This window comes from Solea solea, chromosome 13 (assembly GCF_958295425.1).
Source record: "Solea solea chromosome 13, fSolSol10.1, whole genome shotgun sequence".
Classification (NCBI taxonomy): domain Eukaryota; kingdom Metazoa; phylum Chordata; class Actinopteri; order Pleuronectiformes; family Soleidae; genus Solea; species Solea solea.
The window spans coordinates 14,255,668-14,322,243 of NC_081146.1; the positions used below are offsets into that span (position 1 = coordinate 14,255,668).

Below are 66,576 nucleotides of genomic sequence, written 5' to 3' on the forward strand. Positions count from 1 at the left end.
GGCGAGCGGCATAAACGGCCGCTGTATGTGACTGTATCAGACTGAGTCTGTGCTCCGGTCATGGAGGACGTACTGAACAAATATTTTTAATTAGGACGTGTCAGAATGGTTAGTTATGAGCTCCATTTGACCTTTTCTTAAAAATGTGTGTGTTTGTACGTCGGTGAAATACGTTCGCTGACTAAATACGGCGACCGCTGGCCGCAGTCTGATGCGAAGTGGTGCGAACACACGTTTACTGACTTTATCCGGAACATTAGCTTCATATATAAAATCCTCTGAGGCTGGAAGTTTGTGTAAAACACTGTGCTCCACTGTGCAGCCACCAACAGCACACTTGTCCCTCCGCGTTGACATAATACCGCTCTTCCTCCCTCGCCTGCACTCTCGCAGGGTGGAGCTAAGGTGGAGCTCTCGAAGTAAACTTACTGGTGGGCGGTAACATTCGCGGTGAAATGCGCATGCTACTGTCATAAGCGCAGGGAATTCAACATCGAGTGTTTTATCGCCTATACTTACACTAAGGGGGACCACGAAAACATGACGGAGTATTCTTTTTCCACACTTTGGTGACTGGTAGGGCCTCCAGAGTCCCAAATATAAGTATTAAAATGGTTAAAAAGTTGATTTTGCATAATATGTCCCCTTTAAAGTGTTGTGTTAAAAAGGCCAGGCTGTTTCTGTAGTTTTGGCGCCCCCTTGTGACCAGTTCATAGATACTGTTTAGTTTTAATCAGGCATGTTTATGGCCACCTAAAGCTAGGACCCATGCCTCTAGTGGATGTTAAGAAAAATGGGATTTTGTTCAAGTTCTCCCTCTCAATTGTTAATCACTATGTGTGCGTGCATTACTAAGTAAGTGTCTTAATATAAATACTTATTTGTGATTATAGGTTGTTTATGTGTGTTATGAATGATGCTAATTGTCGTATTTTGAACTTACTTTATATTATAACCTCAGCTAATTTGCATAGCACAGAAGAAACACCTGCATGTCATATTTAGTTTATTTTCTGTCTGTATTTGTATTTGCAGAAACCACACATGTTCGAAGTAAACACGTTAAAGACAAAGAAAGACTGGTTTTTGCTCAAATAGACAATATTATGTTCTAGCCGGACATACAGCAGCGGTTATCTACCCCACAAAGTTTTTATACCAGCCAAAATAGTTTTCATGTTGTGTTACATAAAGAAAAAGAGACTAATGAAATAGCTTGCAGATCATTTAGTTGAACTTCCATTGTGCAAAATGAGTGTGACTGTGCTGTCATTATTTGTGACTAGAGTTGACCAGTTTATCATCAAAATACCATCATCAAAATCATGCATGTGTAGGATTACTGGATTTTAAATTTAAAAGTATGAGGAAGTGGAAAATTCTCTGATAACTTGTGTTTTGTGATTTATGTTTGACCAAAGACATGAGATCTTTGCAATGTTCTATTTTGTTTTTTGAAATTGTTGGTTACATTGTGTTTTTGTTTGAACCTGCAGGTTGTTTGTCCACATCTTCCTGTTGGGCAGTTGGACCGTGTTATTGGTCAAAGCTGTGTTGACTGGTGCCATCTCTCTCTGCTCGCTGTTTCTCTTTGTCACTCTGGTCCACAGTAACTAAATAACGCGCGACAGCCTGGGATAAGCCTTCAACAGTCTGTGTGGTCCAGAGTGGACTGTGGGTGGTCATAGACCAGGAGTTGACCACTGATACCATATCAGTCTTAGTTTTGTCATGCAGTACTCAGGACTGCTATAAATGCTTGTTATTTGAAAGTTGGACTAATCTGATGTACAGAAAGCAGACCTCAGTCAAGTCGGCGAAGTAACCGGTTCTTCCAGTTGGTTTGAACTGCCTGTTTGGTCCTTAAATGGAGAACAAGCATTTGGTGTCTATCTTTGTGTCCTCTCACTAAGCTGTTTTGGCTTGTCAAAAGGTGAATTTTGTATCTTAATGACCACAAATGAAATTAGACTTTATAAATAACACTTTTTCTTAGTATGTGTTGACAAATGAGCCAGTGTACATGCTTAGAATAGATGGTTGGTTGTGTATGACCGTGAAAGATCTTTAATAGTCAGTTATGTGTATTGATTTATTTATGTCTAAATAAATAAGAAGAAAGTTCAAATTCAATTGTAGAATGATTGTAATAATCGAGGAAATTGTGTGAACATTTTTAAGTTGAACTCAAAAGCATCAGCAATTTCAATAAAAGGATGTTAAAGTGTAAACGTCTGTGATTGTGATCTAATGTCCATCTCATCTTTCCTTGCTCTTGATATCTTGATTTATATCACCAACTTCTCCAGGGACAGACGATCTGAGGACATGTCATAACTCTCAACAATTGTGAATACTTTGTTCATATATTTAGCTTGTATGGAAATTTTAACATTCACTTAAAGGTCAACCTGCAGATTGTAACAAACGGAACTTGTCCACTCAACCCTCTCTGTCAGGGAACTACAGTGGCCTTCTCATACCAATAAAGATGTTCTTAATTTGCATAGTAAGCCTCTGAATGGCTACAGAAAAGAAGAACTTGTACATATATACAGACATACTTATAAGTGTGGTATATTCAAATAACTTAAAATTTGCAAGCTAAAAGTTGTGTGACTGTCCTCACATGACCGTACACTATTACACTACATTTGATTCCTTAGCAGGGGGACTGAGGAAGGGAGAACAACTTTATGTCTCCTGGGAGAAAGGGAATGGAAAGAGATAATGGAGATGGAGGATGCAAGATTTTGGAATGAAAATAGTTTTAAGACTGGAGATGAAGACAGGAAATGAAAAAAACATGAAGATTAAAAGGAGGATGGAGGGTATTTACTAGATCATATTCCCTGTGAAATTTGGAGGAAGTTAACTTGATTCACTGTTTTTTGGTCACTGAAAATGAAAACGAGTAGCAACCATAAAACCCTATATAGATATGAATATATTATACTATATATATATATACTGTACATATATGTATATGTATGTATATATATATATATATATATGTATATGTGTACAGTAGTGAACTCTTCCTCTGCAGTGTAGTAAAGTCGCAAAAGCTTATGTGTTTTCAGACATGGAGAATCAATGAGTCAGTGTGGGCCACAAATTTGGCTCTTGAGCATGAGATCTGGCTCAGGTGACCATTTGGGGACTTATGAAGGAGAATTATGGGAATTATTAAAAATGTAAGTGATGCCCACTATCACATTTTTTTAAAAGAAGTTATCTTTTTTCCCACATTTGTCCATCCATCTGTCTGAATATGTCTTAGGGATAGAGGATTTGGCCAAAGAAGGAAAGAATTCAATGTTGGTGTTGATCCAAAACTTCTTCTGGCTCTGGCCATTTTGGTTGGAATCTGTAATTGCTGCCTCCTCCTCTTCTCTTCTCTTTCCTTTCCTTTCTCTTTCCTTTACAAGTCAGCAAGCCTTTTTTGCATTTTCCTGAATGAAATAGTGAGCTCAGAATAACACCATGGAGCTTGAGTGTCTCCTCTGCACATTGTTTTACAGTCTTTTCACAGAGCAAATGTCCTCTGCTGTTCTACCTCACATCTGCCACTCTCCTCCTGCTGGTTCAACAAGCTGGATTTTTTTTCTGCCTCTCATTCTTCCTCTCTCAGCAGTGGTCTATGGAGTCCAACAAAGCCCTCATTATTAAAACTTCACAATGGAGTTTGCTGTTACCTAATACTTTTACTCTGGGTATACACTATTGCTGACTATGTGGTTGACTTAAACAATCACATTCATTCAAAGAGAATGCAGTGGCACACAGACATGAGCTAAATCTCGTGGACTGCAGTGAGAATTAGAATGGTGTGACTTGAAATGTGACTCTGCTATCGAGGTAGTAATGATCCTGGTGTGAGCAGGACTTTGGTTGAGCTGTTCTATTCAGGCGAGGACTGCGTTTATATGGAATCACAAAAATATTAGTGTCAAGTTACACATGCAGATAAGGTTCTCAGGCCTGGTGAAATCACGGAAGGACACAGGAGATTCTGGAGGGCATATTTAATTTCCTATCAGATCCCACTGTTAGCATCCTGCATGACGCTTTGTGGTTTTTATAATCACATCTGTTTAGAAATAAAACCAGAGCAATCTATCTGCATGGGAAAGAGGTGGATATGTGTAAACTGACCCTTTTAAACCTAATCTGACCAGTTCCCTGGAGGTTGCAACCCCTTAATTAGAAAAGAATGGATGACTTGCAGGAGAGGGGTTCCATTCATAAACCATGTAATGCAACAAAGGAAGTGGGTCAGTCAAGAGCTCAGGGAAACGGCACCACAGACAACAGGAGAGACTTGCCGACTAGCTGATAAGAAGACCAGTGAGGTGGGAGCACTGTACTGCCAGTCTCCCGTCAGAGCTTTACACACCGACCATGACCTCTCCCGAGTACATCTGCTACCACGACCTTCTCCTGCCGCCTGAGGCTCACTCACTGGAGAGCCTGGAGTTTGCTCAAAATTTCTCTGTCAACGACACTGATGTGTTTGCTGTGACTTACCCCAAATCAGGTAAAGTGTATTCTCTGATAACACTTGCGTGAGACATTAGGGAGGTTGAATTTCACCTACATGATATGTTCATTATCAATACTGATTGGGTGTGAATGGTGACACTGTAGTATAAAGCAAGGCTAGAAAAGCGCTATATAAATACAAACCATTGACCAGTAGAAGTCAGTCAGTCCTAGTATTAGTATTAGTTTGGGTATTAGTATAAGTATACTCCACTTGTTTTTTGCTTTACAATTAGGGATGGTGTGCACAAGATTTGAATGAGTGAATGAATGAATAAATAAATAAATAAATAAATAATCAGGAAGTCGAAAAAGTAAGCGTTCCATGGTAAAGGTACGCAAAGTCATATGTAACGCCCCTGGTAGAGAGACAGACCAGTGGGCAGGGTCAGGATTGCAACGTTCTTGGTCCTCCATACACCGGTGGAGTGAGCTGATCTGCAGACACGGACCTCGACCCTCCTCGAATCCTCGGCACAATGTCTGCCATTGAAGAGATGTACTTTCTTGATCATGGGTATCTGTTTCCGACGGAGACTCACTGCGCTGCGAGCCTCAAGTTTGCGCAGGAATTCGCTTTCCAAGATGATGACGTCGTAGCTGTCACGTACCCGAAGTCAGGTCGGTGTCTCTGAACTTCACGAGTCATACACTTGATCGAATATGAATCATAGTTGTTGTAGTTGTTGTAGTTGAACAACTAGAAATGTCTGTCCTGCAGAGGCGGGACTTTTCCACTCTTCGTCTGGAGCAGAGTCGGCTTTACTGGCCAGACATGAGTCACGGGACATTGAAACGGCTAAAACAACAAAACTGAACAAATCAATACAACAAAAAAAAGCTACCAATTGTATAGATGTTGTTTATAAGACGGTGCAGTCGTTGTTGGACTGTGCCAGAGTGCATTTGGAACTGTAGTCATGTGAAGTGTGATCGTTCGATCAGGCACCGGCGTTGTTGTTTTCATGTCTGTCAAATTCTGTGATCGTTGGTGTTCGGATTGGAATGATGTGACTGAAAGTTAGTCTTTTAAACGAGCAAATGAGTTTAACTCGCACGACATGTGTATGTAATGATCAAGCATTTTGTGACTAAACGTGGTTTAATACACCAGATATTTGTCACAGGAGTGCAGGACAAACAGGATCACACTCCAGCTTTGAGAGACAGAAAACTTTACAGACACTTCAAGCTGTAGAAGCTACTGAAAAATGTTTTTTATATACTGTGTGTGTCACTGAACTTATCAAATTAAAAGTATAATCTTATAAATGTAAAGTAAAAAATTGAATTTGAACTTCAATCATGCAAAAAGGGATTAATAATAAAGATTAATACTCACCTGAGTTACTGCCAATGACTGTGAAACACAGAGAGTCATGATAGTGCCCTGACAGAACACACACTGTGCCTGAGGCAATCTGTCAGAAGGTAAGTTATTGTTGTTATATGTTATTTGCTCTTCTGTTTTTCCACAGGTACGGTCTGGATGCAGGAGATCCTACCACTGGTGCTGAATGGTGGCGATCTGACACCAATCCAAACCATTCCTAACTGGGACCGGGTTCCCTGGCTGGAGGAGAAAAGATTAGCGGTAGTTGTGGATCAGCTGACATCTCCACGAGCGATGGTCACCCATTTTCCATACCACCTTATGCCCCCGTCCTTTCTCAAGTCCAAGGCCAAGGTAAATAAGTGTTTGCTATATTCCCATATGTGCATCCACTCCATGTAATAAACGTGTAATAAACATCTTGTTATTCGCATTGTCTGACTTGTGTGTCTACTCTATAGGTGATCAATGTCTTAAGGAACCCAAAGGATGTCATGGTTTCATCATACTACTTTCACCAGATGGCCGCATTCCTCGAAGATCCAGGAACTTATGATGAGTTCATGGAGAAATTCCTGACAGGCAAAGGTCAGAGTATTACCAAGAGAAGCGCACATTTTAAATGCTGGAAAGTACAGGAGTGCTGTGCGGTATACCGGTTCTTTTTTTTGTTGCTGCTGCACCACATGCAATCTGACTCAAGGCTTAGCTGAAGAAGTAACTGTGGTAGTAATTGCAGCAGCGAGCAACTTACCCCACCACCTTAGCAGAAAACATGTGTTAACGTGTATGTCGTTACATTAAAGGGCAGTTTCACCCATTTCTTTTCCACTTCCGCTGCTGTGTTTGTTAAATTTGACCTTTTTTTTAGCTTTTACTCATAAAACACAGTAAAGAGCATTGTAGGGTCTTTATTTTCTTTGAAGGAAGTGACTTTGACGTCGAATTTTTGTCAATTTTTTTTTTTTTTTTTTTACAATCCCAACTTCCTCTGTTGTCGTGGGAATGAGACATGCACACACACACCTGCACTGCTCGACCACTCACTCAATATGAGCACACACACACAGTCACACACTCTGCACTTCTCTCTCACTCATGCTCATGCATTTAAAATACCGTTGTATACTGTGAAACCATTGAAACATTTTGAAAAATACTGTGATATAAAACTTTGGTCTCACCGTCCAACACTAACTTATAGCCTACTGTATTCCAATGTCTGTGTTGTCTGCAGTGATGTTTGGAAAATGGACAGATCACGTGAAGAGCTGGAGACAGCCAGCGCTTGGAGACAGAATAATGTACATCACATATGAAGACATGGTTCAGGTACAAACGTCCTACAACTCTCACAAGTAAATGTTAATGGTGATATCTTACTGTTTTAGCATTCGCTGGTTTACTATAAAGTCATTAATAGTTGCAATTTTAGCACTAGTTCATGTATATTTTACACGTTTCAAGAAAGCAGTCTAGTCTATTTATATTACTATGTTATTTATTAATATGTCTGTTTTTATATTTTATCTAGTTTGTTTTAAGTGGTTTTGTTATTATTATTTTTTATTTTTGCACAACTGTGACAAACTTTTCCTGAATCTCAAATGTAGTCCTGAGCGCAGGCACGGCTAATTAATGCTATTAAATACTACCATGGGCTCATGAGACAGTAAAACTTTGTTTTCACAAGAATCTCTCTTGCGAGAAGAAAACAAACGTCTGCTTGCTAAAGGAAAGTACACACATGCTCTTCTTCTAGGACCTGCCCGCAGCTCTCAGACGAATTTCAGATTTCCTTGGCTGTAACCTGAACGATGAAACTATTCAGAAGATAGCCGAGCATTGCTCGTTGAAGAGCATGAAGGGCAACAACATGTCCAACTTCAGCCTGGTCCCGAAGCAGTACATGGATGCAACCAAATCTCCTTTCTTGAGGAAAGGTAGGGCCTATATGTCTGTGTGATAACTGTGTGATAACACACAAATCGCATTTAAATGTCAACCTGGTTGCGGTTGATCTCCTATAACCAGGTTACAAACTACCGTGGTGTCTGTGTTGTGATGACAGGTGTTCCTGGAGACTGGAAAAACCATTTCACCTCGGAGCAACTCGCCCGATTCACATCCGTCATTCGCAAAGAGATGGAGGGTGAGAGCTTCTCTCTGCCGTGGAGTCTGGACTGACCAACAACCAGAGGAAATACAGAGAGGCTGAAAGATGGTGGTAACCTGGTGCTAATTGAATCAATATTTGTGAAACTTTGAAGGTCCAGTGTACAAGAATTAGTGTTATCGCCCCCGCTTATAAGTGTGTCAGGAAACTACGGTGTCATATGGGCTGCTGTAGAAAAGTGTGTCCACCACAGGGCTATGTCCTTGCCTTAAGTTCCTATAAAAGGCTTATAATATAATACAGAAAACTATTATGCACTTATGCAAAGATACGTTCTCCCTTCTAAATTCTTTACACAAACCATTTGGGAATAAATAAACGTAGCACACACGTCTGTGCTTGTGAGCAGTGGGGGTTGGGTACCTTGATCATGGACAACTCAGCCCTTGACGTGTCCTTGGATTTGAACCAGCAATCCTCCTGTTACATTCCTTTCTACACAGACACCTTCATCCGGAGACCAGAAGTCCCTTTTGTTTTGGAAGGAGAGTGTGACCTTCAGTCTGGTGCCTTAGATCACTCAGCCTTTTCTAACATACAAGACATCCTCAAAGCCAGTTAGCAAGTCGAGACATTAACACATTATGTATTAATATATAAAATGTAAACAATTTTCAGATCATTAAAGGTACTGATTAGATACTGTTTAATATTTGGTTTACCCAGCTTGTGGATGCTGCTTCCACAAACGTTCAGCCTAATGCATTTTGATGCCACATTATAGTCCTGCTGTTGCAGAAATGCTGTAAAAATATAATGATATGTTTGGTACATGCTTTTCAAAATGACTAATCCCCTGCTGCTTATAACATATCTACCTACAAAAATGTTAATAAAAGAGAATAAAAATGTCATGAAGATTTCTTGTATTTACAGTCTTCTCTGACCATTTGTACTAAAGTGTTTTACAAATACTCAGTTTTCCAGTGAGTTCATCTCTTGCCAGCAGATGATTCCCTTAAGAGTTCTTTTTTTCATGGATAAATCTGCTGAAGTGTTGTTTTTATGGCCCTCAGCGGTCTAAGAAAACAGAATTCCTTTGGAGACACAGCTATGCAATGGTTGTGTTACAAATAGACGATTGTGGAGCTGGATCATTCCTCTGTCTTTAAACAGGGCAGGTTCAGACCAGGTAGACAGGGCAGGTTCAGACTAAGATGAACATTGAAATCATTAGAGTTTAAAGAGTTTATTCATTTAAAATAGGGACCATACATATTAATGAACAAATACATGTAATTGTGCAAGATTATAGCCTATGGCTAATTTCCATCTTTATGCACTATACTATTTTCCGTCAGTTTTTTAATATTTGTCCAGATCTCTTTAGCATTTCCTTTTGCTGTATTAATTATGTTAATAATTAGTACTGCACTACTTACTGCAGTACTGCACTACTTAAACAGGGAGGATTATTTGTCATATATATGTAAATATAGAGTTTATTTAAAGCTTCAGGTTCCTTGAAAAAGTTGATATTTTATCTTGAAAGTGCTGGAAAAGTGCTTGAATTTTACTCTTAAAAAGCTGAATGAACCCTGTACTATGCACAGTGCCTTGAGATAATGTCTGTTGTATGTTGTGGTTTGGCACTATACAACGTTGAATTTTCACAGGACACTGTTTTTGGGTCAACATTTCTGACTTGATGTGTTTGATGTGGCTAAAATCGGACTATAGTTCTAGAGTGATAATACACCACAGCAGTTTCTTACAGTGAAAAGAAAAAGAAAAGAAAAGAAAAGACTCCTGCAGACCGACGCCAGATATGTTCAAACATGTAACGTCTCCCTCTGTCATCCCTGCAGACAGCAATTTATTCAACCATTAGGTGGCAGCAAAACTTCATCTCTACTATGGGTCAGTTTCCATCACCAACACTAACACAGTCACTCACAGAGGATTAGGACAGGCCAACAGATACGGACTGTACTGGCAGGGTTCATGGATACAGAAGAGTGATGAATAAATAATCTTTTTGTCTGATTGCATCGCCCAATCAACATTTTGTGACCTGGAGTTGTCAAACTTCAAAGTCAAATTGCATCTCTGAATTAGACAAATATATTGATACCTTAAAAGGTTTTAATTTTGTGACATTAACTATAAAATATTGTGGAGAGTCTTTAAAATGCTTTATAAATAATTTAATTGTTTTAAATTATAAATAAATAATCTAATCTTTGAACAATCTTTTGAACTATTGACTATATTATTTCAAGGAATCGTGTTGGCATAAAAATTGCTTTAAAACCTTACAAACACAAATTGTGTCACTCTGCAATTCTGACAAACTCTCAGTGGCTCTAAAGTAAAATTTATATAGTTTTATATAAAAATCTGTGATAATTCTTGAGTTGCTTTAAGGCTTTTTTTTAATGAAAGTAAGAAACAAATTGACTTAACATACATATTTGTGACATACTGCAATATCCACATTACTTTCAAATTCCACGCCCAGAAGACTTATTTAATGAGACACTTATTTAATCATCTTCACATTATGGTCATCAGTATTTTCACAATAATCTATACACACACACACTTGTTGTCCTGTAACCGGCCTGTAGAAATATACCAGAATACTTAAGCACATTTACTGTGCTTAAGTATCAAAAGTAATTTTTCTGACCTAAAACGTACCAGTGTAAAGCAACTCATCAACACTAGAAAAGCTCTATATAAATACACACCATTAGCAACTCTTTTTCCTCTCATTTTATTTGGTAGTAATGAGTAACAAAGTTAGTGAGAGGAATTGTAATGGAGTAAAAGTAAAAGTTGCTAAAAAAAATATACAGTACAGATACGTGATTTTTTTACAGAAACAACGTATTTGTACCTCTCATTGAATTCCAATTAAACTGCATCATAATCTAACATCATTCATACCAAAGGTGAATTGTGAATTCACACACGCTGATATTTGTGCATTTGGGAAAAGCTGTGGATTTAAAGAATGCACTTAAAGATACATTTTACTGATTATACATTTGAATAAAACATCATGTTCATGAATTCAAACTTCACTGATTAATGTTGAAGATGCTATGGCAAGTGTGTATGTCTCATTAGGTCCTTTTCTGCCATTACACTGACCTTGTCAGGACCAGTAGTCCTCATGGGGAACAAAACCTGGTTCTAATGAGGCAGAACCTCATTAATGTCTGAGAAACTGGTTAAGTTTAGGGTTCAGATTTAAATTGTGGTTAGGTTAAGGTAGTTGTTAGACATTAACTGGTTATGCTTAAGGTTAGGAATAATGTTATATTCAGTCCGTCCAAATGAATGGAAGTCAATGTTGTGACCTAAGAAGAACAGCTGCACAAACAAACCTATATGTGTGTGTGTGTGTGTGCGCGCGTGTGTGTGTGTGTGTGTGTGTGTGTGTGTGTGTGTGTGTGTGTGTGTCTGACCAGAGGATTGCATCAAAGCCGGCTAGCATCCTGTGGGCAGCCCAGGGCAGGACCAATGGGCACAAGACGGCGACGAGGTGGGTGTTCTGGTGCAGGCACCACATCGTCTGCACTGATTCAAACACACACACACACACATACGCTCCTCTGGGCACAAGAGGCCACCGTATAATTGGAGTAGTGTCAGAACTCGGGGATGAATGCATGGGAGGAACACACACATTTAGATATGCCAATAACTCCTTAGAAGATCCTGTAATCTTTCTAAAGTGTGCAACATTCAGTGAGCCAAGTCTTCTCGAGTCTGTAGACTTCCTTTGCCCAGAGCAATGCCCACATTTATCCGATGAAGCCTCAGTGAAGGATGACCGAATGTTTTTGATCAGTTGCAGTGTTTGCAATTAGCTGCTTAGGACCAGGCAGGAAGGGGAAAGGATATCAGACATTGTCTCCCACATGAATTCCCACCTGGGAGCATCTTTAGTTGGCCTCTTTATCTGCTAGTTTTGTTCTTTTGACAATGTAGTCCAGTTTGGACGAGATTTGAAGTAGTTATGAATGTCAGCTCCCAGTTGACAGTAAACCCATGAAACCCTCATCTTCTGCCGCTGTATCCTCTACATGAGGGTCACAGGGGCGCTGGTGCCAATCTCAGCTGACTGGGGCCGAAAGGCGGGTTACACTCTAGGCATGTGGTCCAACACAGGGCCACATAGAGACCAACATTCACATTCACACCTATGGTTAATTTAGAGTGCCTAATTCCCAAATCTGCATGTTTTTGGACTGTGGAAGAAAACCGGAGAAAACCCACACACACACACAGTGAGAACACCAAACTGGGCCCTCGTTCTGACTGGGTCACAAACCTGGGTCTTCTTGCTGCAAAGGGGGGAGTGGTAACCGACTCTTGTGAACCAATGTTCTTTTTAGTTTGTTAAATTATCTCTTACCACATGTCTTCTCTTTGGATTAAAGACATAAGATTATACGACATAAATAAATAAGTGGATGGTGTTGAGAAATAGTCCACACTATGTGCTTTCTTGTTGATGCATGAAGCAAATTAAATATAATACCCATCCGTACGCGTGTAATGGCTTTAACAGAGAAATCGTTTGCTTACTTTAACATCAGATTAAGCCTTTTGTATGTAGGCAGGGATCTAGTGTTTTGGAGGCTACCATTTCACACCACTTTGATTTTACAGCAGGTCAAACCAGCCACAGAGGTCATTTTATGTTTAGAAGCAGAAGTTAGAAGCGACGTCTTATGTCAAGACCACCTTAGTTCCCTGATGGGAAAGGGAGTGGTGAATGGAGTTGTGGTTTGTTATCTGCAGTCTCACCATTAGATTTCACTAATTCATGCACAGTGGACCTTTACTGTAATGTGGACATAAACATAGACTTTCTCATGTCTGTGTTGCTTGTAACAAAGTAACTGCACAGCACATTACACCTTGTATAACTGTATATAATACTGCATGTAAGGTATCAATATGTGATCAATCTTCCCACCTTAAACTTGGAGCAAGAGTGACTTTTTTACATTATTTTAGTGACTAATGGTTCATATTTTATCTATCATGCTTCTGTGTCATGTACATAGTTAAATTGTACATGCTTGATGTCTGTGTTGGATACTTAGCCAGCTGTCCTCAGGGTCATATAGCCAGCTGTAGACATTTGCTGATAGACCAGTGATAACATACAGTGCCACATGTAAACATCCCCTCCTCCCTTTTTGTCGCTCCAACACCCTTGTACACACATAATAGATTATATATACGTTGTGCATTACTTGGCATCACAATGCAGAAGAGTGAATCTATCTATGTTGATTCACAGACTAGTGTCAAGGACTCTGATTATTCTTTTTCATTATCTTTTTTTTTTTTTTTACTTTTTTTTTTACCCTTGACTTGCATGAAAACTCCTCTAACTTGATGTGAGTTTTAGGGTGATCCAATGCATTTTGCAGGAATTATAGAGAAAATCAGATTTTCACATTTGCATTAGCCACACAGGGTGATAACAAACACTGTATCATTTACATGAAGCTGTCAGGGTCTTGCGGCCTCTCTCTGGGCCACCAATAATTCCCTGACGTGTGAATTTACTGATGCTTTGTAGTTCATTTTAATGAAACACACCATGCATTTGGACTGAAGCTGTTACGCCAACATTGATGAAGGACTTTCCTTCTTTTGCTCTTCTTGTCAAGACATTTTTCAAATGATGTCTGCCTGTATACTATATCCAGAGCATAGGCTATATAGGCAGACGCCTAGGACACCATCTACTGGAGGGGATGACCACATAGAAAAAATATATATATAATATAGTAATTATAATATAGTAAACAATAGTTACTATAGAGAAAGTGCATGGACGTTCAGACGTGTCAAATTGAATAATCTGTAATGTCACAGTGTTTCGTTTATTTTGCCATTTTCTATATTTATTACTTTTATTCCAATTTACAATTTATTATTACTATGCAGAGTACATTTTTTCTTCAAATTTTTCTTGCAGCCATACTATATTGTGTTCCTTGTTTATATTATTCATGTGTTAGTCTCATTGTCGTCAGCAGGACTGTCTGACATTCTGAAACAGATTTTTCCGTTGTTCATTGGGAAAACTAGCTTCGTCTACCATCCATCACACTGCTCTCCACACACTATCTATGCCATCTTTAGTTTTCGGTGAACGCAACACATCAACCTCAGGTCGTGGGAGGCGCATGGTGATAAATAAAGCCACATAAACAGGTAGATTGTATTTACATACATGTGAATTGCTTACATTTTTCAGGCGCACACACAGACGCACACACTTTTCAGTCACGCCCCACCCAGGGTGTCTGCACAGTTCCGGGCCGTGGGACAATTAGCAGTAATGGCAGGAAGCTAGTTAGTGTTATCTGCTGCCATGGCGGCCTCCACTGGCACTGACAGACTCTGGAGCGGGCACGTAGGGACACAGACAGCCAGACACAGATCCTGGGAGGAAGGAGGAGGAGGTAGAGACCCCCGAGGCACACATTCATGTACATTCACCTGCTGGGCTCCATCTTAGAAATTACACTACATTTGTTTTTCTTTATTTGGTCGTTTGGATTGTAGTAATCCATTAAAAAACACTGACTATGTGTTTTAAAATAACATTAATGAGCTTGTTCATCTCGTCTACTGTATGTGTCACTGCTTCGTCTGCACCACAGTTCCTGGCTGCAGCTGAGACCCCTCTCCATTGTCTCAGCAGCACGTCGCACTTCCTGTATGCATGACACTACACATGCTTCGGAGTGTGTGGCTGGGTGGGTGTGTTCTGGGGGCGCGTCAAGGATGACGGTATAAGTTGCGCTTGGGAGTGCAAAAGGATATGGTTAGGAAGGCCCAAAAAAGACAAAACAAAATAAACAACAGAAACCCCTGAATGAGGCTCAGACACAACAGTCACGTAGGTTTGACCAGCTCCAGGTCACATCGTCAGACTGGCAGGCGCACAGATCTGGCAGCGCTCACTGTAATTGTATTTACGCAGCATTTATATCAACATCCGTCATTGTGTAGTTAGACAGCACGCTGGGACAAACAATGGGTGACAATATTAAGCTGATTATGCATAACTCTATATTAGTTTGACCTCTTTTAATGCTCTAATTGCAATGACTTATTAGTTTTTGCATTTTCTACATAGTTTAAGTTGAAATTATTTCCATATAGCAATGACTGAAGCTAAAATAAGTATAAAAGAATCCCCCGATTGTGTGAATTGTTGTTTTTCCATGACCTCAGGCCAGTCTTTTAGCTGGGTCAGCTAGTTTTGGGCCACATTGAGCCCCCAGCATCTTTTGAAGGCTAACACACTTGGGTGAGGAATATTTAGCTGCTACAAGCAACTATACTGATAAATGTTGCTAAAATTAACAAACAACAAATATACATGTCCTTGTTGCATTGTTTTGAAGTGTCTGAATAAGAGGATGTTTTATCAGTGTAAAATACATTTGAAGGCATCAAAATACAACTGGTCTCGGTCGTGACTCGTGGGGTTGCTGGAGCCAGTTCCAGCTGACACAGGGCTCCAGTCCATTTTAGGGCCAAAATACAGAGATGAACAACCATTCACTCAATTCAGAGTGTCCAGTTAAACTAAAACATGTTTTTTGGAAAGTGGTACCCAGAGAAAACCCATGCACACGAGAACATGAAAACTCTACACAGAAAGGTCAGAACAGTCGCAAACTCAGGGTCTTGCCACTGTATCTCCGAGTGGCCCATACAGTATTTGTAACATGCCTGTGAGTAATATGTAAAGTGGAGCTGCCACTGTCCTGAAGTGACTGTTTGTGATTATGACTGTTTGTGATTCCGTTCAGTCGATGGTTAAGGTTCTGCATAAGCCCCCAGATGTTTGTTTAAATGTTTACACAAGTAATTTCAGATGTGTCCAAATAACCTCATTCCACCAAAAGTTGAAAACAATTCTCAGTCAGAAAGTATACATTGTCACTGACTTTAAAAAACACTACCAACAGAAGTTTTAATGATTTTTAACATTAATAAATATTTCATTATATAACAAAAAAATGTCACTTTATTGACTGCAGTATATGCATTATGAATTAGTGAGACTTAATGAGGCAGTTTGCTTCTCAACATTATTTTTCTACACAGAAAAGCCTTGGGTGCCATTCTTTTGGACTTCCACTTATACGTTCTACACTTTCTCTTGAGATTAAAAGGGCAGTCAGTTGTTTTTATCAATTAGACTGAGAATCAGGAATCAAACCGCTTAACTACTACAACAGTAAACGTTGCACACTGTGTGTGTGTCTGAGAAAGAGAGATGATGAAACCACGGTTTACTCTATGTGTTGAATGGGGTTTTCCCCTTTCCCCTCATCAAAGTCCCCAAGGCAGGAGCTCAGCTAAAGAAAAGGCCTCAGTCAACAGTGGAAACTGAGATAAGACCCTCCATCAAATCACTTAGAGCATGGCTGCATGGCAAGGATACGTGTGAATTTACCCAACATTGTGACTGAATCTCTAACCCCCTCTCAAGGGCCGTTGTTATTGCTGTTATTCTGTTGCCTTTGTCAACAACAGACACACTGTGGCATTATTTGAAAGCTGCTCCCTCATATGGAAACAATCTGGCTCTGTAAAACAAAACTAACAGACCTGTCATTGACGATGGAAGGGTTTGTGTGTTCACTGGCAGCAAAGTGGCGGACGGAGACAAGAAGTGTTTTTTTGAGCAGTAGAATTCACTTCCTTAAAAATCCTTGGAGTGACTCTTTGTGTTTTCAGCTGTTGCCTTTATCTGAAAAACAAATAACTTACTGTGTACAGTGCATCTGTATTTTATCTTTATGTGAAGTTTACTGGCAGAGAAGAGACCAAAATTACAACAAAAGCAGTTTACTTCCACAAAAAACAGGCAGGGGTGCAAAATACCAGGGAGACAACCAAATCCAATAAACACAGGCTACAATCCAGAGGTCAGATCGGGTAAACTATACAACCAGGAATACTGGGGAACTTGGCAAAAACAAAAGATCACCTGACAGAGGTAAAGTGATAATGAGCTGGTATAAATACAGAGGCACTAATGAGCTGCAGGTGAGTAAAGGGGGCGTGGAACAACAGGTGTGACGAAATGAGCTGATTGCATAGGAGGGCATGACAGGAGAGTAAGTGATGAGGCATCAAAAGAATCAGAAAAAAAACTAAAAAATATCACAAGAGCAAATGTGTGCATAATATAACTTGTCTCACTATTTTACTGCCAGTTGTGTAAGAGGAGAGAAATGATACAGGCTGCTGTGAGACAGTAACAACCAATATTATTTTCAATGTTATCTTGAATAGGTAAACCTGACATTTTTAGGAGTTTTTTTTATATATTATATACTGTATGTGTTGTTTAATACATCTTAAGTAAAATAATAATCATAATACTATTATTATTATTATTATTATTATTATTATTATTAATAATAATAATAATAATAATAATAATAATAATAATAATAATGATAATAATAATAATAATAATAAGCAAATTCATGTGCTGACACAGTAATATATGTCCTTTAGCCCATCTGTGGGTCTCAGTCTGTATTAACTGATATTTCTTTCTCCACCTGTTTGAATATAATGGACCCATGTATATAGTTAAATGTTTTGCACTAAGTCCCTTGACACAAATCTTCTTAACCTTTATCTAAAATCACTGACTGAAAATCCAGAGCTCAGCAGACAATCGTGACTGTTTGTTTTAACAATGTGGGCTGAATGAAACACTGTATGTGTTTAGAGGGAAACATCCTTGGAACGGAAACACTAGTGAAACATCGGCCGCTGGCAAAGCGCTCTCAGCCTCCTGCAGTGTTTGGACATGGATTCATTCACTCATGTCATGACATGCACAATAATCTTGAACTCAAATAAACACGTTTTCATTCAAAAAAATATGGTTTGAATTGCTCAGTCTGGGACGGCGTGGTCAACAACTTCCTCTTTATTTCAAAATGTCAACATAAATCTTGACTGAAGTGTCCCATTGTTACTGACTTAAAGAGACATAAATTGCACATCGTTTTCAGCAGATTCTCCGTGGAGGAGATGAATGTATAGAAGTAAACTCTCCACGCTTGAGCACAGAAATGCAGACGCAGCCCGTGCAGTACACTAAATTACTTAAATGTTTAGTATGGAGACAAGCTGACAACCATCTGTCTTCCTACTATTGTTGCTCCTGATTGTGTTTTGAATTTTAGTGACAGGCAGTAACATTGACCGGGCCCATGACTGGTGATGAACTGAATGAGTGATGAGCCTTTTAATAAAAAAAGTAATAATAATAATACTACATTTTATTTATAGGCACCTTTCTGGACACTCAAGGTCACTGTACAAAGTATAAAAAAAGTACCAAAATATACGAATGTCAAATGCAATACAGGAAATAACATAAAAACACACCAAAATGTTAAAAGAAGATAATATAAAGTATATACAATGAAAAGGCTAAGAAGAAGAGGTGAGTTTTGAGCCAGGGTTTAAGATATTTAGAGTGTAAAACAAGTTTTCTTGTTGGACAAAAACAGGACACTCGGTGACAATATCCACAACACTCAGTTAATAAAACAATGTCAATGTCATCTAAAAGCAAATAAAGGAGTAAAACTAAGGTAAAATGAATATATAGATAATAAAAACACATAGTAAGGGATAAAAGATGACAAAAATCAATCTGTAATTTGAAAAGAAAAAAAAAAGATCCTACTTTGACCCTTTCTCCTCATTATTTGTATTTGCAGCCATTGTGAATATTACAGCTTCAGGTGAGACAGAGGACGTCTTTAAACAATTGCAGTTAACTTTTACAAACGTCAATAACCTGGATGCAAGAGAGACTTGATTTTGTTGCAGCAGTTGAAGTGCACAGCCTCCTTTTCTCTAATTTAAGCACCATCTTTTTAAATGGCATCAAAAAGCTAGTTTTCTTTGGTGGATAACAAATACATTTCTGATCTTATTCACACATCATCAGCTCATTTTCACATGACGCATGCAAAGGGTTGAAAATCTATTTTAACTAGCACTCTGCTATAGTTGCTGCTGGCTGTATCTTAGTCAAAGCAATGTACCATCAACTATCTGCAGCTGGATCTGTCAGAGTGGATTTAAATGCCCCTGATGCTCAGATTAAAGATCCGTTGAGAGACTGAATGGTGACACCCAGGATTGTTTAGATTTCAGCTTTTTGATGAGGGATGTGGCCAAAAAAAAACAAAAACCAAGCAAACTTCTCTGAAGCTGTTCCTAAACAGGCGCTGTGTTACTGTACATCCAGGCTTCGGGGAAAACCGTGGCACAACATAAAGAAAGAGACTTCCCTTTTCCCAACTCCCAATACACTACCAGCAACACAGTAAACAAATCATTTTAAAGGTTTATTGTATGTTATTATACAGTATTATTACTGCCGACTGCAGATGGAACCTCCTGGACCAGGATCAATCAGCTCCCAGGATCTGATCCAGAAAGGGGGGGTGCTGTGCCAATCTCAGCTGACATAGGGCGATAGGCGAGATACACCCTGGGCAGTTCACCAGTCCATCGCAGGGCCACACACATAGAGAACAACCATTCACTCTCACACTCACACCTATGGTCAATTTAGAGTGTCCAATTGAGTGTCTAATCCCCATGTTCCATGCTTCTCTCAAGCAAGAACTGCATAAAATCTAAACTGTTTTATTTATTTTTAAATAAATCTACAAAGATTTGAGGTTTATTTCAAGGTAGGCCTCCACGTGCCAACAGGTAAAAAAGACATGTTTTTTTTGTTGTAGTTTTTAAATTTCATAGATGCAACAAACTTTTGTTCTTTTATATCTACAGATAAAACGTATTGCATGATGTCCTCTTCATTTTATGGGTCAGAAATATGCATCAACATTGGCTCTTTTGATTCTAGAGGTTGCAGACCCTGGGTATAATGCAAAGTCAATTATTCTGAGATTATTCAATGCATTCAGATGTTCTACCATTCTCAGAATCAGCCGATGATCTGCAGAACGTGTTTGTGCCTTTGGTTTTTAAATATGAATATTCATATTGATTAAACATTTATGGAAACATGCCAGCGTTTTCAAAGGGCTCATTTTCATCTACAGCCCTGATGTTACAATAAGCTCCCTCAAAAGCAAGGTAAAACGCAATTACTAGATGAGGTCCCGTGTGGGAGGACAGATGTTGGGGACCATGTCTTTCACTTGTGCGTGAGTCCTCTGCTATTTCACTATGAGTTTCCTGTACAGTACAAGAAGCCAGGAAGAGCAGGAAGCTGTCTGGTTTACTCCTGTTATTAGCTGAACAAATGAGGAGGCGCTGGAGTTTGGCTCAGAATAGAGGCGACGCGGTGAAAACACACACACAATGCACTCAAATGTGACATAAAGGACGACAGTGTGCTGCATTGTTTGTTTATCATTTGTTTATGTGACAACAATGGTTGGCGTACACGAAGGTTTGGATGAACTCAAGGCCTCACCCTCACTGTCTTTTCTGTGTATAAATATTAGCAGGTTAAATATAGCGAGGAGCTGCTTTGCTGTCACTTTCACAGTGAAAACAATAGACAGAAGAGAGGAGAAGGGAAGTATTGGTTTTGTTTGGAGTCCGGTCTGATGCTATTTCAGTCACAGAGATTATTTTACTAATGTGAGCATAAACATGGGTTACTATTATCATAATACTGACTGCACTGTAACAACATTCATAGATCACAATGCACAATGTTTTTTGCTGCCATATCAGATTTGCAATATCATGAGTTGTATTTATTTAGTAAAAATGTTTAAGTGATAAAAAATAAAAAAAAAGTCAACAAACAAAGTCTGGCTAACAGTGGAGTACTCGCTCAATACTCGCTCAATATGTTTTTTTGTGTTTTTTTGTTTGGTCACACCTGTGATGGGCAGGCCACCTGTGGCTCCAGCTGCCCACAACCATCATGCAGAGGCAAAAGAAAATGAAAAAATGAGGCTTGAGAAAAATGAATAAATTAATGAATGTACATTGTTTTCATTTAGGAACTCAAGATCCATGAAGGTATCATATATGGTTCCTTGCCCGTCTTTGTTAAAAACAACAAGAAGAATTTAAATAGAATAGGAACATCATTTTAGAACATTGTAGAACATTGTAGAACAGTGTGTCCCAATCATGGTCCTCGCGGACCCCTGTCCTGATTGATTTCATCAACTTACTATCATTAGTTTTTGAGATATTATCATAGATAGCAGGAGAAGACAGAGCCGTGCGACCACACTTTTTGCCTTTTCATGTAGCTGGATTTCTGGGTGCTGATTGGTTGGGTGAAATCTATGTGTTTCTAAGATCTCGCGGTAACGCACGGTAACTTGGTTTTGGATGTCTGCAGAAGCTACCAGATATAGTTCTTTGGGTTAACAGACAGAGAGCCAGACATTCCTGATGTGCACTTTACAAATAGACTTTTACAAATAGACTAAATTCAACAACAAAAACATTAACTTTTATGATTTGAATGCAGCCACTTTTTTCCATTCATTTCAACAGAAAGTGGAGCCACACAGCAGGGTAGTGGCTAGCCTTACAGCAAGAAAGTAACCGTTTCGATTCTAATTCAACCTCAGTGCTCTCTGTGTGGAGTTTGCATGATCTCCTCTGGTTTTCTCTTGGTACTCTGGTTTCCACCCAAAGTGGACACTCTGTAGTTGACCGTAGATGTGATTGTGAGAGGGAATGGTGGTTTGTCCTTGGATGGACTGGCCACCTATTCAGGGGTGTACCCCATCCCCCAAGACCGTCATATGGAGAATGAAGCTGAAGATAGTGAATGAGAGCTTAAACAAAACACTGTCCCTAACCTTAGCTATTATACCTAAGCATATAACCTTAACCTATAACCACAATTCACATTTTGACCCCTGACCCCAAACAGTACCTCAGAAATTAGGTTGCTCTTTAGGACCAGGTTTTGGTCTCTATCAGGACTACTGCTCCTGACAAGGTCAATGTTTATGCCAGAGAAGATCCTAAAGACGTTTTAAAAATACATGTAGACAGACAGACAGACACAGACACAGACACACAACAATGTTTTGTTCACACAAATGAGGAGAGTGAGGGTGTGTCTTCTCCAGTCACGAGAGTCCATGTCTGTCTCTCACTCCTTCCTGCCTGTCTCGTCCTAATGTCTTCAACGGCCTCTGCTTCTTTCAGCCTGCGTTCCGTATGGATGTGTTTTTGTTTGTTTCTGTCATATGTGCTGTATGGCAGCGTTAAATATATTATGTTGTACAGTTCACTGTAGTGTATTATCTGTGAAAACAGGCACACGAGAACACAGGGAGTCTGTAGTCTCAAAGCAAACAGCCTTGCCGACTCCTTAGCTGCCACATCCCTGACGTATAAGCTTATATGTCAACAGTGTGACATAAGCTTCTACACGTACTGCGTCAGTGTAGTTGTGCAGTGGGAAAAGTCAGAAAAGTGTATCTCTGTGCATCAGAGAGGGAACGTTTGTGGTGTCTATTATAGGAATAGTGTGGAGGTTTGGCTCAGACAGAGTGTCCTCAAAATCGTGTTTATTTTTTGCTCACAAAGACAAAGAGAGGAACACAAAACGTTCAGTTTGTGTGTGTGTGTGTGTTTTTGTATTTGTTTCCTATTCAGGACCTTTTCTGGCGTAAACACAGACCTTGTCAGGACCAGTGCACCTCATAGAGACCGAGAACGTGAGGGATACGGCCTTGGGTGGACTGAATGGAAGTCTTAAAACAGATGGAAATACTCATGACTGTGTACATGTGTGTGCAGTCTTAAAACAACCATCAACAACTTACAATACATTTTATTGGATAAGGTTATCTCTCTCTCTCTAAATATTTAGAAATCCTCTAAAAACGTGTTTAAAAATTGAAAACTTGAAATTCATCACGCATAACATTCCACCACTAAAACTATTGTTTTAAATAGTAAATTATAATATAATTTTTTCTAGTTTCCTGTACATTTGAAAATTCATGGATAACAATAATAATTATATTGTATTAAATGTTACAGAAACATAAGAAATCATTCTGATAATTACCAATGCTGGTTATTTACAGCAGCTGTGGCATAAACTGTATTTGGTGGTGTTTCCCAACCCTGGTCCTCAGGGAACACTGCCCTGCATGCAATATCTAAAACATGCAGGGCAGTGTTCCCTGAGGACCAGGGTTGGGAAACACTGGAATACATAAGTGACAATAACTTACTCTCTTTACCTGCTGACGTGACTGTAATAGACAGGTTTTTGTACTGAGGGCCTGATGTCTACAAACTGATGCAAAACATTTAATATTGACAATATTAATAATAAACAACGTGGTGCCTGCAAAATGCCAGCATATACAGTACTGCTGTTTGCCGTTGAATATAGGACCAGCTGGACCGCAGCATCACTGAAAACACGGGTTATAATTAGAAAAATACACAACTCAATCAAATGTGACGTGTGCAGTCCTAGTGTGTGCCCACCCTCGTTAATGGCCCTTGTTAACGGCCCTCATTTTGAGCACACTCCGTTTTAATGAGCCATAATAGCACCTCCTGATAATCAACTTGATAGGTGGCCCCCACTGGGCTCTGTAGCCTTTGATTGGCTGGATGCACATTGTTGTGGATGCACTGATAGGATATCTATGAGGAGGTGGGAGGGGCAGGCTGGACGTTGGCCAATGAAAGTTATAAGACCCAGAGGAACGAAGCTTAGATGGCAGCGGCACTGACACCACAAAGATGAAAGGGTTCGGATATAAATTGCATGTGTTTGTGTGTGTTTGCATTTGGAGACAAATTTCAGACCAAAAAAACCCCCAACAGTTTACTTCGGACGTTTGTTTGTCTGTCCTTTGGGACGACAGTTGCGTCCCTACCTGGCAACAATCAGATGTTTGGGTCAGTAAGGTCACGTAATTTCGAGGGAGGTCAGCGCTAGTGTTAGCTAAATGTTAGTATTACGAGCCTGGCGTCATAGTCATTGTGTCCTTGTGAAAGTGTATGTGTGATGAGCTGCAGGTGTGCATGGTTTTAATGATGTGTTGGTACAGGTGATCCTGGCAGCTGATTGGCCGTGCACCAAAGGTTTCAGTAAAAGAGGCTTCAGATTCTCCCAAATACAGTGGACTTCCCTTGTTCCTGCACTCAAGGTATTGTATTGTTGAAAGTCTCCTTCTTCATCTTGTCATTCAGGTTATACCTGGATTTAATATTTTTGTCTAGAAGAAATGTCTACTAATGTAGCCTTTTTTCAGGCGGCATGGTGGTGCAGTGGTTAGTAGTGGTGGTTAGCACTGTTGCCTCACAGCAAGAAGGTGCTGCGTTCAATTCCTGGTCTGGGACCTTTCTGTGTGGAGTTTGCATGTTCTCCCCATGTCTGCGTGGGTTTCCCCCAGGCTCTCCGGTTTCCTCCCACCATCAAAACATGTTCGAATGTTAGTTACATTCGGTCAGGTTGGTCGCAGCAGCTCTGATCAACCCTCCATCTGACCTCGACTTTTCCACCATCAGGGCCCTGAGCTTCAGTCAGATCATGGGTTTGTAGAGAGATGACTGATTACAAGACAAGGCCATTTTGTCTGTCACACAGCGGCATCTTGTCAAACAAGTATAATTTGTCTTTTTCCTCTTACCTGTTTCTCTCTTTGTTCTCTGTCTTTTGTGTGTGTGCTTAAACACCTGTTCTTTTCCCGCTGACCAGGTAAAAGCCGAAAGACACTTTTAGTCATTTATTTTTTACAATTTTCAATTAGAATGTAATTCTATAATCTTAAGTCTATTAAGTATCTAGTGTATGGTTACTGAAATAAATATGCAAGTCAGTAAAACATTTTCCAATGTAAGCTTTATTTTTCAGCAATAATTTATTTATTTTTTTAAATCGCTGCCCCTTAAAACGCTATTGTTTGCCCACGTCAGGCTCCTGTCACTGCCTTAATGATATTTTCTCAGATAATATCATTAAAAAAAGTTTATTGTCACATGCCTCTCTATAGTCTAGTCTTCTTCTGGGTCCAGTCATGTCAATATTATCTCATGTTTGCATTTCATTAAGTCACTGTAGCTCTTTTTCACTACAGAAATGTCCAGTGGTCTCTAAGAAAACACATTAAAAAGCTGAATATAATTTTAGTATTAAGTGTCTGTAGTGGTGAAGCACACTTAATTCCAAAGCCACTGAATTGTCGTTAGCTGTAAGCAGGTTCCAATTGGTTTGTCTCGTAGGTACTGTTTTAATTCATCAATCTTGAAGGCGAGAGTGTTGTGTGAAGAGTTTGCACATTTATTTCCACTTGCCGTACATCCATGTTACATTTCTATCCACATGTATCCAAGCTTCTCGAGGACCAACAACACATAGAAATATTCCCTTGATGTTCCAGTTTGTGAATGACAATCTATAGATTCCAACAGTAAGACAACACAACCTAATGTCACGTAGTGACCTGACTGTCAGAAACCTTGTTTCTAAACAGCTTCTAAATCCATCAAACTGCTCAATATGTTTCAGTCATATCTTCCAATCCCTTGATATGTCATAGCTGTCAAAGATATCAAGGTGTCCGTGGTACTGTTCTGGCAGAAATTCACAACAGTGAATTCTGTCCCACGGTTCTTTCTGGAAAGACTGGAGAGTCAAATAGGCAGTCGAGATTGTTGAAGTTTTAACACAGGGAGTTTTTAATGCTGTTGCACGAGCAGAGTACACAGTATTCGTATCAAGCAGATACTATACCATGCACTGACTCGTGTCAGTGAGAGCTTGCCTAAATAAAGGTGTTAGTTCCTGTGTGTGTACAGCGGAGAAAATAAGTATTGAACGTGTCAACATTTTTCTCAGTAAATATATTTCTGATGGGGCTATTGGGATGAAATTTTCACCAGATGTCAGTAACAACCCACGTTATCCACACATACAAAGAAATAAAAACATGAATGTCCATGACAAAAGTTATGTGTAAGTAAGTGAAATGACACAGGGAAAAAGTATTGAACACATGAAGAAAAAAAGGGGTAAGAAGGCACAGGAAGCCAGTATTTAGGAAGCAATCCTGCCCCCTATCAGTGCAAATTAATATTAGCTGGATAAGTCCTAATTGGTGGCCTATAAAGGTTTCTCATTACCAAGGTGACACTCAAGAAGCATTTCAAGATGGGTAAAAGCAAAGAGCTGTCCCAAGACCTTCACAAGCTTATTGTAGACAAACATACGGATGGCATTGGCATCTAAACTTCTGAATGTTCCAGTGAGCACTGTTGGAGCTATTATTCGGAAGTGGAAAGAACATTGTTACACCATTAACCGACCGCGACCAGGTGCTCCTCGCAAGATTACTGACAGAGGAGTCCATAGAATAATTAGAAGAGTTGTCCAAGAACCAAGGACCACTCGCAGAGATCTTCAGAAAGACCTTGAAGAAGCAGGTATAGTTGTTTAAAAAAAAACAATTAGTAATGCACTCCACCGCCATAGCCTCTATGCACGCTCACCACGCAAGACACCACTGCTCAAGAAAAGGCATGTGGAAGCTCGCTTAAAGTTTGCTGCACAACATTTGGACAAGCCAATGTTATACTGGGAAAATATAATCTGGTCAGATGAGACCAAAATTGAACTCTTTGGCTGTCATAAATTGGAGCTGTATATCACCCTAAAAACACCATACCAACAGTGCAGTTTGGAGGTGGGAGCATCATGGTGTGGGGCTGTTTTTCAGCATCTGGCACTGGCAGATGTAATTGAAGGAAGGATGAATGGAGAAATGTATTGTGATATTCTTGATAAGAATCTGCTGCCATCCACAAGGATGCTGAAGATGGTGGACATTTCAGCAAGACAATGATCTCAAACACAAAGCCAAGGAAACAATCAATTGGTTTAAGAGAAAGAAAATCAAGCTGTTAGAATGGCCCAGTCAATCACCCGACTTGAATCCGAATGAAAACTGAAAACTCTGGAAAGAACTGAAGATCAGAGTTCATAGAAGATGCCCCCGGAACAGAAAAATGTTGATGCGATCAATACTTATTTTCTCCGCTGTATGTGTTCGTTGATACAGGAACAGAGAAACAGGAAGTTCTGTGTTGAAAGAAGTGTCAGTTTAAGCCGGTTTAAACTATCTAAGGCTATCATTTTCATATGCACAGGGGTCAGACAGCACAAGATGAAGCTTAAAAATAGCCTCGTTGTCAGGCAGAAATAGGTCTTAGTCATATGGCATAGTCATTTTCCATTACAGTACCTTTTATCTAAGAACAAAATAACATCTGAAGAGCCACAAAGCAACGTTCCTTTACTTGTGAGAATATTTAATCAAAGACTTAAGCCCAACAGTTTACTACTTCAACTGTTCATAAATTACATTGTAACAAGCGATCTTGCACCAACCACCCGACCTAACCCTGAACTACAACCAACTTAACTCTGGCTCCTACAGTGTCTATTTTGATTTGCTTGAAGCCTTGAACAGGCTGAACTGGATGATTAAATGTACTTTTGTACAATCACAGGACAGTGGCTGTTTTTCCTGAAACCTTTTCTTTGGGTTAAAACAAGCTTGTCCCTGAGCTTTGTTGATTTCGGCATCCTACAGGATGTATTATGTTTTCAGGCAATGTGGCGGTGTAGTGACTTTGGTGGTGTATGTGCCGTGTGGTGCGTGTACTCGGGAAGAATGTGACCCCTTTGAGGGAGGAAAAAATGATGGCATGATAGAAATATCTCTCTCCATCTTCTCCTCTCTTCCCCTGGGGGCAGCTGCCTCCCCTGCTTTCATCCGGTAGCCTAGAGGGAGACGCAGGGAGCAGGGTGAAGAGAAAGGCGAGAGACACAGACAGACAGACAGACGGGGAGTGGGAGGCTTTAGGTAGGTGGGAGGGCAGACAACTACGAAGACAAAGGGAACATGAGGACAATTGTGAGGTTGTAAAGATAAAACAGAGAGAGGGACAAGCGTCACTCCCATCATCACCTCCTGTTTCTCAGTACATTACACAGTGACTCTGTTGGAGCTAAAGGAGGGATGAAAGACCCCCCCCCTCTCACTCACGCACTCCCTCTCTCTCATTTCCTCTCATCGAAGCTGTCATGCCCCTATATAACCTCTGACACAGACACTCTCTTTGGTCATCGTTTGGTGGCTTTTCTACAACAGGTGCAACACTGAGCCAAAGTCAGCTGGACGTTCTTTGCCAGTTGTAAAATTAAGATTAAGATATGTTAGTTTGTTGTGTAAAGTCTATTAGATAAGAATTTAAACAGCCGTCCAGTTGTGTGTGCTGAAAATCCAAGGCATCCGGATTGAACAAAGAGCAGAATTCTGAAAATTTGAAGTCTTAAGAGATCGGTTACCTGCAGCCAAAATGAAGAACCAATCACCTTTCTTGAGGCGAGCCTTGCTGCTCCTGGTGCTGGTGGTGTATGGTACAGGTAAGATCTGTTGTTGTTTTAAGAATTTGCCAGTTTTGTAATGTTCTGTTTATGTGCACACACTGTAATATTCAGACTGTGATGAAGTGAAAGCAGGACATATGTCAGAAAATAACCACTATCTGACTGTTTTCACCCCAAATCTAGGTGTTAAATTAAGGAGTTAGAAAGAAATACAGTGATAGAAAGGCTGATGAATGGATGGTTTTTGTTCTTCACTGGTAAAAGTCTGTATTTTAACATGAAATATGAAATCGATAAAAGAGCAAGGAGTTATTTTGCTATTTTGGTTTGCTATTTGGGTTTCCATTTGGCACAGGAATCCTCAAAGAAAATATTTTTTTTCCTCTCTTCATCTATAGATGCAAAGATGGAAATAATTAACACAAAGCAGGATGTGTTGGTGGGAGAAGAATTTTTACTGCTTTGTAAAGGTTAGTCACTTCTTTTACATTTTCACATGGAAATTTCCTTTTTTGCAGTATTACTTAACTCTGCTTTCGCTTCTTCTCTCCTTTGCTAGCTGGAGGAGAGGGCGATATAACATGGCAGAAGGACGGGGAAGATATTGACGATGGAGACAAGGTGACAACAATAGATGAGACCACCTCCCAGTTGTCCATCAAGAATGCGACAATCGAGGATGCTGGCAAGTACACCTGTTTGTGTGACTTCAGCTCTGGACACAATGACGATGTGCAAGCACAGGTGTATGTTCATGGTGAGTAACAGCTGGCTTCACACACACATATACCCAAAGAGTTAGTTGAGTTTTTCCATGTATTTAGAGTTGAGATAGTGTGTAATTATGTACTGGCTAAACTCAATTTCGATGATATCTTTCCCTATGTCAGATGGTCCATCATTTGGTGAAACCAAAACATACCACGAGTTTCTTGAAGGCAAAGATGGGGTGGTGCCGTGTCAGGTGACCGGCCGGCCAGCAGTGGAAGTTCAGTGGCTAAGGAATAATCAAAAAATCTCCACTAAAGGTACATGACCATGACCTATGGCCTCACGGGGCTGCTGTGTTAGATGGATATTAACTGTGATAATATTCTGGATGCAGACATTTCTTTAGTTTGGAGCAGGTTATGAAGCAGTAATGGAAACTGATATTTCAATTTCTTGGCTGCCCTGATGTGACTTATGTAAAACGCTCCGCATTTATAATGCCGTTTTTTAATGCTATGTCATGTCACAGGCTTTAATTTTCCCCGAATAATAAAACAAATCAATAAATGCAGGTTTGGGTATCAAAAGAGAAAAATTAATCACTTATCAATCCATATTACCTGCGATACACAGGCTCTGTAAATGCAAAACAATATCTTGTCATGTTTTATAGTAATATAGTTTGTATTTGCCTTTTTTCTCCACTCATGATTGTTTTGCTTTTGCCCTTTTTTCCTCACTGCAGTTGGAGCTCGCGTGCGTCACATAAGCGATAACACGCTCCGTATTGAGGGTGTGAAAAGGGAGGATGGTGGGACGTATGTGTGTCACGCCCAGATCAAAGGAAGGCCTGTCTATCAGGAGCTTGCTATCTCTGTTGTTGTCAATGGTGGGTAGCTTTTTTATTATTATCTTTCTATTGTTAGTCCTGTGTTTTATATATAAGTTCTTCATTTGAGTGTTAGATCTCAATCCAGCGCAATTGATGCAAATGAGTTGTCTTCGCAAATATTGTGAAGGCCAAATCTACCAGTTTATTAACTGTACAATACTAAGCACAAGATACTTTGAGATATAAACACAGAGCATTGGTACACTAAATCTAAAAGGTGTTTAAGAAGGAAGAACATTGTGGGTTTTTGTGTGAATATTATACATTGTTTTCTTCTTCAATTTCCTCTTACAGTACCTCCTAAAGTGCTTCTAAGAGAAGAGGTGAAAAAAGTGATGGCTGGATCAGAGAGCAATGTTTCCCTGGTTTGTTTGGTGGACGGTCAGCCCAAACCAAATATCACATGGATCATGTAAGACCTCAGTTTATTCATCATGTTGATTATGTATAACATGGACATATTGTAGATTTTTGTCAGAATTTGCATGAAAGTTTCTTCTTCTCTTTCCAATTTGTTTGTCATACGTTCTCACAACTGCAACTCTTAGAGTGAGACAATCTATCATTAGCAGCAAAACTGAGTCATAATAAGTTGATATTTGGACCCCCGAGTGTGCCCCACGTTGTGTGGCACTTTGTGTGTGAGTGTGCATACAAAGCGGAAGCAATTTTCTTATCAGTTTTGTTAATGTTCTGTGGCATCACTTGTCTCCTCCACTAACTTTATCTCTGTCTCCTTCTTCTGGCCTCTTTCCAGGACTGTAATTATTTGGATGGCATGTCGATGTCATATTAATGAAGAATGTCTCCTTTTCCTACTTGCAGGCCGAGAACGTTTGACCCTTCACGCCACCTGTTCAACTCAGACCGCAGTCAGTTGACTATATTGTCCGTTGCTCAAGCCGACTATGGAGAATATGTCTGCTCCGCCACCAACAAGATATCTGAGGACAGTGCAACCATCATGCTTCATGTGTTTGGTTGGTTCAGTTTTATTCTCACTTTATCACTTTATTCTCTGTCCCCCTGGTAAATGTGGCACTCAATATTCACTTTTGGATTTTGGTTTAAATGTTTTATTTCAGAGGCTCCAGAGGTGTTTGTGTCAGCAGAGCAGCAGAGTGTGTTAGTGGGAGAGAGAGTGTCCGTGTCCTGTAATGTGTCCGGCCATCCCCAGCCTGAGCTGCACTGGCTCAACAAGCACAGTGGACAAACACTGGTAAGAGTGTGTCAAAACAGACACACAGAAGAGAGCAAAACTCATAATGGGATATACATTCTGTGTGTCCAGTGATACTGGTCCTCTCATCATATTTTTTTTTTCTCTGTCAGGACTCTGCATCTGGCCACATTCGTGTGGTGAATGGTGTGTTGATGATAGATGAGATACTGCCCTCTGATGGCGGACTATATTCTTGCATGGCTGTCAGCACGTCTGGAAATGCATCAAGAGATGTCGCAATACACAGTAAGGGGTTCTTTCTGATTTGGTGTTTCAGACAATTACACTAGAAATGACAATAGAATGCATATATGTATATATACACACACATATATACATATATATGCATATATACACACATATATATACATATATGTATATATGTATATATATATATATATATATATATATATCTTGAGTATATTAATGTCCATGTTATTAACTTGAAATCCATCCTGCCATACTTATGTCCCACACACAATCTTTAGTTTTGAGGTAATACTCTTCACATAAGTTGTACATATTGTACACATGTAGATGGTTACCAAGCTATTATTTGGATATTACTTTAGAAATAAGATGGTATTGCCATAATATTGCGTCTCTGGTACCTTATTTTTTCCATGAAACGTGACTGTAATGTAAAGTGTTGCCTATGTACAGTGTGATGTGTCAATTTTTTACTTTTGATTTTCCTGCTTGACTTGCAGCTCAGCCCGGCCCTCCTCTGTACCTGTCAGTCTCACCTGGACCGACCTCAGTCCTCTTCTCCCTCAAAACAATGCCCGTCAGTGGAGGAACTCCAGTCACAAGCTTTGTCCTGCAGTGGAGGCAAAGTGCAACACAGGAGTGGAAGGAGGTGAAAGTACCCGCTTCAGGTAGAAAAAACATTTTGTTGTTGATTGTCGGGGTCTCAGTTCAGTCAATGTTTCTGTGCATATGCTGAAGTGTTTTTGTATTCACATTTGTAGATTCCCTGGCTATCACCGCCCTGAAGCCCTACACTTTGTACACAGTGCGGTTTGCAGCTATGAACGCTGTAGGACTGGGATGGTTCTCGGAGACGAAAAGCGTTCGCACCCTGGGAATACGTAAGTGGTACACATACACTGCAACAATCACTCACTTGATGTACAATTATACAGTTCATCTGACATGACTATTTTTCCTTGTTTGTCTCTCATGCAACCGTGATCTTAATATTTCCATGACATCACCATCTGCTGCCATTCATCCTCAGGAGGTAAAGCACTCATAGTAACTTCCACTCAATTTATTAATCAAGTTCCAACTGTATCCATCTGTTCACAACATGTTAAATGTAATCAGCTGGTAATGAGTTACTTCCTCTTTCTTGCTCTGTAGGTGAACCAGACAGTCCAGTCTTGTCCAATGCCATTAAAATAGAGAGCAATTCCTTCACTCTCCCTCTCAAGCAGATTGATGATGGTGGAATGCCTCTGCTGCACTTCAGCATACGATACAGACAGGCAAGGGCGTCTCTCTCTCTCTCTTCTTTGGTCCTTTCGATTTCAGTCTTTCAGATAGATGATAGATAGATAGATAGATACTTTATTCATCTCACAGAGAAATTCACAGTTCAGCAGCTCCAGAATATGTTACAAGATAGAAACATAAGAGGCATGCAAGTCTATGTACAGTCTAAATATAAACTGAAACATATGTATAAAAAAGAAAAAATATATAAAATATAAAGACGTTAAAAAGAATGAGATGATGAATGAGATTTCATCCTGTGTGTCCACCCTCTCTTTAACCAGGATAAAGAAGGGGCTGAGTGGAAGGAGATGAAACTGTCATCTGAAGCCAACACTGTCTCCCTTGAAGACCTGTCCTTCGGGTCAGACTATCAAATGGAAGTCATGGCCGTCAATGCTAATGGTTCCTCTATCCCTGCCAAGATGAACTTCACCATCGCAGAAAAGCCTCGTATGTGGCCTTCTACTTTGCCAGTTCAGCACAACTAGAAATAGTTCCAACATGAATTGATACCTCATCAGTGTTTTGTTGACATTGTCCTTCCTCTTTAAAGAGAGCAGCAGCATGACCAAAGGTAGCGTGGTCGGCATCGTCATGGTTATCTTTCTGGTGGTGTTCCTGATGGTAGACGCCACCTGCTGCTACAGAAATCGCTGCGGCCTCCTCATGTCCATAGCCGTAAAACTGTTTGGACAGAAGGTTCCGGGCCTCAAAAGGCTTGAGGATGGAACATCTAATGGGTAAGTTGGACTCAAGGTGAAGCGATTAGAAAAACGTTTTTTTTAAGGTTTTTATCATCATTTATGTGTGTGTTCTGGCTGCAGAGACGTGAATCTGAAAGGCATCTCCACTCTCCGAGACAGTATGCAACAGCTGGGGGTCCAGACATTCACCAAGGAGGGGGGGCAGCTCACAGAGGTCACCTGCGACAAAGCCCCCCTCACCAAAAATGAGTATGTTTATTCACTCTCATGAGGCAGGAGCCAAATCGATTGTTCTTGGAAATAATTTGTGCCCCAAGTTACATTACTATTACGTTTTTTGGTGAATTCATTTCATATATTCGTATTGTTTTATCCTAATGTCTCACCAACAATTCCCTCCCCCCCCCACACAGGAAAATACAATCAGACAGAAGCCACCCTACTGTTGAAGCATGAGGCGAAGAAGAGGTAAAACACCAGCATAAATCATGTGAAAATGTACTGCTATAAATTCACATTCACACGGTCACACCCACTGGCTCAGAAGACTCAAGCAATTCCTATGTCGGATACAACTGCCATGGAAACGGCCAAATGTCTGCAACAGAGTGAAAACTGACTGACTTTGTGTGGAAGTGTTTTGTCCTATCTGGTGTTGATTAGTACAGGTTTAACTAAGAGTGAAAGGAAAAAAGAAATCTCCTTTACAGGATAATCTTGGTGTCTGTGTTTTACAGGGTAAAATTGTTGTGACTGTTTGGTTGTCATTGCTATTATTATTATTATTATTGCCTATTTTAAACCTGCTTGTTGAATGTTATACACAGAAACAAAGTTTTGTCTTATTTCGCATTTCTTTAAGCATAAGAGTGTTTCAAAATCATTTCATTGACATGTAAAAATGTGTGGTGTTATTTTAACTTTCATGCATTTGGCTGCTATGTTTTGTAAAACTATACATACTAGATTAGATAACAATGCATCCTGATATTGACCAGTATTATCAACCAATTACAGGGCCTTTCAGCTTAAACTAAAACTAACCTTAATGACATTTTTTTATGCACTGGTATTTATTTTTGTTATTGCATAAATATTCATCATGAGAGGCTTTAAAATTAGAGCCGTATTTGTAGCCAGTTTTACTATTCTGCACTTTTTTCTGATTTTCTTTTTAAACTAACATTGCACTTAAAAATAAACTTTTATTATGAGGAGAACCCTTTTTAAAGTACCTGTAATAATAGACAGTTATACGTCAAAGTAAGTTAATCTATTCTGTTGAAAAAGGTCTGTGTGAAAAAGTGAAATTTAGGTATTTAACTCAGTTGCAGCACATGTTTTTTTTTTTTGCATTTTTTGTATCACAAGTTCTTTTTTTACTTCCTTGTTACATGTATATTCCACTGATCACTGTAAATGACTGTACATACAGTACACTTCAAGTCTTTGTGTTCGAACAAAAAACCTGTCTGCAAAGCAACGAGTCTGACTAAGTCATTGTCCCTCTTTTCAAAATCAGAATGATTATAATATCTGTTCAGAAAGCCATTAATGATGACGCTGTACAGGTAATTTACCCTGCAAATAAACAGAAACTATAACCTGAAGTAAGCAAACCAAAGCACACTACACAAAACATGTAGTCTAAATTTCCCATGTTAGCTCCCACTCATGCAGATTTCATATTTAAGCTGAAAGCAAGTTTATGTTTCTGCCTCCATAGTCACACCTTCTGTAACTATATATATATTCACAACAGGGCAGATACAATGGTTTGCTTTAAGCAACATAAAACGACATCAACATCCTGTTTTTGCTTCAATGAAAATCAGATATTGTGTCATGGACCTTTTCCCAGCAAACATTCTGTTAATGAGTCGATTGAAGCTTCTCTATTTTTAATAGTTTAAATATAAGTGAGAGATAGGCAGCGGAGCAACAACAAAGTAAAGTCAGTTGACCATGACGAACCAATCAGCTCTCAGCCTGTTGCTGCGGATCTGCCCTGATTTTAGCCGACAATGCTGTAATTATCTGTTTTGATACACGCCACATAGATTATATTTGGAGACACTGGGTGATCATGTCTTCCACAGTGAGCTCATATTTGTCTGTAAGCATTGAATTTCCTGAGGAAATGACTGATGTCTAACTAATTTTTGCCCCAAAAGCAAACATGTACAGTGGATTTAGTTGTTATTTTTCCTGTTTAAACTTTTTTTCAAGGGGAGGGGGGATACAAGCTGTGTGGTCTTAATAACAATGAGGAAAATGGTTATTTGAAGACACATTACTGTGCCGAAACGTGCACTTGTATGTATAACTATTGCAATGCAGGACACACTCGAAAAAGGCAGACACTGGGCATGTGGGTAAAGTCAAAGCCAATCACCTGCAAACACTGATGTAACAATCACGGGGAGAACACAAGAAACACACAAGACAGTCTGGCAGTGGGTGACAGGAGTGTGCCGAATATAAAATGAATGGATCTGATACAACACGAGTGAATGTAACCAACAAACAAGAAACTACAGGTAAAGACAAACAGAAATATGACACAAGCAAGATACAACATATAAAGGAAGATCAGCCCACAAAATACACAGGGAGAAAAATCACAAAATATGACACCAAACAATAAATTAAAAAAACTTAAAAATGAATGAAAGTCCAAATAGTACAAGATGATAGTGGAAATTATGCTCATGTAACACTGATGATGTTTGTTTCCACCATAGTGATAAAAAAAAAACTATGTTGTGATTGGTCACATGATCTGTTATTCAGCTCAGCCGTAAATACTTTTCTAATTGAGCTCAGTGAACCTGAGTAAGCTGAAGGTGGTTGTTGTTGTTCAATTGTGAATAAGTAAGTAATATCAGTGTGTGGTGTTTTTTTTCATCTTTTTCTGCTTTATTCACAGCAGATGAATGTTGCGCACTATGAACAAAGAGAAATTAGAAACAGAGGAAAGATGTGCCTCCTAAAAGAAGAAACTGCAAAGCTCAGGAACAGGTGGAGAAGATCCTGGTTATGTTAATGGCTGATAACTTCTGCCAGAGTCCCTAACCCTGGATTTCCACTGGACGCGGAACGGCCGCGGAACGGCCGCGGCGCGGTAGCCGTTGCAAATAGCTTCCATTCTAATCAATGTGAGCATTCCCACCGGCCGCGCTGCGGCGCGGATCAGCAGCGGCCCAGAAGCGGCTCGCCGCGCCGCAGCGCTATCGATAGGAATCAGTTCTATTTTTTCCGTTGCCGCTGCTGAACCTCGTAAATTTCAACGAAGCAGATCGCACAAGACAGGAAGTCGGACACAGTATCAAAGTAAAACACTTCCGCCCCCCTTTCAAAATAAAACACAATACGCAGGTCACAACTTCACCTCAACGTTACGTCATAACCGGTGCTCCCAGGTCAACAGTCATTTGATCCGAGGGTCTCGGAGACAATGGACGACGAGAGACTGATTATGGAAGTGGAGAAATGAAAGAAGCTGTGTTGTTGTTGTTTCCTTTATACACACAGTCTATCGCGGGATCTCGCGTCCGTTCGAGATTATCGCGCGATCTTCCGTGAATACCGCTGGCTCCAAAGGCTCCGCGCCGCTGCCGTAACGCGCCCGGTGGGGATTGACGTTTGGGAGAGGACGAAGCAGAACCGCGCCGCGGCCGTTCCGCGTCCAGTGGAAATCCAGGGTTAGACCAAAATCCCATGCGGGTTTAAAATAAAAAGAATCTGTTGTTTCTTTGATCTGAGAACTAGAGAAGAAACAACAACAACAACAGCAGATAAACGAAGGAGTCCACATCCATTTGAGGAAGTGTTAAGCACTGTTGCCTCACAGACCTGAGTCTGCATGTTCAAGACATAAAGTACAAGTCACGTGACCTTTCTAATTTGACACATAAAAAGCCAACACAAAAAAAACAATCTTAACTTAACATGCACAAATCCATAGATTTAAATGCTCAAATGAATGTGTATTTAAAGAGAAAAAGTACTGCATCGGGTCACAAAATATCAATCGTTTTTCTTGTTCAATACACATATATTTGTCCTTTCGATCTTATATAGGAGATGCCCTTTAACCAAAATTGAGTGATATATTTCTTGAGACAATATCCCGCAAGTCATATTTCCAAAGTCAATGCACATCACAGTCAGTCTGACATTATCTAAACTAAATGGGACAGTGTACATAGTACATAGTACATACATTAGTTAATTGCTACAAGCCAAATACAGTCAGGCCGATAGAGAAAATAAAGTGTTTTAGCTTTGCCTACTCACTGTTCAATGAAGTAGTGATGTAAGAAAATAAAATAAAATGCTTGGCCAAAATGAATAGACAATTATGACTCTCATAATAATGAGATAGTAATCATCACTTACTAATCATCACTTACTAATACTTTTATTTTTCAATTTTCACTTCCCACAGTGTAGGAAAGTCTCATCTAATCGGATCGAAAAGCAGCTCTATGTTCCGCGGTGCTGTGTTTCTCAGTGGCCCCGCCCCCATGTTTGATACGTTTTGCTGACTACGAACACATGATGAGGCGTGTTTACACCTGCAGACTCCGACACAGCCGACAGTCCTGTCCGTTTGTGTGTGTCAGTGACAGGGACGTCTGTTGTCCCGGCTAAAGACAAAGGGCAGCGTGTCTGTGGGGCTATTGTTTCTCGGACACTGAGCTGGGAGTTGGTAAGTTCGTAAATCTTTGTTTTTTTTCTGTCTGACGTCAGGGACACTTTGGAACACTTCCTTAGCAGTGGATGCTAGCGTAGCATGCTAATATGACTGGGATCCCAGGTTAGCAGCACTAGCAGCAGCACCCGAGCAGGTTTATGGTAAATGCTATAACGAGAACTACCAAAGGCACCGTGACAAGTGTGTCACTAGTACACGAACAGCACCGGCGTTGTGTCGAGTTCTGCGTGTGTCTGACAGGAACGCGGATAACGACAACCTCATAGTTTTTTGGCAAGCTACGGCTTGAAGGCGATAGTTTTTGACATGTATTAGTGATGATAAGTGCTCAGAGCACGGTAGTTTATGTTTTGAGTTACTTAGCGACTAGTAACGTTCTCGTTACGAAAATTTCTAGAGACAAATTCTGTGTGAATTTGTTTGCCAGAAGTGAATTTATGAAATTTAAATGATTAAGCCCACAAATGTTCTACAGGGCTGATTGTGGAGCTGCTGATATGTGCATTCCCTATTTTTATTATATTTGATAGCCACAATGAAAGTGGCATGTATAAAATACACATTGTTCAGGTGAAATTCACCCAAATATAACATGAGAACCACCATTTTATCCCCACAAAATAAAATGAACAGGGGGTGCATTTTTCGTCAGAGCTGGTTATATAGTTGCCGAGATTTGCATCCCCCATTTTATCTAGAAAGTGAAAATAATTTTTATATGTAAGAAGACATCTAATTTTTTTCAGATTTCTTTTACACTTTATGGACCAAACAACAAATCAATTAAATTAGACCTTAATTGACATATTAATCAATATTGAAAATAATGTTAGTTGCAGGACATGAGACTGTTGAGTTTATCCTCAGAGAATACGTGCAACTTTGTAGGGAGACACATGCTGTATATACTTCTGCATAGTAGTTGCTCTTAATGGTTAACATATGGGTTCTCTAATATTAAATTAGTATATCCTAATGCTGACGTGTACCAGAGAATGCTTTTGGTGGAAAATAATGCAATATTTACACATCATACTTTGCTTGTCATCTTTAAGAAGCCCCTGTACATTTGACCCCCAGGAGGAAAACATCAGCTCAACCACAGGCTCTCAGGAGCTCTTTCTGTCCACCATGGATGAGACAGATGTTGAACGTGAGCTCTTTTTTATTTCTCTTTGATTATTTCATTTGTCTTCAGCTTCTTCTGTAACTCTGTTATGGTTTCCATTCTAGAAGTGACCCTGGCTCTTCTAGATGCAGCCACTGATAAAGACCCAGAGGTCCAGAGGCAGGTCAGAAAGTCTATGTTAACCCTGGGAAAGCTACAGCCAGACCGAGTGTTAGCCATGTGTCAGGACTACCTCCTGAAACACCCAAAGGTAAAAGCCCAGAATACACCCCCACTATGCACCATACTATCCATTTAAACACTTCAAAGTGCCTTAGTACTCCTGCTGTTATCAGTATTTCTTCTGCACATTACCAAGACCAACGTAAATAGATCGTGTTGCCCTTTTCACAGAAGCCAGATAAGCATTAACCACATGCCCACAATTGTGCAGTCAGTAATCATGTCTTGGAACAATTCACTTACATGCAGTAATCAGTTGCTGTGGCTGTGCCATGTGATCTTGTTGTCCACATTCAGCCTGAAAGCTGCAGGGGAAGTCCCCCCTGCTTTTGATTTCCTGAAGCAGGATTTTAATAGCTATAGCCTACCTATGATGAAAATGTTTGTGCCTTTACAGTGGATTTGTTTTGACTCAATTAACCTCAGCTAACAATAGTTCACTTCTAATCTGTTAAACCTGATTACTCTTTAATGGCATCTCAGAGCCTCTAGCATGTGGTTCACCACACAGTAATTGCATATAAATGCATACATTACTATCTCACACATATACAAGATGTAAGTATTGCCGCATGTAGGAATTTGAAATTAATTTCACCAGTATTCGCATTTGTTTTTCCTTTTTGTAAAAAGCAAACAAAAAAAACTTTCTTGAGCATGCACAATATTATTGCAATACAAAATGGCAGAACTTAATTTTCTATATCTACACACCAACATTTGACCTGCACTGGCTTAAAATAAAAAATAAAATAAAATAGAAGAACACCAGTCTCCCTACAATCCAAAACATATCAGTTACAGTCACAGTCCTTGGACTTGTGATTAACAGATGATAACACTGAGGAAATGTGTTTGACACAGGACATCGTATTCCCTGTTTTATTGACATGGTATTTAATGTACCATGATATATTTTTCTCTGTATCTGTCTGTATGATCTGCTCAGTAGATTGTATTCCTTTTTGATGGAAGTGAAAACATGCAATGTATTGTACGTAAAACATTCTTCTTCTTCTTCTCCTCCTTCAGTTGGTCGTGAGTCACAGAGTTGTGATTCTTCAGACTATTGAGCTGATTGCTGGCTGCAGGATAGAGGAGATCAGTTCCCCCAGAATAAAAAGCATAATCTCTCTAGCATCAGATGAGATGACACGATCAAAAGTAAAAATTTGTCAATTGGTATTCTTTTTTTATTTATTCATTTTAAATGATCTCAGTGAACAGATGATAAATGATGTTATGTGATTTTCAGGAGGTCATCCCTGACTGGCAGCAGGCAGCCAGTAATATCTTGGTTGCTGTCGGTAACAAACATATCAACGACGTTATGGAGGAGATACTAAACAAGTTTCAGCCGGGGGTCCTTCCTCATTTCTTTGTCATCCAAACACTGGCCAATCTCTCTGATTCCAATGGTAAGAAATTGCTCGCATTCACAACAACACACACTCAGAAAATCAGTGATTTGCTCACAAACCTTGGATTTTTCAGGGGCTGTCTCTGTAAATGACAGTAGTTGGATGTTTCTATCCTCAACTGTGGAGTCCCAATACTAATGCTACCTAAAAGCATTGTAACATTTTGTCTTTGAAGATACTACTGATTTTAAGGTCTAATATGTCAATTAGGATTTCACTAGTTCTTACCAAAAACCTTAACCATTTTTTTGTAATTTTTTAAAACTTTTTTACATTCTGGAGAAGAGAGTGGTAGGTTATTATATGCTGTACTAATGTGTGCTGTTCTGTGTTCCCTAGTTTATGGCATGGTACCCTTCCTGAATGCTATTCTTGGCACCTTGTTGCCCATGTTGAGCATGGCCAAACATGATAACATGAAATGGGCCTTCTCTTCTGGTAAGAACTACTGTATCTGTACTATATCAATTTTTTCTCTCCAATAAAATTCATTTTTCAAAATAAGCAAGTTTCCTCTGTCATCTGGCGGTAATTTCAAAATATTGTTTCTTCTCTCCATAATTTCCTCTTTTATTCCTCTCCCTCCAGCTCTGTGTCACTTCAGCGACAGTATATTAGAGTATCTGGCCAATTTGGACAAGGCTCCAGATCCCACAGTCAGGAAAGACACTTTTTCCAGTGAAATCTATGCTGCTTATGAAATTCTCTTTAATAATTGGATACAAAGCAGGGAGTCTAAGGTAAGGTCATATCAATTTTGAGGGTTAAACGATGTCTTATGATAGACAGAAAACCATGTGGCCTCAAAAATGGCTCAGCAGTCACATTTTAGGCATTATTGAGGGAAGTAAATTTATTACAGAGGCCATCTAAAGCTTGACACTGTGACCTTTGGATACACAGCATGTTGATGATGGCTGTCCTTTTGGAATACTGTAAAAACTACACTGTTAAATCAACAGCAGTTATTTTATTCATTATTTCACTTCCTGATGAAGTGATTGATCCACTGTCTTTTACCCAAAGTTGCATTGTATTCTAGTATATTACACTAACATTGGCATCCCTATGTATTTAAACTAAGAGTTCAATATAAAAGTAAATATACACTGGAAAACAAAATAAGGATAGTCCTTTATTTCTTTTTGATAGTCAATTCTACTTCCTAATAAGAAAAATACAGGTTTATAATGACATGGCCACAATATTAATGTTTGAATAATGGAATAAGTTTAAATGCCTTTTTTTAAATGACTGATTTTACTTGTTCCTTAATCTCCACCATCAACACTTAAGTGGAAATCAGACTTATTCATGTCAGGATATTAAGACCTTTGTTGCACCATACAAAGATCTGTGTTAGTTTGCAGAACAGACAAAGACTGTTTCATAATATTTCATTATCTGAAGGAAGACTCCCCTAATGGTGCTTAATTGTTTTGGTTTATCATCACATGACATCCTGTCTTTCTGTGTGTGCGTGTATGTGTGTGTGTGGTATTTGTGTTCTAGTTGAGGTTAACTGTGGCCGAGGCAGTTGGCTCTATGTGCCATCTGATGGCCAACGATAAACTGGAGGAGCAAATTCCCAAACTCATTCCCACCATGCTTTCGCTATACAAGAAAAACAATGAGCACTTCATCATCAGCAAGGTTTGTATGTAATCTAGTATGAGTGAGCTATATCATTGATATAAGGTAGAGAATCATTATCTAAAGGCATCCATCATAGGACAACTGTTATTTCAGCTTGGTGTGTATAATATACAGTTTATTGCCGGTATGTCAGCTCTAAGGTGCAAAATTCCAAACCACAATTGAATTGAAACAAACTTATCTTAATTATTTTTTGCACATTTTCTTTTCTAATATGATACGTCTTCTCCTCAACTCATTTACAGTGTTATTGTCTTGATCGACCTCATTTCTGGTTAAAACTTTTTTCTAAAACAACTCTAAAGTCACACACTTAATGTAACATTTTCAGAAGGGTGAGTGTGTTTTCTTTTTTTCTTTACTCAGAGTCTGTGCCAAGTGCTTGATGCCTCTGTCAACATGGGCAGCAGAGTGCTGGAGACCCAACTCGACAGTCTGCTCCTTGCACTACATCACCAGGTAAACATTACTTAAATAAATACTGCACATTTAAATTTGCATGGACCATGTGACTGGTGCTTGATACAGATGTTAATTAAAGGTCATGGTAGTAGCAATTTCCCTCCTTTTTTTTAATCTAGAGACACATTGACTTGACCTGTCCTTTACAGAACAATGACATTTATTAAATATTCAATGCAGATTGATTAACCTAATTTTGACATGTAAAGTTGATCACTTGAAAAGACAATTATGGTGTTTGTTTTCAAATGAAAAAGGCCATGCCACATATGTTTTTTTTCCATTGTTGTAAAACGCGTTTTTCGTGTAGTACAGCAAATGGAGAAGTTGCTCCATTGAAGTATCAGAGAATATTTCAACAGGACAGATTTTAGCTGTTACCTTTGGGATGTTGTCAAGTCAGAACTTGAAAAAATAACACTGGGTGTGCCGGGTGACAGGCATCGCACAAACCACAAGCATACAAGGCTTATTCACAATACTACAGGATAACAGCTGTACCTGGATCCATCTGGTCTGACCACTGATAGTTGCTGCTTCCCTGTGTAGCACTTTCTATCACTTGACTCAGTTGCTATCATACAAACTGTAATCAAAACTCTGTCTCTACCTGTCCAGAAACGGAACAGTTCACCATATTTAAACCACAAAACTGTTCCTGGATTATTCCTCTCTGTCTCAACTTCACCTTTGTCAAATGACTGTCAGAGGATCACTGTTGTCAGATGTTTTCATATCCTTGTGTGTCAGCTGACATTTGGCCTGATGCCTTTTACTGTTGCAACATTTTACCACAGTTACTCTCCCAGTGATGTTGGGCACAGAGAATATTTCACTAGGAAGTTACTGCACCAGCAAAATTTAAAGTGGGCACATTCTTAAACAGGGCTTTGAAGTATCATTCCATAATTAAACAATTAACTGTACATGCATGTAGCACCTTGTAAAGCACTTAAAACACAAGCTGTTGAATGCAAATGTTAGCATTGAAAATTCTCAGTTCTTGTTTCCAGTTTCGATTCATATTAAATAGGAGCTCCTTGTTGCACTGTAAATGCCTCATGTTTGACCTGATTATATAAAAGGAACATGTGTGATCAGTCATAACCAGAACTTATTTTGTTTGACAGTGTATCGTTTCCTTTGTCTACCACAGGCGTCTGCCCCTATTGACTACAATAACCCTCCTACTGTCAAGAACCACAATGAGGTCCTGCGTTGCTTCAGCTTATTAGGTACTGAGGTTCCTCAGTTGGTGCTTCTGTTCTTATCTGTCTAATGATCATCGACTGTTGTTGATACTGTTTAACTGTGCTGTTTTCTGCACAGTAATAGGGAGAGGTTTTTGGTGAATGTTTAAGTGTATTTTATGTGAAGCTGAATGTTGTCAACAGCATGAGGCTTTTCTATTTGTTGTAGTTCTGTGGAGTCACAAGAATGGTAATGAGCTCACCCATTGGATAATCATATTAACTGTGACATTCAGACAACTTAAGTCTCCTTCTCTCTTGTGTAGCAAACTCCTTCCCAGACCGGCTGGTTATGTTTGTACTTCAGAAGTTGGAAAACAGTAATGAGCGGAGTAGGATGGGCTCCCTGGCTGTCCTTCGCCACCTCATCAACTCCACCAGTGAGAAAAACAACAACAACACACACTTCTCAGATCCACTTATAACTTATTCTAGAAAAATAATTTGTCATTGAGCCTGAATTATATCAAGGAATCTTATGTCATCTGTTATAATTGTTTATTATTTCTTCTGGTTATAATTTTGTTCTAAATTGTTGTGTCTTTTAGCTTCTACCATGGAGAACAAAAAGTTGCTGATTCTGGCCAGCATCAGACAACCAATGGCTGACCACAGCAACAAGGTAACACATAATGTACACACAAAGACAGAACAGCCATTTCCTTCTAGTCTTTATTTCTTTGAATTGAGATACCTTTTTTACCAAACAATCTGGTTTACTTGAAGAGGTCTGTTGACATTGTCCTGCACTGTAATTCTGTTTCTCTGTGTCCCAGGTGAAGAAGCGTGTAGTCCAAGTGATCAGTGCAATGGCTCATCATGGTTATCTGGAGTTAGAGGGAGGGGAGTTACTTGTTCGATTTATAGTTCAACATTGTGCCTTACCTGACACGTACCAGGTAACTGCATCTGTGTGTTTACTATTCAACTCACTTGGGTTGCTTATTTGATTGTATATATTATGGGTTGCATGGGAAGGTTACAGCAAGAGGGAAAATAATTTTTCCATCCTCTCAAAAAAGCGCAAAAGTAAAGGAAAGCAATGACCGTACGCAAGCACAAATGATGGCATAGTTAAAGTCGAAATATGTTCAGACTTCACTTTACTATTTGGAGGGACTGCTAATCTGTATCTAATCTGTGCTGTGTGTGTCTTCAGCGTGGCGAGAAGCCCACAGATCCAGAAGAGGTGACAAATGAGTCCCTGAGGACAATGTGTGACAACACCCTTCATCTCCTGACCACCACTGTGGGACGTCTAGCTGATGTATGTATACTATCGCCATTTACTTATCTGTCTGGTTTTCTAATTTGTGAGTAAATAATCCATGTTACCCTAATCAGTTAACTGCTCTTGAAGTTCAATTGTTATCACTTGTTTTCTTGTATTTATTTAAAAAGGAGGTACATTATATCGCTGAGATACCTAACACATGTGTTTTGTTTCCAGGTGCTCTGGCCCAAGCTGCTGTACTATTTGACCCCTTCCCAGTACAGCAATGCCACCACTCCTCTGTGTAAGAGTCTGATAATACTGGGCAACAAGAAGAAACAAAACCAGGAGCCCAGCTGTAACATAAACTTTACACAGGAAGGTAAATATTTACTGACAAAGCTGGCCTACACTGGCTATAATCAGTGGAATGATTGTATGTGATTCACTGAAAAATGCAGTATCATGAATTAACTATAACAAAATGAGTCTCTTCTGTAGAATCAACTCTTTGGTAATGTGTCTTACTTTTTCTCCTCCAGTCAACCTCCCTTCTCCTCAAACGCTAATGATCAGACTGCTGGTAAGTAAAGCAAACTGGCTTAAGTGTTGTGACGTCTTTGGTGCCAAAGGCAAACACAGAGGCCAATGTTTGTGGAGTTTAGAACCCAACCCATGTTGACTAGCTACTTTTTCTGGTCAGTAATCTGTATCAGTTGACGGGGCTAATTTTCTCTAAAATACTTCTGTTAAAAGTCTCTTCTTACTTACTGTGATGTTTCTTTGTTGCTGCGTTGTTGATGGCAGTCTGCTTATCCACATGTGTTGTGTCCTGGGTTGCCTTTGTGGTCCTAGGTGAATGCAGCATTCCCATTCAATAGCAGAGGTCATGGAGCGCCGTCCCTGTCTCTCCTTCAGATCCTCGGTATCAACATTCACCCCAACACAGAGATTCTCTGGGAGAAAGAGATACCTGCTCTGCTGAGTATACTAGATGGTATGGAGATGAACGTGGTCTCTGTAAATCTTATCACATCTATGCTTGATAATGTCATTAGAGAACGTGATGCACCACTACTGTTTACTACTGCCACAACTTGAAGGCCTGACTTTTCTGCAGTGGAATTCATAATCTAATAAGAGGGAGGAATGGTTTATTGAGTCCTTCTCTCTTGTTATTTCTCATGTACAATATCTACTGTCTCCTCCATTGTAGCATAATCTGAATTTGTGTACTATTGTTTTCAGAGTCTACATCACAGAGCCTGGATAAGAAGCACTGGGATGAGAAGCTGCTCAAGGTGAGCTTTTCCAGATGGGAACATACTGTAGTCTCATTCACATCACAACATGTTTTGATGTTCACTGTGACATGAACATATTAAATCTGTCTTTTTCTGAAATGATCTCCAGTTCTTGTCTAAAACCCTGGCTACTATTGATGATGACAAGTGGGTGTGTCAGTTGGCAGCCGAGGCAACGCGTTATCTCTCCACGTACAACAACGCCTTAGAGGAGAAGGTAAAATGCTTTCAAAACCTTTATTTCTAACACAAGTCAAGAGTCAGCTGATTACGAGTAGCTTCTTTGGTTTAGTTACAGTCATGCCATGTGACATTACATTTATTAATGCTTTGTCAAGTTGTTAAGCCCTCATAAAAAATAAAAAAAAAAAGATGTTGTTTAACAGTAGTTACCATCCTCTGGGAGTTGTGATCTCCTAAATTATGATCATCTCTTGACACTGCCACAAGTTTCTCTTCTGAATCTCAAAAGGCAGAAGGAGCTATTAGTTTCATAAAATATGGAATGATGTTTAGTGTTGGTGGATTCTTAACCCTGTAAAGTGGCCCACTACCTCACACGGTTACAAAACATTCATAAGGAAAAATAATATATGTACTACTGGTGTTATAATCTGTATTACACATTTTAAATTGTTTTTTTTAACTGTCTGTTGTAGAATTTCCTGTATCAGTGTATAGGAGTGACTCTTCAACAATGTTTCAACAAGGAGGTGGTGAAAAAACAGCTGCAGGAAGTCCTGCTCACAGCACGACACAATGACGCCTTGGAAAGAGAGGTACACTTGAAATTACATGTTGTTAAGATGTTTTTAATTTGTGGACACGTAAAATTAAATCTTTTGTGTCTGTCTTCTTTCAGGGAGTTGCATTAGGCGTTGGTCTGTGTGCCAACAGCCACCTAGAGGGAACTCTGGCTAAGCTGGATGAGTTTGGCAAATCAGACGCCTTCAAGAAGTCGCCAAGCATTTTCAACCTGCTCAAAGTATTAAGAAGTTTCTCAGTATTTTCCAATGGCAACTTCTTTACAGATATCACTTGTTTTCTTCAGATCTTTCAGCATTACCTGTTCCACTGTCTGTTTTCATCTCTCCCTCCTTTCCTTTTCCGCAGGAGCGTAATGATGTTGAGGTAGAGAAGGTGAAGAGCACATTAATCCTGTGTTATGGTCAAGTGGCTCTAAACGCTCCTCCAGAAAAGATACTAAATCGCATTGATCAAGATATCCTTCGCTGCATCAGCAAACACTTCAATACCAAGGTAATGAGAATGCTATGGTAACATCACAGGGAGACACCTGCTGTTCCTTTGACCTTTGCTATTAATAGTGATGCAATTTTTATATTTTAAGGTTAGATTACATTAGATAGTGTGCGATTATTTGCAGTTATTTGATCAACAGGTCACATTATGAACATGATTTTTCTGAAGATGTGTGATTTTTGTCTAATGCAGAAGGAACCTCTTTAGAGTGGGTGTAACAGTCACATTTTACATGTGGCTGAGTCAGCAGCAAAGTAGACGACTAGACGGTAGAACTTTACTTGCAAGTATTGGCCGTGTTTTGATGTGGGCTCATGACTTTATCACCTCTATTTCATACAGGTTCTGGGGATAAAAGTAGAGACAAAGGTATCATCACAGGAATACACAAGCTCTCTGTTGCTGTCCTCTGATATTTGCCAGTTAACTTCTGCTTTTTTCCTTATGCTTTTCTTCTTTACTTTTTTAAATTGCCGCCCAGTGGTGATGATATCATCATTAAAAACTTTAGGAAAAGATACAATAATACAACTATTTAAAGTTTTATTGACTTTAATCATTTGGGTGACTTGATCAACTGTATTTTGTCATGGTGGATGATGGATTTAAGATCATAAATGATCCCCATTTTTAAATAAGCTATCTATCAGGGTGGTAGAGCACAAGTTTATTTTATGTTTTTTAAGTCTTGAGTAAAACCTTTGACTTTAGTTGTGTTCATCTGTGAAAATGCTCAGCCTCAGTGAAATGTGGCTTAAGTATGATGCACCTCTATAAATCTCAGTGTAGTACAGTGGCAATGATCGGCTTCTAAATGTTTTGTTTTCTGCTGCCCTTTAACAAATCAGTTTGACTTAAATTTAATCAAGAAGCTCTTTTCTGAATGACCCACCACAATTATTTTCTGATAATCTTTATCTCGACATGATTTACACACTGGATTCTAGACATCTTTCCCTTTTGGTGGACTGTTCTGTAAATGCTCACCAATGTCTCACCCTCAGCGTGAAAGGACTTTTGTAATTTCTAACATCTGTTCATGTCTCTAGGCTTCAATCGCTTCTGTCACTTCTTTGACAAGAGCCTGCTGGTGATTTGTTGTTTAACCAATCTCTAATCACACAACTCTGATTTCTAACTTCTCTCCATCCATAGGCATGGAGGATCAATCTGTGACACTGCACTCAGATTGATTTGATTGATAGACTGAGTGGATTGATTGACTTTTATATTGCTGGAATGATTCTAGATTGTTTTTGCTTGCTGAGCTATTTGTAATAGTTGCATCTGGTAAAGGAGCTGCTTTGCCTTGTTTGCATTCCTGATAAATTAGAAAATGCAATTATCCAATTTTGTTCACGTTTAGCCTACTTTTCCTCTTGACCCCAATCTTTGCATCGATCTATGTCTTATAATTTTTCCTGTTTTATTTCTTTGTGTGTCTTTTTTTTCTGCCTCTGTGTGTGTGTGTGTGTGTGCGCGCGTATGTGTATGCCTGTCTCTGTGTGTGTGTTGCTTTAATCCAGGACCTGACTATGAAACTGAGTTTGATTCAGAGTGTAGGCCTCATTGCCAAAGCCATCAGTGAGTGTGTGAAGAAACAAGGCTACGTCTTCTCCCGCAAACAGGAGCTCATCACTGTTATGCTGGTTTGTATAAAGATAAATAAACTGTCTGTTTTTAAAACATTTAATAGATGTACATATATGTATTTGCAATGGAAATAATTTTTTTGATATCTCTTTCTGTTGTTAATATCCACCCTGTACAGGATTTTATAAAGGCAGAGCCAGCTGATACATTACGGACTCCAGTACGCCATCTTGTGATGACCACTTGTGCCAACTTATTGTATCCTTCACTTCACTTAACCAACTTGACTCTCAGTGCTGTCTGAAGGCTTTGATTTCCAGTGAAACTGAATAATTAGTACAAAAATGTTACATTGCATTAGTCAATGCTTAGTTTGATGATGCTTAATAATATAGCTGATACGTAGTTTACATTACAATGGTTTCCAATGATGAATTCCAACTACAGAAATTCACACAGCAGACACTTACCAGAGCACATATACAGTATACAAACTCTGGTTTAATAACAGAATCAGGACTGTGTTCTTCTCACGTCATTATCTTTGACCTGTAGTCCTTCAGACCACTGGATCCTGTGCTGAGTGAGAATGAGATCTTTGACCTACTAAAGGTGTGTGTCAACAGTGTGTTTTCTTTGCCACCTGAGACACACACTCCAGAGAAAACTAAAGAAGAAGAGATACTTGACCCCAAGAAGAGAAAGGTAAAAGACCACCAATAAGGTAACCCTGTATTGGTTTTCCCTCATATCCTGTACATTGTCTCATGCAGTTGTGCATTTTACACTCGCTAACCCTTTTCACCAGGATTTGCATCCTCTGTCAGTCTGCCCTTGTATCCCAGAGTCAGGATATTTAAAGGGTTTTGGAGGCCTTTCTCTGCTGATACATAGAGCTGACCTTTGGGAGGACTGCATAGTTGAGTAATCAGTCCTCTGTCCCAGTCAGGTTAGGCACAGCGAAAATATACCAAGGCCTTTGTGATTAGAGAGTTGCAGCTGGCACCGTCCTGAGTTGTTTAGGTTTGTGCTTAGGAATGTAAGCTGCTAATTAGAGGCCAAATAATATGTTTTTCTTCACAATGTCCTGGTAAATCTGCACAGGCATTATACAAAGACACGATGGCTGCACTGCAGGAGCTGCTGAAGAGTGTATTGGCCAAGGAGCCCACGCCTGATGGCCTGCAGAATGTCTTCAAGGTGAGGCCTGGTGTTTCAGACACACTGGTTCTTTATTCATCTTAATGCCATAATATTTATATTAGTGGAGTGGATTAGTGGAGGGACCTCATTATTCCCCAAGTGGGGAAATTTGTTTGCCACCAAACATACCAAACTACAAACTATATAAGCAAATGAATAAATAAAAATACATTAGCAAAGTGATTTACATCATAAAAAAAAACCTTAATGCTGCTGGTAACAAAGTACCTTTAAAATGTTCAGAGGAACACTGAGGCAGTCAATAAAATAGCTTTTAAATGCCTTTGAGGAGCATAGTTGTTTTTAGTTTGTTCTTCATTCTCTTTTATTGTGAGAATGACTCATTCTGGGTTGATATGAAAAACTTTTTTGATCACTGCCTCCTTAGCAAATGCACAGCATAAAGGAGGACATGGGAGGAGATTATCTGATAAAAGACATGTAAATGGCTCTTGCTAATGTCAAAGGATCTCAATTTCCTCACAATGATCTCCTCGACTACGCCTTCATGAAAACTACCCTAGTTTTCTGTTTTGCAAAGTACTAAAAAACTTGTGTACAACTTGATAAACACAGAGACCACCCTGTTCTTCTGAAATATATTGTTTTGTTGTGAGAGAAAGTAAAAACATAAAGTTTCTTCATCAGCATCAGTTGCATCCTTCACTTCCTCCTATCTGTTTCTTCTCTCCTCGGGTTGTTTCTCATGAATCTCCTAACATGTTGTCTGACACATGGTGTGTATTGCTGTGGTTTGCAGCACATTGAATCATGGTTGAGCTCCGGACAGGACCACCAGAGAGAGAGAGCTATCACAGCAACTGCTCATGTTCTGTCCTACTACCTGGATAACCTGACTGTCAAGGTAAACACACACACATGTATGTGCACACATGTTCACTGGATTCAGTCATGAAGTCTACATATTAAACCACGCTGATGTTCTTTTTTGGCACCTTTCTGTTGTTTTTTTTTTTGTCCAGAACATGGTTTCATTCCACAACTTTGGAGCTCTGCTTGGTCGACTGTCTCCTCGCTGTTCTGACCCTCACCCCGCTGTACGCCCTGCTGCTGTTGACTGTATATACGCGCTGCTTTATATACAGCTACGTTATGAAGGTCCTTTAATTAAAATTTCTCTGGCTCAGTTATCTGTCAAACTGTAATTTTAACTCAAACATACAAGGATTTGTTTTTGTCAAGCTGCTGGTTTCCACTAGATTTTACATTTTAAAGCATTTCCTGTTTTTTTTTGTGTAGGTTTTGCACTAGATTATAAGGATGAATCGGTTGACGGTCTGTTGACCCTAAAAAACCAGCTAGAAAACCCTGACCACTCTGTTCTCTACAAGACCTGCTCAGACCTCACCAAGGTATATCTTACTTCTTACTACTCAACTTTTCTCTAGTCAAGTTATTGTTAAATAATCATATTGTTGCATTCATCAAAGACAAACCTTATTCACACATGAATGTTGTGTTTTATCTGCTTAACTAAAGTAATACATTGCTTCAACATATTTAACAACCTGTACAGTTGGACTGTGTGTGACTGGCTTGTTTCCCTGTGCGTGTCAGGTGATGAGTAAACGTCTGCCTCAGCAGCAGCTGGCAACGTTGATCTTCATGTTGTTTGAAGGGCTCGTCGACACTCAGACAAACTGTTGCAGAGCTTCATCTGTCATCCTGAACACACTGCTGAAAAACAGAGGAGCGGGACTACAAGAACTGGTAACACACATACGTCAACACGCTCATTTAGTAGTGTTAACACAGAATTTGTTTTAATATCGGCATAGGCCAAAAAGATAATCCAATATGCTTATAATATGCTTATATGGTGGTGCACACACACAAAACACGTTTTCTGTCTGTCTGTGTTGTTTGGTGTGTCAGGTACCAGAGATGTTGGAGGTGCTCCATACACGTCTGCAGAGCATCACGGAGGAGCAGGTCTGAACAATTAGCACCCATATTTATCATTCCATGGCTTTGTTTCAGTCACTTCTGAGTGCTTGTGAATACAATGTGGGACCTTTTTTCCATGTTGTTGTGTTAAAAGCCACACAGAATCTTCTGGAGCTTATTGTAATTTAACTATCAGCTTTTATGTGCTTTTTTTTCACAGTTAACTTGTGTCTTACTCAAAGAATAAATTTGGTGTGGTCCTTGTGTTTAGGTGAGAGTGGCGGTAGGACAGACGGTGCTAATCCTGGCTTCACAGCATCTACAGACTGTCATAAATGCACTAATTAACCAACCACTTCCTTATGACAGGTATATAATGTTTCTATACACTAAATATCCAAGTAGATGAAACTTGAACTAATCCCCCTGTGGTTAATGATTTTTGACAAATCATTCTGCGCCATATGTTTTTAAGAAGAAAATGGTTTAAACTGTATATATGCAATGTAGTAAAATGAATATATTTGAATTTTTATCCATCTGTCCAGCTGGACCAGTGAGATGTGGATGGCCTTGGGGGCAGATCCCATCGTAGCCAATCAGATCATAGAGATGGTGATGGAGAAGCTCCTGATCATGGCGCCCTACATAGACAAGAAGGAGAATATGATAAGAGGAGGCTCAACAAAGATGGCCACAAATCAGCCACTGGCCGTAAGTTATAAACACTCACAGGCACATTACTGACTATTGTGGTGTTTATACACAACGACATACACATTCCGTGTGATAGAAATAAGTAATAACTGCAATGTAACAAGTGCCTTTAAAAGTTGAAGTTTGCTTCAATTATTAGCCTTTTCTCAATATGTGTCACAGCTACTGTATAAAAGATGCACTAGAGCAGTTCCTTACCAAACACAAATGACAGAATAGATTTGATGCTACTGTTAACATTTGTGTCTGTGTGTGCTTTGTTCCCAGATGACATGTGGTCTTAAAGAGCTGTTATTAAATGGCCAGAGTCAGGAGCCGGCTGTCAGCCAGTTTCCTCAGCTCTTTTCCTGTCTCATTGTCAGAGTAGGAGCAAGTGTCGGAGTCTCCGCACCAAGGGACAACAACACTAAATCCACATCCCCCATCCATGTAGCAGGGTAGGCATCTTTGCCTTTTTGTCTTGTACAAAGGTCTAATCTTGGGTGTGGAGTAAAATTGATTGGTCAAAATGTCTTTTATTTTTTGGTTCCAGGGTCGCCACTGATGCTCTGAAAATCTTGTTAGCACGAGCCCAATTAGATGAGGTGATGAAACGGATGGATGAGGATAATACCTGGGACACAATGAGAGAACCAAACACACACATTTCTGGAATTACACTACTAGCGAGGTAGAGACACACTCACATAAAGGGAGATGGATGCATTATGACACCCTTGTTGCATGTACACCAGATACTGTGCTCTTTTGTAATATTGTAAGAATGATATATGATACAAACTGCCTATTTTAGTGCAAAGATCATCAGGAAAAAGTATGCTATGTTTTTTTGAACATGTTTGGACCTTTTAAGAAGACAACAAATTACTCTCAATTTTTCTCCTGTATTTTTCTTGTGAAAATATGCCCCAGTTATGTATCATCTTCATTAGTTTAGCTGGTAAAATTTAGCTGGTCATTATCAAATCTGGCCCTTTTGGACACACCTGTTTCAATCAGTGCTCATCATGACCTCTATAGTGACCATTCAGCCATCACTGAGAAACCCTATGTTGTATTTGTAAAGAAACACATTATGTAACATTTAACTGTGAATAACATAATGTGAAATATATTATATATATTATGTTACCCTTTTTTTTTTTATTATTTCAATTTTCTTCAGGCCGCAGCCCACACTTTGCAAAGCACTGCTGTAAAGAGTTGATGTAAATATGAATGTGGTTGTGATTTTTCTATAGGGCAATGGCTAAACATGCTGGTCCCAGGTTGCCTGCCATTCTGGAGTGTCTGTGTCCCTCCCTGAACAACATCTATGAATGCCAGAGAATCACCGTCACTGCTTTTTTCTCTGAGGTGATAAACCTCCTTTAACCTATGATTGTTCTTTAAAGGCCCCAGAGCCTCAAGTACCTCTGTCAAATAACTAAGCTGTAACTGCCTTGAATTTTATGGCTCATCTGTCAATATCTTTGTCCTGTTTTTAAAGTTATGAAGTGAGTATGAACAATCAGTATTGTGACATAATCCTTATTTAATCCATGATGTGTTTGCTTTTTCTCTGTCATTTCCAGCTGTTGAACCATCATGTGGTGTCGGAGCTGATGTTGATAGATGTTTTAATGAACAACATGATGGAGAGGATATCGGACCCTAGTTGCACTGTCCGCATGCTGGCTGTGCGAGGGCTGGGAAATATCGCAGTGGGGTCTCCCGAAAAAGTAAAACACACACAGGATTGCACATCATTTATGTGCTACTATACACGCACGCATGCACGCACAACTGTAGCTGTTCTGTCACTCACAGCTTTCTCCCTTTTGTTTTTCTTCCCCCTCCAGGTGAATAAATATGCCAAAGAGCTGCTAGCAGCCATGAGTTCTGGCATGGAAGAGAAAGATGATCCAGGTAAAATGACAGCAAACTAATCGCATCTTGATTTATTTCAGTGATTGCTGAAGACATTTATCATGTTAGTTATTCCATATGTTCAGCCACTCATCCTGGATTGATTATCACTGATTAAAATATTCCTCTTTATTTTTCTCCTGCAGGTAAACTGATTACTCTTGAGGCCATGTCCGGTCTGTCCAAAGTTCTCCTGTACCTGGACAAGAAGAATGTCCACTTACTGGTGGTGTACATCTTCATGAAGATTAAACCGTTCTTGGAAAGTGTAAGTTTCTTGTTATAATTCCAGATAAAACCCACTTTTTTAAAGATGATACACTACCATTTCCCAATTCACAGTAAAATCATCTAATGTGCCCTTTATATTTCTATAACACTCACTCAATATTATTTTGAATTTCTAAGTCGTATTTGTTTTATGGATGTTATTGAAAACATCCAATCCAGTTTATGGAGCACAACACAGTTGCCCAAAGTGCTGTACAGTAACAGCTAAAATAACATTAAAGCAAATAAATACTACTTCAAATACATTAAAACACAACATCTCACACTCACAGGGCTGTAAAAAATAGACAAAACACCTCACACTGTGTCAAACGCCAAGGTGAAGAAGTGCAAGCTTTGAAAACAGGAAGTGAAGGGGCCTGTCTAATGTTAATTGGCAACTCATTCCAGAGTTTGGGAGCCATGGCGAAAAGACCGATCCCCTCTGAGCTTCAGCCCATCTCCGTCCACCTTGGCAGGCCAGAAAAACAGTCAGAATGTGTGCAGTTAGGTTCAATAAGTATATTTATAAGAACAGTATGATTTTGTTGGAAATGCTTATGCTTATTATCTGGACAAGCAGGCTTGTTCTTAAGTGCAGTTATTATTATCAAGCAGTCAAGCAGTACTCTAAATATGCGTTGTGCTTTTGACTTTTACTTACATGTTGCTAATATAATAAGTGGATCAACTTGCTTTTAAGTATTGGATCCCAGTGCAGTGTTTAAGGTGAGGAGGAGAGCACAACTTGCATATCAGGAGCAGTTTTCAGAATCATGGAATAATGTGGTGGAAAATGAATGAGCTCCTTCATGTGGCTGAGGGGTGTACTGCAGATATTACACTTAAGTAAAGCGTGGAGGAAAAAATGGATTTGGTGGGAAACAAAAAATGAAAACTTCTGAGTTGGTCTCCTTTAGGTGTTTTTCCCATGAGGTGAAGCTGTATTTCTGAGTGTTCACCTTAAAAAAACACAACAATGTCAGCATCTTGTCTACTCATTCAGGAGAATGATGAAATCCGCTGTGCCTCCATCCACCTAATGGGAAACCTGTCCAAGTTTGGCTCTGGAGAGCAAGTGTTTAAAGACCAAATCCACAATGTTCTGGTCAGTCTGCTGCTCCACCTGGTGGACCCGAATGCACATGTGGTTAAGGTAGGAAATTTACACACACACACTCACACACATGCTGTACTTTCCACATACATGTACAGATTGACCACTACATGGTATTTTCCAGGCGTGCAAGTTTGCGATGCGTGTGTGCGCTCCTGTGGTGGGATCAGATCAGATCACTACCATGTTTCAGAACCACCTCCACGATGACAAGAGCTTACACTACGGAGAATTCATCAATGACCTCACCAAGTACCTGGTAAGATGCACACGATCACAAACACAATTTTGGCTATATTGTTTCATGATCTGTACTTGAAGGTCCAATGTGTAGGAATATTGAGGCTTTTCCGGACATATATATTTGCATACCAGAAAGGATGTATTCATTTGCTCTGGCTGTTTTTTCCATTTGGACTGCTGTAATAAGATGACGCAAAACTCTGTACAAAAGCACATGAAAAACAAAAAAAATTTTTTTAACGTGATTACACACTAAGGTGAGATTCCTGTAGTTATTTGATGTTTGAGCGTGAGTTTCATGTTTTTGTAGATCCAGGACTTTCCAAGCATGCTGAACTTCTACCACATATCGGTCATCCAGTTCTTCAAGAGCAACTGGCCTGAGGTCAGAGCAGCAGCTGCCATGTTCATAGGTATGACTGGATCAACACCTTATTGAGGAAAAGAAAATGCTGCTCATTTCAGCCACAACCTTGCAGCTTTATAATAACACACAGGCCTCTTGCATACAACCTTATTAAAAATGTTCACCATACTTTCACCTGTAACCTGTACTTAGTTGAGATGTGGTGTCTTGTCTCTGGCAGTAGAAACCAGATGCTTCCAGGAAAAAAGGGAATTGTCAGTTGTGTGAGCTGGGAGGCGGTTAAAAATTAAATTGTCCATTGTGTTCTGATCTTAGATGTATGTTCTTTTGTCAAATCAGTATAGGAGGTCACAGGCTGGACACCATTAGGCAATCAACACTCAAGACAAAATAAAACGTCCTGACAGTAATCGGTATGCAAAAGAAGATCTTCAGATACAATATACAGTACTCTGCAAGAGTTTTGTTGTTTTAGCAATGCTGTAATGACGTATATAATATACTGGAAAGTTGTGTGCAGTATTGAAACAGAATATTATGAGGAAAAACTGCTTCTATAGGCTAAAGTGTGGTAAGAGTGGCCTGTGTTTGTCCTAATATTTCATGGCAGCTGAAAAACGAAAAGAAAATGTCAATTTATTCAGTCACATCAGTCCATTCAAAATGCCAAAGATCGCATAATTTGACAGATAGAAAATTCATATTATTACATGAGCAAGGCCAACAACAGTGTTAGTGGTAGCCTTGGTGGTATTTGTTGCACAGCAATGTTTTTGATATGATCTGATAGTAATCTGTGTGTGTTTGTTTTAATCAGGGTTTCTGCTCAGCAACCTTTCAGAGGAGCATTTCTCCCACCTCAATACGGGAACCATCACTAAAGGTGACTGAAACGGAAAGCCCTCATTTTATTTACTGTATATTTTCACCAGGCTGCACACTGAGAGGTGTAATGCTGCCCTCCACAATTTAAAGTTTGTAATCACACTTCAATGTTTTCCTTAATTCTCTTCCTCCAGACAGTTCCCATATTCTTCAACCACTTCATTTTCTTACAGCTGATGTTTTCTGTCCACTGGTTTTAACCGCTCTGATGTCTGTGATGTGTTCATGCACAGGTTTAGTGATGCTGCTCCAAGATCCAGATCCAGTGGTGAGAATGAAGGCTGCTGAGGCCATGGGACACTTCCACTGAAACGCACACACAGATATACACACTAGTATTTTTTACACAAACATGCAAATCCCAACGCTGAAACGTGCAGTCATTTATAAATAAATAAAATATTCCAAACTACCCAACTGAAATGTTGTTAGGAAACCTGTGCGGCCAGAAGCCAAACTGTTACATTTACCAGTGTTACAATTTTCATATAGATAGATATATATATATATATTTAGGCATTAGCAGCTTGTATTGGCTTCTTTTGTTACTTTAAACTGGTACTTGAAAGGAAGTGTTAATATTTTAGTGACCAAAGACTGTGCTGCTCTTAACAGATTGACTGTAACATGTTGTGTTCAGTCTGCGCGACAATGCCAGAAATAGACAGTGTTCCATTCAGGAAATAGACCACACTTCAAAGAGTTTTAGAAAAAAGTATAGGTTTATTTAGATCAAGGGTCTCAAACTAAAATGACCTGGGGGCCACTTTTAGAGTCTCGTCTGTAAGAAAAAAAGTCAAACTTTAGTAGGTAGTTCACAATAAAAAAAATATATATATATTTGTGAACATTAATCTGTAAATAAAAATAAATGAAAATGATTGGGGGATCACAAGTGGCCCACAGGTCGCAAGTTTGTGACCTGTGATTTAGATATTGTGACGGGAACCCACAAGTACATGACCGTGTGTTTTTGTGTCCATTCCTCCGTGTGTAAATCCTGCTGTCCTTTAATCAGCTTGGAGCTTTGTCCCCCACCTTTCATCACGATAAACGTCAAGATTTAAGATGTGTTAAAAAACAGAATGTATAATGTATTTATTTGATTTCATTTAAAAAAAGACAGCTAAAATGATAAATGCACAAGAACTACAGAACAGCAGAAATGTCCTCTATGGTTCGCAGCTGTGAATGGAGGCTGTTATTAAAAAGAATCTAGTGTCCAGTTAGTCCGGATCATCTCGCCAGCACTGACCAGTTAGTGTCTCTCACAGCCGGACCGATAGTTACTGTTGCACCTGATGTCGCCGCTTCAGTTGAAGTTTAAAAAAAAAATTAAATAAAAAAACATCTCACATCCAATTGTAAACCATAAATAAGCTGTTTGTAAATCACTGCCACTCAACACACAACCTTTCAGCTCCTAAATAAACGTCACACTGACTCGTTCATCGCTCTGTCAGTTTCACATTATCGACACACATGTGTATCTGTGCAGCCACACACACATTTATTCACTCATTCTTCTGAACCAGCCATACAGACCCATGTAAACAGGCCGTGATAGGTAGTCAAAACAAACCTGTGCAGCCATGCTGAAGACAGTTTGTGCCAAATGTCTGTTGACGTCCTGTAATATAATATAGCAATGAGTTGAATTTTTGATTTATGGCCCTCACTGTCTTTTCAGTGTAATAATTAATGTAGTTTTAACAAACAGTTGAGGGTTTACAGGCCTCCTAATGTAAATATGAATGTTTATTTATGTTGGGAACTGGTTCTTAAATGTGTCTTAAGTTGAATTAACTTGTCTGAAAGTGTCAATCATGGGTTTTGTGTTTCTATTGCACTTTGAGTTCCTGATGTAGAGTCACTTTTCACAGCCCGTGTGGAGAACAGTTTTCTAATAATAACAATAATAATAATGATAATAATAATAGTAATAATGTGATCATTATGGGTAAACAAACACAGGTCAAATAAAGATGCCTCTTCAGCTGCTTCGTTTGTTCTATAAACAGGGACTCTCGGCTTCTTGCACTTTCTGTCACAGTTTAATTTCGGGTGAATGGAAATTGCTGTTAAAATCTTTTTACCACTGATGGGGAATTTTCATGTCATCTTTCTCTTTCTTTAATTTTTTACCATGTTGAATGTCGGTGTGATATTAGTATGTATGACACGTGGAGGTACGGCTTCTCCAAACTATTAATGTGTGAATGTGTTCAGAGTGAGTGCTAAAATGTTTATGTTCCACAACAAAGTGGATGATGACGGATATCAAATGAAGAAATAAACATTAAGTCAAAGATGATATATGATTTAAATGTTTTCATTTTAACCCATAATACCCCTTTGGTTATACAGACATAAATAGCAGACAAAGACAGGTAATGTGACGGCAAGAAGAAGCGGTAAATAGAGCAAAATAAATTATGTGGTTTGTAAATGAAATAGAGTTTATCTAAACCCCACTTTCTCTGTGCATCTCTGGACTGTCTAAAATCATTTCCCTGCTTTTTTTGTATTTGGTGTGTTTCTCTGTGTGTCCACATGGGGGCAGTAGAGAGTCGTGTTTAATGATTATGTCAGCTTTTCTTTCGGCCTGTGAAACCCATGAAAAATCTTTGAATGAAACTAGCATATAATGCTGTATTTTATCAGCTCGCAAAGTAATTTGTCATTTCATGTGACCCAGGTCAAGTCGCTCTGGTCTGTCTGTCTGTCTGTCTGTCCTGATGCTGTGTCTCTGTGGGTATTTGTTGCCTTTTCTTAGTTTGTTAGTCTGCTCTAAGTGCAGCAGTGTAAATATGAGTCTCTGCAGCTCTTATTTAAAGAGCTTCAGTTACAGACAGACAGCAAACAAAACCCCCTGTGAGCATCAGACACCAGGACAACACCATATCAACAGATATCTTCTTTGAGCTGTGTGATGGGTTTTACTGTATCTTCCGTTCGTGCAACGTGACGTCTCTCCCCTTCTACCACCAAACCAGCAGCCAGAAACGTCCCTACTTAAATTATTACATCATTTCTAGATCATGAGTTAATTACAGCATTTAATTCTCCCAAACCAAAGTGCAAATTCCCTCAGACAGTGCCGTTTGACTGAATCTGGCTCCTTCTTTGATAATCACTTATAAAGCTGCAGTTCAGTTTTGTGTGATTGTGTTCACACTCCGCTTTGTCACTCTTTGTGGGAGCCTTCCCACACTTGATTTCACTGTTGTTTATAATAACTACATATCTATGTCACTACATGATGTGGCGGAAGGCATGTGAGCATTTGATTTGCACGTTTAAAGCCCCAGTGTGTAACTTTTGTCCCAAAAACACTGCTAGTGACGCTACCTCATGCCTCAGGTGATCCAGCAGAAAAGACAACTCGAGGTCCATATTTCAACTGTTCTCTTTCAGCATTCATTCAGGTTTCTCACTACCTTATTCGTGTTTCAGAGAACCGGGGATAATTCCTTAACCTTAAGTTTTCTCACTTTACTAGCATAAGTCGTACTGTAAAATGAATCGGACACAGAGAGTCGTGTGGGTCTAACTGACTTTAAACTCGTCTAACAATGGTTTAAATGTTAAGGAAAGTTGTTTAATAGTTAAAAGTTACACACTACAGCTTTAAATCTGTTACCATCAACCACATTAGTGCCACCTAGTGGTGTTGACCAGTGAGTTGTGCTGGTCAGGTGATAAGTCTAGACTTTAAGCATCTCTCCAAGACAACAGTGTGCATTTTATTTATTTATTTACTTATCTATCTTTATTTATTGATTGATTATATGTTTACGATTGTAGTGATGATGACACAGACCAGGCCCAGTATTTGCGATTCATGTGAGCTTAATATTTACTGGTGAGGGTTAATATTGAGTTGTGATAATGGACATTTAACATCTTGATCTGTGTATTACAATTAAGAAAGAGTTAAAGTCCCCTGTAAGATGATAAAACCTGTACTGTGTCAAAGGTCAGTTTGATGCCTCAGGGGGAGAAAGACAACGAGGTGTGAGCATTTGTCTTAGACGGGATTAGACCTCGACATGGAGTGTCGGTTCTTCTGTAGACCAAGTGCTCATATGGGAGGACGATCATACAGCGCGACGACAGCCAGTGTTTCGCTATTTTGTGAAAATGAAATGCTTGGGGATCATCGCGCCAGCTGTTTCCTTCACACACCGTGGATTCATTATCTCAAAACAAATGCTTTTTTGTTTTTTGCTGAGGTCAAATAATGGAGCTTTATTTTGAAAAGTTTAAAACATACAGACTTCATCTTTTGCATACATACACAATGATCTTTCAAAATAGAACACCCCCCCCCCCCCTCTATTCTATTCATATCTACAGTATACGTGTAATCCTGATTTTTAATGTCCATTAAGCAATGATTGAAACGACTCCTTGTGCTTTCCAAAAACGAATCTTGTGCTTTTTTCACACTGCACATTTTTAGCCCAGGGTTTCCTTCAGCAGACTTTATCTGTCTCCAAATCTAATTCTCTAAATGCACAGGGCTTTAGACAAAGTGCTAATCAAAAATACAGATTTAATTCTTGCTTAGCTTAATTTTGCCAAAAACAATGTAGAAGCTCATTAAGGTCCAACTGAAAGCCTCAGAAACATTCTGCACAGTCAGGGAAACGAGACATTTCCACTTTTGACACATTAATCTTTCTCCCTGGGATGAGTATGCTATTGTTGGTGAGGATAACTAATAATTATTATCATTATGGTTCTATTAGATGTTGTTATTTGCACAATGTTGAGCCGTTAATACCATTTGGTCTTAAAGGACAAATCCAGTCTGGTAATTATGGCAGTGAATTGGTTTTTACTGCGTGGACAAATGATGACATAGTGTATTCGTCTGTGTATAAACTTCTATTTCAGTCACACATACATATTGTTACATTGTTACTGTAAACACCAAATCTGTATTAATCCACCTCTTAAAATCCTCCCCCCCAAACAAAAACAGTATTTATTTCTCCTTGAGTAACATGGGTTGAAAACTACAACTTTGTTTTAGGCATAAACATAAACTTTTCTTTCGGAATAACAGTATATATTTATCTTCTTGGCCAAACATCTGAATCTTCAGGAGCTCGGGGTCAGAACCTGCTAAGAGATGGACTAACACACAACTGGGTTTAACCGTTTCATAGAAATTCTTGACATATCAAAAATACAGAATATTATCAGCCTTTTTCCATTAGGTTTAATGTTTAACTGTAGTGCTGTTGGAGCACTTTAGGGAAGTTGAGTGCAGGGGCAGAGATTGCTTTGTGCCCTTTTGCTAAATGACTTTACTCTCTGTTTATTGTTTGATGATACACTGATATTAAGATTAAATCGGCCCTGGGTAAACAGTTAAGTGCAGTGTGAAAAGGGCTCTTTATTTTTGTGAGCTTTTTATTGGTGGGTTTGGGGTGGCTGCTGCTCCATTAGGAGGAGTATTCATACTCCTCTGCGCTGCGTCGCCCAAAGTCCATCCATCCGAGATAATCTCTGTCCTTTATCCTGTGGCTCGGGGACAGACCGCTGGCTCTGCTGGTGAGGGATGATCTGGTCTGGTAGGAAGAACCTGGAGGAGATGGAGACGGGAGGTGAATGGCGCTGAGGGCAAATATGTATCTGCTCCTCTACTGAGTGTAGACTGTAAGCCATGCTGACTTATTCTGTTTCTTTTCCCTGTTTTTTATGTGTTTGTGAGACAAAGACGGAGCGATTAGGAGACGGGGAGGTGTGTGAAGGAGGAATGCAGAGTGACAGCAGTGAGGATGGAATGAAGAGGAGCAAGCACAAGTGGAAAAGGCGGAGGTATGGAAAAATGAGGGGAGGAGGGGAGATGCTGGGGGGGAGAGGTGGGAAATAACAGATGGTGGGACTCAGGAACAGCATGAGGGCGGACAGATTATAGGAGGATGCAAGTCAGCAGGAGAAAGAACACGACCAGAGGGGTGATCCGAGTGTAATACGACTTTCACTGTCTCCTGAGTCCTGAGTGGAGTCGGGCGGGCTGTTCGTCGTCACTGCTCACCTTTCCTGGAGATGAGTCTGGCCAGCAGTTGGCTCAGGCTGTTCTTGGAGTCTGTGTCTTGGTTGTAGTTGGCGAGCCGTCCTGAGGGGGGCGCTGCAGCTGAACGAGCCAGGCGTGTGTGGTTGGGCGATGGGGGAGGTGGGCTGTCTGACATGAGAGCCTCAACCTCAGCCCTCTGTGACTCAAAGAAAAAATATATATATTATTGTGTTTCTTAGCAAATCCGAAAACTGATGCTTATCTAAATGACTTCAGCTGAATCAAGTTAGTTTGATGTACATATATGCAAGTTCATAATTTGAGCATCTGTGTGTCTTACGGTGGACTGTGAGGGCAGACTCAGAGAACCACTTGACAGAGCAGCCAGGAGAACACACACACATATCCCCACATTCATGACTGGAGGTGGAGAAAGAAGAGAAGAGAAGATTAGACAACAAAGTCAAAATAAATCCACTGGTGGACTTAATGTTCCCCCTCAGATGATTTGTTCGCCGCTGTCTCTCCTCTCTTTTATTGTCGGTTTTTGTGTCTGAGGGCCGGAACAATTGCAGGTGATGGGTCAGGAAAGCAGAAATCAATCATTTCACATTTATTGGAGTGTAGTGGAGGAACAGTTTACGTCTGATGGTTAACCTCAGGCACACACACACACACACACACGGTGGTGGTGTAGGGTGGAGTTGTGATGACTTAGCATCTGCAGAATCCATAGGGAAACACACCAATTATCTCTAAACCTTAATTTTGCTTTGTGTGGCGTTTATTTTAAAAGGGAGATCGAATGTTAATGCGGCAAATTAAATGAATTCTTCGTTTCTTTATTCACTCACTCACATAAAAGATGTGTAAGAAATGCAAGACATTGGTGGAATTATTTATCATTGCCCGGAATGAGAGGAAGAAAAACAGAGTTAGTTAGATTCAACCAGACTCGTTGATCTGAATCTGTTTCTCTGTACAGATGTGAACATCGCTCAGTCAGACTCCAGAGTTTCCCTGTAGTTATAGTTTGCGATCTACAGTAGAGCACATGAAAATGACATCTCTTAGGGGGTTGTTTCACCTCAACTGTGTTTCTAAGTATGGAGGATGTCCGTCAAGAACAGACTGTCAAGTCCACTGAGGCAAACTGTAATTTTTTAAAATTGGGCTATACAGAAATTTCGATTTTGATTCAGTACTTTTTAAAAACAAACAAACAAGTATATATATCTGTGTAGAATTAACACTGTAGCTCAACACAACAGCCCCTCTGAATAATGTCTGTTTAAAGAGACACTGTGTGGTTGTAAATAGTCATTCTGTTGATGCTAATATAATTCCTGTTAGAAGCTGGTGATTGTCTCTCATTCATTATTCACTAGGCTGGTAATGGAGTGTTATTATATTGTGTGTGTGAAAGCCCTCTCCTCCTGCTGCTCCTCCTCCTCTTCAGCAAAGGGAGAGAGAGAGAGAGAAAAAAAATAATTTTTAATATTTCCATGTTCAGAGATTGATATTCAGCTCCCATTTTTATGTATAAAAATATATATTTGCAGCCGGAACACATTATGTTGTGTCTCAGATGTTACATACTGTATGTACACGTAGTTTAATTGTAATCATAAGTGAAAGTTTGATTATTGCTCTTGCAATAATTCTTGATGGAAAGGACAACATTTGATCGTATTTGTATTAAATCTAAATTTACATCTTTAAACACTCAAAACAGTCAAAAAAAAAGTGTTTTAATAAATTACTAATAGGATCCACGAACAGACAAAAGCTCATATCAGTTAAATGTATGTAAATCTTACCTGCAGTCGTCGTAAGAGAGTCTGAAGATGCTGAGCTTTGCTCCTCCTGTGTCAAGGCCGTGAGTGAATGAGTGTAAGTGAGTGAGAGGAAGAGGGAGAGAGACCTCACTTTATACTGACACACAGGAAGGAGGAGGAGTCTCAAAAACTGATGCCACTGACGCAACAGAGGACACAAAGGTGCACACACACACACACACACACACACACACACACACGCACACACACACACATACTAAACTGGGATAGGTGTAGCCCTATATGAGAAGGTGAGAAAAGGTTGGGACAAAGGTGAGAGCTTTAACTGTGCAGCACTCAGAAATCAGAAAACAATAGTGGAACAAACACTGCAGACACATAAGTAAA

The 66,576-nt window shown here is 39.5% G+C and overlaps 5 protein-coding genes across 9 annotated transcripts in view; 4 read left to right on the top strand and 1 right to left on the bottom strand.

Moving 5' to 3' along the window:
• tmem147 (transmembrane protein 147) overlaps positions 1-2,231 on the top strand; it is a 6,876-nt gene extending 4,645 nt beyond the window's left edge. For both annotated transcript variants that reach the window (XM_058646692.1, XM_058646693.1), the window contains exon 8: positions 1,497-2,231. In XM_058646692.1, the coding sequence (XP_058502675.1) occupies positions 1,497-1,617 (121 nt within the window). In that variant the 3' untranslated portion in view covers positions 1,618-2,231. The remainder of the gene's footprint in view (positions 1-1,496) is intronic.
• A 2,043-nt stretch (positions 2,232-4,274) lies between these two features.
• Positions 4,275-8,923, top strand: sult2st3 (sulfotransferase family 2, cytosolic sulfotransferase 3). 2 transcript variants are annotated; one of them, XM_058646738.1, is made up of 6 exons: positions 4,275-4,540; positions 6,024-6,232; positions 6,340-6,466; positions 7,116-7,210; positions 7,641-7,821; positions 7,950-8,923. In XM_058646738.1, exons 1-6 carry the CDS (start codon positions 4,405-4,407, stop codon positions 8,063-8,065), a joined length of 864 nt encoding a protein of 287 aa, XP_058502721.1. In that variant the 5' UTR covers positions 4,275-4,404; the 3' UTR covers positions 8,066-8,923. The 2 variants fall into 2 exon arrangements, with proteins under 2 accessions (XP_058502721.1, XP_058502720.1); XM_058646737.1 differs by lacking the exon at positions 4,275-4,540 and adding an exon at positions 4,929-5,166.
• Positions 8,924-28,208: 19,285 nt separating this feature from the next.
• ncam3 (neural cell adhesion molecule 3) lies at positions 28,209-34,942 on the top strand. The gene is made up of 16 exons (XM_058648014.1): positions 28,209-28,515; positions 28,878-28,949; positions 29,039-29,236; positions 29,370-29,507; positions 29,936-30,079; positions 30,377-30,494; positions 30,908-31,062; positions 31,168-31,301; positions 31,415-31,550; positions 32,015-32,182; positions 32,276-32,396; positions 32,668-32,794; positions 33,086-33,254; positions 33,358-33,544; positions 33,629-33,757; positions 33,922-34,942. The coding sequence occupies exons 1-16, from the start codon at positions 28,449-28,451 to the stop codon at positions 33,962-33,964; spliced, it is 2,106 nt and encodes a 701-aa protein (XP_058503997.1). The 5' UTR covers positions 28,209-28,448; the 3' UTR covers positions 33,965-34,942.
• Positions 34,943-38,075: 3,133 nt separating this feature from the next.
• On the top strand, positions 38,076-60,673 carry mroh1 (maestro heat-like repeat family member 1). Of its 3 annotated transcripts, XM_058647916.1 has the most exons (45): positions 38,076-38,222; positions 39,309-39,381; positions 39,462-39,607; positions 40,612-40,743; positions 40,835-40,997; positions 41,340-41,438; positions 41,589-41,740; positions 42,513-42,653; positions 43,023-43,115; positions 44,275-44,353; positions 44,635-44,748; positions 44,917-44,990; positions 45,145-45,267; positions 45,528-45,635; positions 45,819-45,963; positions 46,124-46,164; positions 46,437-46,578; positions 46,830-46,882; positions 46,995-47,102; positions 47,545-47,664; positions 47,748-47,870; positions 47,999-48,145; positions 48,491-48,517; positions 49,675-49,797; positions 49,920-49,999; positions 50,305-50,446; positions 50,846-50,941; positions 51,705-51,809; positions 51,928-52,063; positions 52,205-52,317; positions 52,523-52,675; positions 52,841-52,897; positions 53,124-53,221; positions 53,401-53,566; positions 53,837-54,006; positions 54,102-54,239; positions 54,811-54,925; positions 55,144-55,290; positions 55,411-55,477; positions 55,624-55,745; positions 56,754-56,903; positions 56,989-57,123; positions 57,418-57,520; positions 58,292-58,357; positions 58,593-60,673. In XM_058647916.1, the coding sequence occupies exons 2-45, from the start codon at positions 39,360-39,362 to the stop codon at positions 58,667-58,669; spliced, it is 4,911 nt and encodes a 1,636-aa protein (XP_058503899.1). In that variant the 5' UTR covers positions 38,076-38,222; positions 39,309-39,359; the 3' UTR covers positions 58,670-60,673. The 3 variants fall into 3 exon arrangements, with proteins under 3 accessions (XP_058503899.1, XP_058503897.1, XP_058503898.1); XM_058647914.1 differs by lacking the exon at positions 48,491-48,517 and having other exon boundaries at positions 38,094-38,222; XM_058647915.1 differs by lacking the exons at positions 56,754-56,903; positions 56,989-57,123; positions 57,418-57,520; positions 58,292-58,357; positions 58,593-60,673 and adding an exon at positions 56,159-56,742 and having other exon boundaries at positions 38,094-38,222.
• Positions 60,674-62,596: 1,923 nt separating this feature from the next.
• LOC131471444 (cholecystokinin-like) lies at positions 62,597-66,301 on the bottom strand. Its single transcript, XM_058647998.1, has 4 exons — positions 66,211-66,301; positions 64,731-64,810; positions 64,412-64,586; positions 62,597-63,955 (listed from the first exon to the last, which is right to left on the bottom strand). The coding sequence occupies exons 2-4, from the start codon at positions 64,806-64,808 to the stop codon at positions 63,816-63,818; spliced, it is 393 nt and encodes a 130-aa protein (XP_058503981.1). The 5' UTR covers positions 64,809-64,810; positions 66,211-66,301; the 3' UTR covers positions 62,597-63,815.
• Positions 66,302-66,576: the final 275 nt, after the last annotated feature.

Coding starts and splice junctions, on each gene's coding strand:
- ncam3 (XM_058648014.1), top strand. CDS start 28,449: ATGAAGAACCAATCACCTTTCTTGAGGCGAGCCTTGCTGCTCCTGGTG. Junction 29,508..29,935: donor TCAAAAAATCTCCACTAAAG/GTACATGACCAT, acceptor TCCTCACTGCAG/TTGGAGCTCGCGTGCGTCAC. Junction 31,063..31,167: donor CATCATGCTTCATGTGTTTG/GTTGGTTCAGTT, acceptor GTTTTATTTCAG/AGGCTCCAGAGGTGTTTGTG.
- mroh1 (XM_058647916.1), top strand. CDS start 39,360: ATGGATGAGACAGATGTTGAAC. Junction 46,883..46,994: donor GGGATGAGAAGCTGCTCAAG/GTGAGCTTTTCC, acceptor AATGATCTCCAG/TTCTTGTCTAAAACCCTGGC. Junction 57,521..58,291: donor AGCAGCTGCCATGTTCATAG/GTATGACTGGAT, acceptor TGTTTTAATCAG/GGTTTCTGCTCAGCAACCTT.
- sult2st3 (XM_058646737.1), top strand. CDS start 5,025: ATGTCTGCCATTGAAGAGATGTACTTTCTTGATCATGGGTATCTGTTT. Junction 6,233..6,339: donor TTCTCAAGTCCAAGGCCAAG/GTAAATAAGTGT, acceptor TCTACTCTATAG/GTGATCAATGTCTTAAGGAA. Junction 6,467..7,115: donor GAAATTCCTGACAGGCAAAG/GTCAGAGTATTA, acceptor TGTTGTCTGCAG/TGATGTTTGGAAAATGGACA.
- LOC131471444 (XM_058647998.1), bottom strand. CDS start 64,808: ATGAATGTGGGGATATGTGTGTGTGTTCTCCTGGCTGCTCTGTCAAGT. Junction 64,587..64,730: donor GTCTGCCCTCACAGTCCACC/GTAAGACACACA, acceptor TTTGAGTCACAG/AGGGCTGAGGTTGAGGCTCT. Junction 63,956..64,411: donor CAGACTCATCTCCAGGAAAG/GTGAGCAGTGAC, acceptor CATCTCCTCCAG/GTTCTTCCTACCAGACCAGA.